Source organism: Bidens hawaiensis, unplaced genomic scaffold, assembly GCF_021521415.1.
Source record: "Bidens hawaiensis isolate Kalapana, Puna unplaced genomic scaffold, B.hawaiensis_p1.1 tig00005976_1, whole genome shotgun sequence".
In the NCBI taxonomy this organism is placed as follows: Eukaryota; Viridiplantae; Streptophyta; class Magnoliopsida; order Asterales; family Asteraceae; genus Bidens; species Bidens hawaiensis.
Window position 1 is genome coordinate 458,582 of NW_027491395.1, and position 72,089 is coordinate 530,670.

General features: G+C 40.8%; 1 protein-coding gene and 1 pseudogene across 1 annotated transcript; one reads left to right on the top strand and one right to left on the bottom strand.

The window, feature by feature from the left end:
- Positions 1-32,738: 32,738 nt before the first annotated feature.
- LOC143631238 (uncharacterized) lies at positions 32,739-33,071 on the bottom strand. The gene has a single exon (XM_077100059.1). It carries the CDS (start codon positions 33,069-33,071, stop codon positions 32,739-32,741), a length of 333 nt encoding a protein of 110 aa, XP_076956174.1.
- Positions 33,072-43,846: 10,775 nt separating this feature from the next.
- On the top strand, positions 43,847-44,375 carry LOC143631233 (auxin-responsive protein SAUR50 pseudogene; annotated as a pseudogene).
- The last annotated feature ends 27,714 nt before the right edge of the window (positions 44,376-72,089 follow it).

The following is a 72,089-nucleotide window of genomic DNA, read 5'->3' on the forward strand; positions in this document are numbered from 1 at the left end:
AACGCGATTACAGACACTAGACACTGAACTACTGACATCATGCACCAACAGACTCCCCCTTGGCAGTAGCTTCATCTCTTTAGCTTCAATCACGTGTCTTGTAATCTTCAACCTTGTATCTTCACGCATGCACTCCTTCTCGAACACAAACAGAGACAACTCTCTGATATTTCCTCGCTTCGTCTTTCCAAGCAGGAATATAAAAGATTTTCTTCTCATTGAGCACCTGCAGATCAGCTTGCGATAAGTTTACCAAATGCATCGGATCGTAAACTCTTAGCACCTCTTGTTCATCCTCGTCTTCCATCACCGCCTCAGCTGTCTCACAATCTACAAACCACCACTTTAGGTCTTTAAGCACATCCTTGGGCATAAGCTTCATCGGTACTTCTTTAAGGCACCGGATCGGTTTATACTTCATAACCATCCAAGGCTTTCCATCATCTCTCAAACCTCTATCCTTGTCTTCAACAAGTTTTCCCTTCTGTGGTTTTAACAGCTCAAATTTCTTCTCTTTTATACTTTCTTTCCATACAATTTTCCCAATAACTCTAGCCATATTATCGTCACTTCGATTGATTAACCCCAATCTGGCTAAGTCTTTCACTTCACATTCCGGCAGTGTATTCAATGATATTAACAGTCTTTTAAAATACTGAACACCGTCATACCTTTTAATTACGAAGAGCCTCAACTGCTCATCATAGATCCAGCAAATAATCCCTTTCTTCGCTTCAGCATAGCCTTTAATGTTGTAACTCTTCTTATATATTGTAGGGACCGCCGGTTTCTTCGTTTTGACGAACCACTGAGCATAGCCTTCCTTCCATCTAGGCTGCTCTTCCCATTCAGACTCATCGCTTCCAATCTGTTCACTCATATCGGCTTTCTCAACATCTGAAATGTCATGCTCCACATTCTCTTCTACTATCTCTCCCTCTTCAATCTCATAATCAATCACAATATCTTCTCCAATCTTCTCTATCACATCACTTGGCAATACATCATCATCACCAACCAAGCTATCATCCATCTCTTCTACGTCCACCACCACCACATCATCACCACCAGCTGCAGATGTCGACTCCCCCTGAGTTGTGGAAGTTCCAAGAGCTTGAGTAGTTCTTGGTAGCTCACCACTTGCATCTTTCGACGCATTGGGATCATCGTCTCTATCATTTCTTCTCTTCGTCCTCAACTCGTCGGCTTTACAGCTCGTCTACCCCTGAGATGCCAAGAACTCCTTGAAAGCATCTATGATTTTTCCATGTTGTACAAGGAGGGACGACTGCATCTGATTCTCTGTAACTAGGCGCTGAATAGCCTGGGTCTGGATAAGATTAATCTTTGACTGCTCTGCCACGACCCGTTCCAGTGCTGCGAAATATCGGAGGATAAGTTCGCTGGTATTTTGAAATAATGAAATCGTTTGACCTTTAAAGTCCTTTATATAGGGTCACAGATGTATCGGCGAAGTTGTGGATAACTTCGCCTATAAGGCAAAGTTATGCAGAACTTCGCTGATATTAAAATTTTTCAAAACAAACCCCATAATTTGAACAATTTGCAATTAAGTTTTAAAACATCCTTTAAAGCGTTAAATGATACGATCAAGACCAAGTAACCAGGTATAAAATCAAACAATTACAAAAGTAACAAAAATTTGAAAAAATTAAAGTACACGGGATCAAATTTCAGTCTCGACAGGGACTACCATGTTTTAGAAAAGATCCGAACAGGAATCATACTAATTTCGTGACTGTCACACAGATCCGTGTTTAGCTGTATTATGACATAAAGAAACAGGTTGTAAGCAGGTAATTTACTTAAAATGGTTTTCATCGTTTCTGTGATACGAGTTAGGTTCAATTAAGCTCAAAACTTAAGTGGGCAACAACTCAGAGATTATGATGCCTCCTATCTATTCTCAAAGCGTATTTGGCTTTCCCCAAGTCACCCCGAATTGACCTCGACCCGTAGTGTCTGATTAAGTAGTGATTACACTTCGATCTTAGACTCTGTTTCCCGTTCACCTTCTTGCGTCTTGATTGAGAATCATTAACCTTATGAACTCTAGAATACACACATTTTTTTTTTAATCTAACATATATATACACAACTTCAAGTAGAAAATAACTACAAGTCCCGAATCTGGATCACTGCAGTGTCTTGACACGCTATCTTTACGGGAATCAGAACACTCACGGGCTCGTGTATGACTGGGTAATCGCTTTTCTGCCTATCATTCGGAAAGATATGTATGAAGACACGCACAACTCTTAAGGAGTTTCCACAAAAAATCGAGTAGATTTAGTTAGTATCACTTCTACTTTTACGCACCATAAAAAGCTACCATGACATACAATGACTGTTCTAAAGACTTTTAAGCCTAATAACTTCACTAGTTAAGCACACAGAATCAGTATATCTATCACTTTCCAAGGTTGGATCAATTTTCTGTTAAACATAGTAAAGTAACTTCTTACGAAGTAGTAGACTTGAAAAATAATTTCATTTCCCGAAAAGAAAAATTTAACTTCTATCGCCCCGACCAAATCAAAGTCTTCAGGTTAACGGCTATCCCGAAGATCCAATGGATCAGCTGGACCGACCACATACTAGTATGTGTCCTTCTAACTAAGTATGATCGACTAATTTTCAGCGAAAGAATGAAAACTCATCATAAACCGCCACGGTCACTTTCAGTCATCTGGTTAATGGCTATCCTCATATTCTACTGGTAGAAATGAGGACCAAATATATCCTAAGACATGTCCTTCAAACTGAGGCAACCGACATAATTCTAAGCGATAGTGACGTTTTTTTTTTTTTTTTTTTAAACAAACATAAGAAAGCACGGTTACTCGGGATTGATCATCCCATTCAGCTCAACAAGGTTTTGAAATCTAGATTTGTCAAACGCTTTCGTGAATAAGTCAGCGAAATTATCTAACGTGTCAACCTTTTCGAGCTCAATCAGCTTCTTCTCAGCACAATCCCGTATAAAATGATGATGTATGTCAATATGTTTAGTTTTACTGTGCTTCACGGGATTGTTAGTTACTGAGATAGCAGCAGTGTTATCAATGCAAATAGGAGTAAGTGAGAAATTCAGACCATAGTCGCGCAACTGTTGTTGAATCCAAAGAACCTGGGAGCAGCAGTTGGATGCTGCCATGTATTCTGCTTCACAGGTTGAAATTGCGACTGAAGTCTGCTTCTTGCATTGCCACGACACCAATCTGCCACCAAGAAACTGACATCCACCAGTTGTATATTTCCGACTCTGATTGCACCCTCCATAATCCGAATCTGTGTAAGCGACTAGCTCCAAGTCTCCTCCTCTCGGGTACCACAACCCCAGCTTCGGCTTGCCCTTGAGATACCACAGTATCCTCTTCGCACCCTTCAAATGAGATTCTTTTGGGTTTGTCTGAAAGCGTGCACAAAGACAAACAGCAAACATTATATCAGGCCTAGAAGCAGTTAAGTACATTAAAGAACCTATAATAGCCCGATATTGGGTTGGGTCCATGTCTGCATCGTTGTCTAAATCAGCACCCAATTTGTGATTGACGCAGACTGGAGTGTCATATGGAGTGCTGTCCTCCATCTTGAGCGTTTGAGAACATTATGGACATACTTCGTCTGATGAATGAACATCCCGTCTTTCTTCTGATCAACCTGCAATCCTAAAAAGAAAGTTAGTTCACCCATAGCACTCATTTCAAATCTCTTCTTCATGACGGCCTCAAACTCCTGACACATGGTGACCTTTGATGCAGCAAAGATAATGTCATCCACGTAGACTTGCACCAGCAGAAAGTCGCTTCCCTTTCTCTTGAAGAACAACATGCTATCAATCTTACCTCTTTCAAACTCATTCTCAAGCAAGTAATCGGATAACGTTGAGTACCAGGCACGAGGTGCCTGATGTAGTCCATACAGCGCTTTACTTAGCTTATACACGTGATCGGGAAAGTCAGGGTCAGGAAAACCCGGAGGTTGCTCAACATACACAACCTCATCGACTTTACCGTTTAGGAACGCACTCTTCACATCCAACTGAAAAACTTTCATCTCCTTATGAGCAGCAAATGCCAAAAACAGCCGAATGGCTTCCAATCTTGCCACAGGAGCAAATACTTCATTGTAATCAATCCCCTCTTGCTGATTAAAGCCTTTAACAACCAGCCTCGCCTTATTCCTGATAACAATCCCTTTCTCATCTCTCTTACATTTGAAGACCCACTTCGTGCCTATCGCATGCACATTCTTCGGTTTTTCAACCAAATTCCATACTTCCATTTTCTTAAACTGAGCTAACTCTTCTTGCATGGCTTCGACCCACGAGCTGTCCTTCAGAGCCATTTGATAGTTCTTTGGTTCAATTTGGCTGATGAAGCAGGTGTACAAGCATTCGTTGATAATGCCCGTGTCTTTAATGCTTGTGTAAACACAGGTGTACTCATTCACGCTTTTTCTTGTTTGTACACCGGCGGACAGATCACCTATCACATTCTCCAACGGGTGATTTTTGTGAATTCTCGTAGTCGGAACCGAACTGACATTTAGATTATCTTCCAAGTTCGAAGATAGCTCATCCATGGTTGATTGATGTTGAGAGTGAAACGGATTGATGAATTCCTCTTCAGTAGAGGCAGTAGGGGTATTGACAGCATTTGACGAGGAAGGCTGACATTCATCATACTGTGGTCTTTGCACCAAAGTGTCTTCCTCATCGCATATCATCTTCGCAGCAATTCGTTCCTCATCTTCTGCAAAATCCAAATAAGGCATGTTAAAAGATTTAAAAAGTCTATCATAGTCAAAAACCCCAGCGGGTCCCGTGCTTGGTTTTGGTGATTTGTAACTTGTGATATCAGTGTTACACACCACCTCAACCTTGCTGGTCGATGTATTAAAGACCCGTCTGTTGGGAGTCCCAATAACGTATCCGACTAAGATTCTTTCGTCGGCAACTTCACCAAATTTTGAATTGGTCTTTAATATCGAACACGGGGACCCGAATGGTTTAAGACCACTCAAGTTGGGCTTTCTCCCATGCATTAGTTCATAACAGGTTTATTTAATCTTTTAACAGTTAACACTCTATTAAGGATGTAACAGGCTGTTGCAACGGCTTCAGCCTAGAACACCACGGGAAGTTTCGAATCAGCCAGCATGGTCCTGGCTCCTTCAATCAAAGTCCTGTTCTTCCTCTCAGCCACTCCATTTTGTTGCGGAGTATACGGTGCGCTGTATTGGTGTTCAATCCCCTTCTGTAGGTAGAAGATCTCCATCTGATAGTTCTTGAACTCAGTCCCATTGTCACTCCTGATGTATTTAACTCTTTTTCCCATAATGTTCTCAACTTTGGTAATCAAATTTATTACCATCTGAACAGTTTCATCCTTCGACTTCAGGAAATATACCCACGAGTATCGAGAAAAATCATCAGTAATCACCAAGCAGTACGATGTTCCTCCTAGACTTTTTACATTCACGGGACCGAAGAGATCCATGTGAAGTAATTCTAGGGTACTGACAATTGAATTGACCTTCTTGGTGAGATGGGATTTCTTGTGTTGCTTTCCCTTCTTGCATGATAAGCATTTGTCTTCGAAGTTGAAATTCTTCAAGGGAACCCCCAACACAAGCCCATTTTTAACAAGGTAGTTCATCTTACGAAGATGAATGTGCCCCATTCTCCTATGCCATAATTCGGACTCTGATTCAGTCGCTTTCGACAAAAGACACGATTCTTCAGTGGCCATTTTAGTAGACCTCATATCCATGATATACGTATTCTTCACTCTCGGAGCCTTCATAACAATCCAGTCCTCTGGTATCTTAAAACCAGGATACAACACTATCGCCTCATTCTTCGTGAAATGCACGGTATAATCTTTGTCACAGATCTGCGAAACACTCAGCAGATTGTGCTTCAGTTCTTCAACAAAGTTAACTTTCTCTAGCGTCATCTTCCCGTTAGTCACAGTCCCAATTCCTGTGATCTTTCCACCGCTCTCTCCTGCGAAACTCACTCTACCACCTTGAACAGGTTTCCAGTCTTGTAACAATTTCTTGTTACCCGTCATGTGCCGGGAACAGCCGCTATCCACAACCCATTGATTGTTGGCAGCCCTGTTCAACTGTTCCTGCACGATTAAAGCAGATTATTAGAATCTTGGGACCCAAGACCTCTTGGTCTTGGGTCGATACATCCCGTACCTTGGTTGTCCAAAGTTAGTATCATAATCATTTCTGTGAGTCCTAACAGGATACCTTCTTGTGGATTGTCTCTGAGGCCATCCAAACCGTCTTGAATTAAATGAATTAGTAGTTATGGTTTGGGTGTTACCAGTGAAAAACTGAGATCTATTTCTTTGAAAACCTGGATTAGTCCATTTTCTGAAATTCGATGGGTTTTCAGTCTTATCATTAAATTGATTACTGTTAGCTCTTTTCTCAGATTTTAAAGGCCTCACACCTCTGAATTTTTGCTTCAGAGGGAAACCAGCAACAAGATGTCCTTGTTGATTACATCTAAAACAACACCTGCTTTCAACTTTCTTATCAAAAGTTGTCTTAGATGTTGAGGCTGTATTACTGCCCGTTTGTCTCACATATGGTGGGACATATGGGTTTAGTGGAGACTTCTTTTCAGATGTTTTCTTTTTCTCTCCACCTCTTGGTAACACTCCCTCATGACTTGTCTCACACGACTCAGAAGACTTGTCCGAGTTAGATGAGACAGGACTCGGAGCAGAAATTTTAACACTTGCAACAGGCTTACTAACTTCTTGTTCTTTAGTAGTAACTGGAACTGGAACTGTCTGACCATAGTCAACATCGACAGATTTCTGATTACTAGGGTTAAAAGTGTAATTATGATTGAAAGGTGGTGGAACTTCATGATAACCAATTTTTCCCCTTTTTGGGGAACCTTGATCACTAACGAGGTGATCAAGTATAGCGGAGGAATTTTTGAATTGCTCCAGTTTCCTGTTAAGTTCCACCACTTTTACCTGGTGATCAGCTATCTGTTTTTCCCTCTCAGCTATTAGTTTGGTTTTTTCTTCTAGAACCTCATAGCTAAGATCAATCATATTAATTTTTTCAGCAAGCTTTGCTTTAAGACGTTTAATATCTGTTTCACTAGCTTTAATTTTTACTTTGTAACTATTTTCTCTAGCTTTAGTGAAATGATGATCTTCTTTTAAAGTTTTATATTGCGCATCCAAACTAACAAACTGATCAGTTAGAGTTGTCAGTTGTTCAGACAGAAGTTCACACTTAGTACAAGGGAGTTCGGTACTTACCTCAGAGAGCTGGTCTGCTACATCTGCCATGTACGCTTCATTTTCGCCAGTTCCCTTCTCACTATCTGCATTTTCGATGTTTGCCAAGTTGGCCTGTTCAAATACTTCTTCAACATGCAGATTCCAGTTGTACTCTTCGTTCTGTCTGGAAATCATGGCTCTATAGTCATTACCACTACCACTTTGCTGTGTAGATCTGTTCTGACTGCGTTCTACACGTTCATTCTTGCATTCTTTTGCAAAGTGGCCATTCTGCTGACAGTTGTAGCAGCGAACCTTCGTCTTATCAAACCCTGGCCTCTCTTCGACAAACTTTCTGCCAGTTTTCTTCATGAACCTCTTTACCCTTCTCACTATCATGGCCATCTGCCACTGCAGATCCATCTCCTCCAGATCATCAGCATCGATCTGGTCATAGTCTTCATCCAAAACTGCAGGATCAACGATCTTACCCTGAATGTAGTTCTCATACGAAGCAATAAAAGATGCATAGAGAGCAAACTGCTGTTCAGCAGATTTGACACTCATGGGCATCTTCGAGTAGTTGTTGTTTGAAACACTCGGGGAATAACTACTCTTGTTCGCTTGAGGTTGAGAAGCATTTGACCCTCCAGCTACATAGCACACATCACCGTTCATGTTGAGAGATACATGTCCCTCATGTGTTGAGCTCGCGCCTGACTCTCCCTTAGAGTAATAAGCAGATGATTCTGTTTTCGAACTTGATCCCGAGTTAACCTTTGCACCATACATACCCGGATCTTGAACCTGATCGGTAGGTGTCTCTTTTCGTACCATGTTCAGTTCAAACGTTCTTAGCTTGTTAACTGCTGTCTCCAGGTCATAGTCAGCAAAGTCTTTATCTTCTCTCATCAACACTGTATACATCTCCCATTTTGGTGGGAGAGCATCAAGAAGCTTCTCAACAATCTCATCTTCTTTGTATGCAATTGAATAGTTGCTGAGTTCAGTCATCAGATGATAATATCTGGTGATAATATCATCAAGTGATTCGTTTTTCAGATACTTGAAGACAGAGAATTGGGTTTTTAGAAGTTTAATCTTCGAAGCACGAATTCCCACATTGCCCTCAAAACGGTTTTCAAGAGCTTCCCAAAGTTCTCTAGCAGTCTTGTACTTTCTGAAAGTGTGCAAAATCTCTTGTGGAAGAGCCATTGTAATTGCTGCATGAGCTTTGCTTTCGGCTTCATACATTTTCTTCTCTTCATCTTCCATCTCTTTGTACTTCTTGATCTGATCACGACCTTCATACTCAGTAGTAGGTGGAATGTAACCATCTTGTATACACACCCACATCTTGGCATCTTGATACTTGACATATTGTTCAAAACGATCTTTCCACGCTACATAATCCGTTTTCTTAAGCATCTTGGGTGCCTTTGTAGCCGAACCTGCTTCTACTTCCATCTTTACCAGTTCAGTAATGTTTATCGAAGACATCTTTCTCAAAACTCAAAGAAATCCGAAAATCAAAAATTTTATCTTCAAACAGCTCTGTAGGCGAAGTTGTGGATAACTTCGCTTAAAGCTTAACTTCGCGTGAATTTGTAACGTCGCTCACTTTCTTAATTTCGCTAGATTGGCGAACTTGAGAATAACTTCGCTTAAGTTGAGCGAACTTGGGAGGTAGGCGAAGTTGTGGGTAACTTCGCTTGAGGTAAGCGAACTTGAAGAGGTAGGCGAAGTTGTGGATAACTTCGCTTAACCTTATATCTTCGCCGAAACCCTAGTAACAGTGACGGCAACTTCGCCTGATGAACACGAAGTTTCTGCAGATTAGATTTCTGAGTTTTTCGAGGTTTGTGAAGGTGTTATGGGTTGTTTAAGCTTGTAGGAGATGAGTATGACACAAAAACTCAGAAAACTCGTCCCGCGAATAGTCGAACGGAACGATTTCTATACCCGCGTGATAATCCCGAACCACACAATCGAGCAAATTCTCTGATACCAATTGTAGGTTCCCAGCCGGATCTACACGAGATATCACGTACTACGCAGGTGCGGAATCCCTACGTAAGACGTTACGAGTATAGAAAACAATACGATTAACACACGATAATCAAACACGTTGTATACCAACCTTAAACACGTGATACGAAGATCACTTGATTACAGACTCTGACTCCAATACACGAAAACTGTAAAACTGAATGAATTATTAATAAGCCGTAACAGATGGCTTATATAATCATGACAACTTCGCCTGGCATGTTCAGGCGAAGTTGTCACTAACTTCGCTTGACTAACAAGTTCGCTCATATCAGCGAACTTGTTAGCAACTTCGCTTATACAAAACATAAAACATTACAAACGCGATTACAGACACTAGACACTGAACTACTGACATCATGCACCAACAGTTATTTAATTGAGTTAGAAAAAAACAATAAATAAAAAAACCGGGTTTCATGAGGCTTAGAGATCCGGTTTTGTCAAAGTTATATTTATAAAAATTTATTAAGTAATAATATTAATCAAAGATCCAGAAAAGAAGCTTAATATGTAAATATGTAAAAATAATATTAAAAACGGGCCGGGTCGGGTTCGAACCCGCGACCCAGCCATTGTTATATGCGTGATCAAGCCAACTGAACCAGATTAATCCTTTGTTATCATAACAGAATCAAAAATATAAAAACACAATTAAAAGACGATAAGAACCCTAGGTTATCCAATTGGGTAATCTGAACCATGTTCGATCAAACAAGGTTGGGGCTTTTGTTCTACAATGATTCGCGATCTCAACCATACCTGATAATTGAATTGTAACGTTCGGTAAGATGGTGAGAATGCTCGAGCTAGCCACGGCCAGAAGTGGCTTCAATTAGGTGCCGATATGTTGTTGTCAACTGAATTGGTTTTAGGGGAAAGGATCGCAACGTAGAGGATGTGGTTTCTGCAAATTTAATTGATCTAATACGAAGGGATTGCATATTATCACGAGTTAGGAATTGTTCGGGTTTAATAAGGTTAATTGCTCACAATACGGACTAGTTAACACGTGTTTACTAAAATTGAGTGTCGGTTACACGTTTATTCTATGGAATATGCTAATTTCCTATGATAATCGGTTAAAAACGAGCGGGAATTGATGATTTTGAAGATGTTGGGTGCGCCGGGTCGGGTTTGGGGTTTGGGTGTGGGTTAGGGTTATTTTAAAATATTATTTTAATACCAGAATTTACATATCAGGCCCTTGAAGTTTGTAGATGGAAACGAGAATGGGTTAAAGTTTGTGTTTGGGTGAAAGTTGAAAGTTTTTTGTAAGTTTTAAATATGTAACTATTAAATAATAAAACTAAGACAATAAAAATACTTAATAAATGCGTTGGTTTTATTAAATGAGTGACCCGAACCCTTAAACGGGTCGGGTATAATTACAAGAATATAAAAAAGAAAACCCGAAATGTTACAGCATTCACTACTTTAGGAAATTTCGTCCGGAAATTAGGAACTAAGCCGTAACGAAGAGGTGCGGGTACTAGGACTCCATTTGATCTTTACGTCCCCAAGTGAACTCGGGACCACGTTTAGATTCCCAACGAACTTTGACAAGTGGAATACGGCTACGCTTGGTTTCTTTGTCCACATGATGACAAATGATGTCCTTGACATGGAATCGGGTTACTATACTGGTAAGGCAATCCTCGCAATAAGGAATTTAGGAGAACCGACTTGGTCAATAGATTAACAATAACTAAAAGGGTGTTATTGCGACTTTAAGTATTTGGGAAGTTTCGTAATGAATTTTATGGCTTGCTAATTTCCCAGTGGAAATTGGGGGTTGATCGGGCAAGCCAAACAGCTCTTGGTGCTCGAATCTATCTTAGGATAAGTGAGGCACCTGGATGGATATACTGTGATATTTTACTTCATTCCTGGCCACCAAATCATAGAAACGGAGGTTGGCATACATTTTAACTGCATCGGGGTGAATAGAGTATCGTGACTTATGAACATCATCAAGGATGAATACACGAAGATCATCACGATTGGGAAAACAATAGACGATTCAAATTATAGAGTGAGACGTTGTGTTTGGTTTCAAGTTGGAGTTCGACGCAACACGACATCTCGTCGTATAAGTTATCTTCGGTGACAGAGACGTGTCGTGCGTCAAAGGTGCGGTATTGAAGGTCAAATTGGACGACGACGTAATTCAAGTATGGATGGATTTAATGTGGCTCTTACGACTAGTCCCGAAATTAAAGAATATTATTTCAATACCGTAACGGGAATTTTTTTTTACTTATGATTTAAAATAATATTATGATTTAAAATAATATAGAACTTGGGTTAGTTGAAATATAATACTAATCATATTACAGAAAGAAAACTTAAAAATCTAAAATTTATTATAACCCGGAACTTAAAGTAATAGAATAACGCTACTAATGACAATCCGATAAGAACATTTATATATAGGATGTATCAGCGGCGTATCCACCATGTTCTTATCATCTCAACATTGTACCGTTATCCCAAACTACAATCAGTTCTTGGATTATGACACACGATTGTACGTATCATGATTTCCATGCGAGGACTTGGGTAATTATGTATGCATCAATAATTACTTAGGTCGTCGGATGGTCCGCATAATTCGTTCCATCGTGTGGGTTACAAAAGTGTTTGAAAACATTAATTTGTGAGGGAGCACAAGTTTTAAAAATGTATGACTATAAATTAGGAAAAAGTTCATAAATTTCTAGGACATTATTTTAAATGTAAGTCCTTAAAGTTGTAAAGAAATAATTTATTAATAGTTGAGGTTAATGAAATGATTTGGGATGGTTGAGGAGGGTTTTAAAAGAGGCAGATATATGTTTTAATAACCAGTCTACTTAATTAATGTGAACTTTATTCGTAAAATAAAAGGCGTTATAAATATATAATTGAGAAAAGACTAAAATAACTACGATCGACCAAAGAACACAATAAAAGTCTTCGGGTATCTTGAGGGGTCAATGTAACAAGAGAAATTTAGTTCACAAAGGTCAGAGTAGATTATCTTGGAGTAGCTCAAATAGGTTGAGTTCGTAATTTGGGGTTGCGTAATTTGGGTTTTCAATATGGTATAAATGGGTAACTTGAGCTTGTGGGTATGGAATTGGTGAGGTAATAAGGACCTTGATTGACTAAGGAGACTTGAAGGATGCAGGGTTGATAGGCTTGACTTGATGAACAAGGGCAAGTTGATGGCACATATTCTGGGGATGATTAGGGTCTCCATGATGGTATCAAGTGTGGTTATTAAGAACACCAGGTTGAGTATGAGCGGTAGGCTGTTTGTGGGATGGTCTGTACACTAGGCAGGATACGACAAAAGTTAGCAAGGTGGCCATAGCGATGTGTATAGCTGGCACAAGGATTTAGCATAGCGACAACGGTTACAATTGAAGCACAACGGGTGAGGACCAGTGCATGGTTTCCTTCTTGAGGCGTCTCGGTCTGTGTCAAGGTTGAGGGTTGTTTTTGATTAACAATATAGCTTTGGTGATTGACCTTACTCTTGTTGTTGGTATTTGAAACAGATTTTAGGTTAGGTTTTGGTTTTGGTCAGGAACAAGTGATGAAACAACACAATTTGAGTTGAGGCTTTAAACTTGAGTCACGTATAACAGTTGCAAACTCTTTGGTGATCATAGTAGTCATAAGGCAGTCGTGAGAATTCAACAAACGACGATGAAACGATGGTTTCCTATGAGAACATAGGATGAAATGGGATGATGGTAGATACCAGAAGGGCATGACGGTGAATTTTGACGTAAGCCCTTCCTCGTTTAGGATGTTATGTTTAGGTCGAGGTGGATTGTCGAGGAATAGTACAACTTGACAATTTTACTTGCGTTTTGCCAGTGTGATTGGTGATGAGGATAAGTAGTGGGTAAATGAGTCAATATTTCCAAAAATTAGCTTAACGCAAAAGATTGGGTTTGATTGCTTTCAACATTTTGAATTGAAGTTACTATGTGAGTGACCATAGAAGAACAGTTGATTAATTTTTAGTACAATGATTTCTTGCTAAAAACCTTTTATGATTAATAATGACACGATTTTCAAGAAATGAGTTGATGAGCTATGTACACCACAAATGAACTATTAAGAAAAACTGAATTTTTTGAAATATGTTGAGCTAGCGTTTACTCTTAACTTAAGGATAAGTTAGAATCTATATTGATAATTAATCAAATAATTTTGATGAATGGGTTTTATCAAAGTTTGATAAATTGATGAGTTTTAACAAAATTTTAAAAAAAATCTCAGGTTGAATACTTGAAAATAGTTTATGTGTGTGATACCATGAGTATGAGAAAGTCATTCGACTATGAAATTATACAATAATATTGTTGATGTTTTAATAATGTGATAAGATAAATAAATGATGAATTTGTAAATCATTCAATATTCGAGTGTAAGTTGTCTGATTAACTTGTGATAGTCGGGTCTTAATAAATGAGGAATTTGTATCTAATTGTGACAATCGTCAATTACAGGTTAACCCCGTTAACTCAACTTCGTCAATTCAAACTTAAGATCACTGAATCTATAACACACACTTCATTACATTTAAACTAGGGTTTAAATCACGCTTAACACTTACTACATGTGTAGTCTTTCGGAAATTGCACCGAAACGCAAACGAGTTGACGCAAACGATTGATGAATAAACGAAAAAACGTCAAAACAGTAATTATGTGATAATTATGTGTTAGACTTATGTGTTATGTGATAACATGGTTATAAACGTTAACTCAAGATGTAAACAAGTTAGTTTAAGCTAGTTAAGTAATACTTAGAAGTGGAGGGGCCAAAGTGTAACATAGTATTCTATAAATAATAATAATAACTAAACTTAACTATTATTTTCTTTTTCTCTCTAACCCCGATCGGAAACCCCACCCCCTTGCTCCTTGGCTGCCGTCGACTTACACACACATATACAACCAAGAATTCAAGTGTTTGATTGAAGAATTAGGTGCTAGGAAGGTATAATCGATTATCCTATGCATCCTTTATACTTAATCTTGACTTTTATTGGGTTAATCACAAACCCTAGCTGCCGATTTTATATGGTTATGTGTTCATATGATTTTGTTTGATTGGATGATGTATTGATGATGAATTGATAACTAGATTGAATATTGTTACATGTTAATCGTTTGTGTCTTTGATTAGAGTTCAAACAAAAACCCTAATCATGTATGTAAGGTGTAATTGATGTGCATGGATGGTGTTTAGGGAGTCTAGACTGTTATATGAATGCATGATAGTTCATAGATAGTTAATATGTTGAGTTTGGATGCAAACAGTTTCTGGACAGAATATGTATTTGATGTTTAAGTGACTGTAACGAAGTATAAATGTGAAAATTGGTTGAGATTATTGATACTACAGTCAACTAGGTTGAGTCTAGTTTCTAAAGAATATAAACTTGTAATTTTTGGACAAGTAGAAGTTAACTTTTATGATTTTACAAAAACGTTGTGCGAAGCTGAGCTGTTAGACCTGCTGTTAGTTTGTTTTGTAAATATTATATCTCATGAACTACGAGACCAATTGGGTTGGTTCCACTTCTGAAAGTTGACTCATTGAGTTAGGAACCTAACTCAAGTGGTCTTGCATTTATTGGATTTTTCGTTTAACAGGAATTTCAAATAACATTCTGTTGCGCATGAATTTGACTGTTATGAGTTTGCTGTAATGATTTCATGATTGTGAGAAAACTATGTGGAATAAAAATATAATAAAATATGTTCTAGAAACCTAAGACATATACGCTTCTGAGATGATTTTTGGTGAATTAATTGAGATTCTATGATCGGTGGAATAGTACAATCTTTCAAGTAGAATTTCTGTCTCAATGAAACTAGCTGCTGAGTTTTGTGAAAATGCATGAAACATGATACTTGCTATATACTTATTATGTTTTGACCAAATTGCCCTTGCGGGGAATAATTGCTAATTGATTGTCATGATTTGACCAAATTGCCCTCGTGGGGAATAATGGCTAGTTAATTGTTATGTGTTGACCAAATTGCCCTTACGGGGAGTAATTGCTAGTGATGTACTTTATGAATACGTGACACGTAAATAATTGCTTACACATGTAACATATCACAAATACACTTGTTAAAGTCACACACGATTCACAAACGAAACACGAAACATGTTATGTGCATAGGTATTATGTGCCGCGTCTAGAGACTCGATAATATTCCAACACTTAGAAAAATCTCTTTGTTGTTTTAGAACGCTAGAGAGAGTTTTTCTGTGACGCGCATCTTGGTGATTTAATTTGGGAATTTCTTCGCAAACAGTGAGTTTCACTTTCCCCTTTTAAACTTTTTAAACGCTTTTCACTTGGGGGAGATAACATACTCCGAACGCATTTAAGATTTTGTTAATATAGATTATATATCACTTGTAAAGACTAAGTGGCAAACGCAATAACTAAAGTTCTTCATAACATCGAACCGGTTAATATTTGGATAATAGCGAGTCATTGTTGAGTAGTACTACTGGGTTTGACAAACCCCGCCCAACGCTAAACTCGACTGGTGGTCGAGCGGGTGTAATCTTGGCTAAACACATACCATGGTCTGGATGACCTGGTGGCAAGGCAAGTTATAAACAGTCAGCTTCGGTGTCGAACACTTAGTGATACTTGTTTTATAGGCTAGCTACCTATAGATATATAATTGACATAACACTATCTGGTAACGCAAAACGCTTAACGCAAAACGCTGTAACGCAAAACGCTGTAACGCAAAACGCTGTAACGCAAAACGCTTAACGCAAAACGCTGTAACGAAAAACGCTGAACGCAAACGCTAAACATTTATTTTTATATAAACTTGTGAACTCACCAACCTTGTGTTGACACTTTTAGTATGTTATTCTCAGGTAGCCGAGCGGGCGCGCGGTTTAGGAACATGCATTGCTTGAAACATTTTTAATTATGCAAAAACTTATTTTAAACTATTATCATTGGGTTTTAAGTCGTCCTGCGTGACGTAACATTATTTGCTATGATTTTACGCTTCCGCATTTAATTACTCGTAAACGTTTTCATGGTTTTGAAACTTTGTTTTATGGTTTGATTATAACTAATGATTCCGATCCTGTTAGTTCACACCCTCTGACGGTAAAACCTCGTTAGTGGATTTTGAGGGTGTGACAGATTGGTATCAGAGCCATTGGTTATAGCGAACTAGAAGCTGCATACATACTAGACTATAACCGCGACGACCCATTAGTTATAATGATACGCACTGCATAGATTTGTGTAGTCTTTGTTATCCTATCTCTTTACCTCTTTCACTCATACTCGCGCGCATACGTGGCTTACCTGTAGGAATGTCGACGCCGCCACCCTCATCATCATCTGATCCGATGACTCATGCTCACGGGAAGGAACCGCAGTTACCTACCGCATCGCCGCCCCGTATAGTCCCGGAACTCGAAGCTCCCGCACCGAAGAGGTACCGCTTATCCGGAGGCATATACGAAAACGACGTTAGCTGGGATTGGTACCCTAACATGATCAGACGTATGGTCTATCGCGAGCAAGTTCCCCCATTACCTCACCCGAATCACCCTGCTTATCCCAACACCCTACCACCCATAACCGAACCTGTAGAGCGAGTTCTCGCAGCTGTTGTTTCATGTTTGGAGCGTGATGTGGGTTACATGCGCTATACGAGAGCGAACGTTTCCGGACGGTTAAAAGACGGAACCGAGACTAAGGAGGAGATTGCCCGCATGGCAGCGGCAATGAAGGAAATGCAAGAGGCTAGTGATCAACAGATGAAGATTATGATAAGGATGCAAGCCGAGATGATAGACTTGCAAGAGCAACTCCAAGTAGCAAGGACCCGAACCGAGATAGCTTTAGAGCGTTGCGACGTGTTACAAATGCAAATTGCTCAGAACGCAGCCGAACCTGAAGCAGAGCCTGAGGCCGAGCCTGAGGCAGAGCCTGATGAGGATCCCGAGGAAGATCCCGAGGAAGAACCCGAAGAAGAACCGGAGGAAGAACCGGCTGAGGAGGAGGCACACTCAGAGGTGTCCTCAGATGATGACATCTAGTGATGATAACACCTAGATGGAGGGGTTGTCTCCATCCGAACTATTATTTTTCTATGATTTTAAGGATTGATTGGAAATACTTTGTAGCGAATAAAATGGTTTTAATCATGAATTATTAATTAGATTAGTATATGGTTGTGACGTGATGTTGTTTCTTTCCTACCTACCTTTTTTATTACATGTATGGTGTGTTGTATATGAAAGAAAAATTCATGTTTAACATTTTATACTGTGATTCTAGGAAATGGCTGGAAGAAACGCTGGACATGGACGTGGTAACATCAACTTGACTGCAGCTGAACTCCAAACTCTGCTGAACGACCATGCGGCGGCCGCTTTAGCCGCACACATTCAGAATCAAGCTGGAGGTCCAAGTGGAACGTGTACCTTCAAGAATTACCTTGACTGCAAGCCCAGTACGTTTAAGGGAACTGAGGGAGCTATAGGCTTCCTGCGTTGGGCTGAGAAGGCCGAGTCGGCATTTGAGATGTGCAATTGTCCCTCTGCCAGTAGGGTCAAATTCGCTTCTGGAACACTTGAGGATTCTGCCCTCACTTGGTGGAATTCAAACGTGCAGATCCTTGGATTGGAACTGGCTAACGCGATGAACTGGGTGGAGTTCAAAAACATGATGCGAGAGGAGTACTGTCCGAGAGAGGAGATTTCGAAGTTAGAGTCAGAATTTTGGTCACTGAAGATGGTGGGCTCAGAAATTGAAGCCTACACTACCCGTTCTCACGAGTTAGCGGTGATGTGTCCGCGGATGGTGGATCCGCCGAGTAAGAGGATTGAGATGTATATCGATGGGTTAGCATCGCAGATTCAGGGCATGGTGACGTCTTCCAGACCAGCCACGATACAACAAGCGATCCGTTTAGCTCACAAACTGACGGATCAGGCTGTGACCCAAGGTGCGTTACCACCTAGGGGTTCAACCACTAAAGCCCGTGACAACCTGAGTAATGACAACAACAGCAACAGCAACCCGAGCAGCGGAAAGAGGAAGTTTGACAACACCAGATCCTCGTCCTCGAACCTCCCACAGCAACAACACTACCGTAAGCCCGAATTCACTCGGAGCTTTAACAACCAGAGTCATAACAGCAATAACAATGGTAGCGGGCAGGGTTCGAGCGGATATGCTGGGAAATATCCGAAGTGCAATAGGTGCAACTATCATCATGTTGGCCCGTGTGACCGTGTCAAGTGTCAGAGATGCGGAAAGATGGGTCACCAGGCGAAGGAATGTAGAGGAGACCTTGCGGCAAAGGGTGCTCCTAAGCCACCTATGACGACGAAGGGATGTTTCGAATGTGAGCAAGAAGGTCATTTCAGGAAAGATTGTCCCAAGCTGAAACAGAACGATAACAATGGAGGTAATGGAAGTGGCAGTAGTGGTGGAAGCAATGGCAAGGGAAGAGCTTTTGTGATTGGGTCGGGTCAAGCCCGCAATGATCCGCATGTGGTGACTGGTAAGTTCCCTGTGAACGATTGTTTTGCTTCTGTGTTGTTTGACACTGGAGCTGATAGGAGTTTTGTGTCGAAAGCCTTTAGCCAACTCTTAGACTTAACTCCAACTCCATTAGATGCTAAGTTTCCTGTTGAATTAGCTGACGGTAAGACTATAGTAACGACTCATGTACTTGCGGGATGTAAGTTAAAACTGTCAGGTCATGTCTTTGATATCGACCTTATTCCTTTTACGCTTAGTAGTTTCGATGTCGTGGTCGGCATGGACTGGTTATCCGAGAACCACGCGGAGATTATATGTCACGACAAGATAGTTCACATTACTACCCCTTCCGGCGAGAGCATTTCGGTCCGAGGTGAGAGAAGCGGCATGACCACCAGCGTCATTACCCTTATGAAGGCGCAGAAGTACCTGCGAAAGGGTCATCCGGCAGTTTTGGCGCAAATTGTTGAGAAACCCGCGGAGGAGAAGCGAATTGAAGATATACCAGTTGTGCGAGATTTTCCGGAAGTTTTCCCGGAAGGATTTGCCCGGACTCCCTCCTATACGACAATTCGAATTCCAAATCGAGTTGACACCCGGTGCAGCACCCATAGCACGAGCCCCGTATCTGCTCGCACCGGCGGAGCTTCAGGAGTTGTCCACTCAGTTGCAAGATTTATTGGATAAGGGTTTAATCCGACCTAGCTCATTGCCATGGGGAGCCCCTGTCTTGTTTGTCCGAAAGAAGGACGGGACTTTCCACATGTGTATCGACTACCGGGAGTTGAACAAGGTGACAGTCAAGAACCATTATCCTTTACCCCGAATTGATGATTTGTTTGACCAGCTTTAAGGATCGAGTTACTACTCGAAGATCGATCTGCGATCCGGTTACCACCAACTAAGAGTGCGCGAAGAAGATATCTCTAAGACGGCTTTCAGAACACGGTATGGTCACTATGAGTTTTCGGTTATGCCTTTTGGCCTAACCAACGCACCAGCCGTATTTATGGATTTCATGAATCGAGTATGCAAGGCGTACCTCGACAAGTTTGTGATTGTTTTCATCGATGATATTCTCGTCTACTCCAAGAACGAAGCTGACCATGAAGAACACTTAAGGGTAATTCTGGAGTTATTGAAGAAGGAACAACTGTATGCTAAACTCTCGAAATGTGAGTTTTGGCTTCGCGAGGTTCACTTTTTAGGACATGTGATCAACGAGAATGGTATCCATGTCGATCCCGGTAAGGTAGAGGCCATCAAAAACTGGGAAGCACCTAAGACTCCGACTGAGGTGCGGCAATTCCTAGGACTGGCCGGCTACTACTGACGTTTCATCGAGGGATTTTCAAAGATTGCTCAACCCCTCACCGCTTTGACTCACAAAGGCATTAAGTACAATTGGGGTGACGCGCAAGAATCCACTTTTCAACTGTTGAAAACCAAACTGTGCAGCGCCCCTATTCTAGCCCTCCCCGAGGGAACAGAGAATTTCGAGGTACATTGTGACGCATCGATACAAGGTCTCGGTTGTGTGCTGATGCAACTCGAGAAGGTTATAGCTTATGCCTCTCGACAACTACGGGTTCACGAGAAGAACTACACGACCCATGATTTGAGCTGTGGTGTTCGCCCTTAAGATATGGAGGCATTACTTGTACGGTACCAAGTTTACCATTTACACCGACCACAAGAGTCTCCAGCATATCTACGATCAGAAGGAGCTGAACATGCGACAGCGTCGTTGGGTCGAGCTGCTTAAAGATTACGATTGTGCCATCAAGTACCACCCTGGCAAGGCCAATGTAGTGGCCGACGCCCTCAGTAGAAAAGAAACAGATAAACCCAGACGAGTGCGAGCATTGCAACTCACGATTCATGCAAACTTACCTGACCAGATTCGCGAGGCGCAACACGAAGCTTTGAAAGATGATAATCTTCCATCGGAACTCATGCGGGGCATGAGCAAGCAACTTGAAACCAGATCGGACGGGGTCCGATATTTTGAGAACCGGATTTGGATTCCACGGTTCGGAGAGTTGAGAACTCTGGTTATGGACGAAGCACACAAGTCCCGATATTCTATCCATCCTGGCTCAGATAAAATGTATCATGATTTAAAGGCACTTTACTGGTGGCCGAACATGAAAGCCGACATTGCCACCTACGTGAGAAAATGCTTGACTTGTGCCAGAGTTAAAATAGAATACCAGAAACCATCTGGCCTACTGCAACAACCGGAACTCCCAATGTGGAAATGGGAACACATTTCAATGGATTTTATTACGGGTTTACCTAAGACACCGACGGGATGCGATACCATCTGGGTGATCGTTGACCGGTTGACTAAGTCTGCACACTTCTTAGCGATTAAGGAATTGGACAAAATCGAAAGACTGACTCGCGTCTACATGAAGGAAGTAGTGTCTAGACACGGAGTGCCTGTCTCAATCATTTCTGATCGAGATCCTCGTTTCACTTCGCACTTTTGGAAGTCGCTGCAAAGCGCACTAGGCACCCGTCTTGATATGAGCACATCATACCATCCTCAGACGGATGGGCAAAGTGAACGAACTATTCAGACCCTGGAGTATATGTTGCGTGCATGCGTGTTGGATTTCGGAAAAAGTTGGGAACCTCACTTACCTTTGGTAGAGTTTTCGTATAATAACAGCTACCACGCAAGTATTAAAGAAGTGCCGTTTGAAGCGCTGTACGGACGGAAGTGTCGATCACCACTCTGCTGGGCAGAGGTGGGTGACAGCCAATTCACTGGTCCAGAACTGGTACTCGAAACTTCGGAAAAGATTGTTCAAATCCGAAATCGCATGGCAGCAGCACGAGATCGCCAAAAGAGTTACGCCGACAAGCGCCGAAAACCTCTCGAATTTCAAGTGAATGACCAAGTGTTACTCAAAGTCTCGCCTTGGAAAGGTGTGGTTCGCTTTGGTAAGCGAAACAAACTCAACCCACGATATGTTGGTCCCTATCGAATAACTGAGCGCATTAGTCCGGTGGCGTACCGACTGGACCTACCAACGGAACTCAGTGGAGTACACAATGTGTTCCACGTGTCCAATTTGAAGAAATGCCTATCCGATGAAACCCAAGTAGTTCCTTTGGAGGAACTGCAAGTTGATGAACAGTTACGCTTCATTGAAGAACCAGTCGAAGTTTTGGATTGGGAAACCAAAACGCTTAAGCACAGCAAAATTCCAATCGTTAAAGTTCGTTGGAACTCGAGACGTGGACAGGAGTTCACGTGGGAACGCGAGGATCAAATGATGAAAAAGTATCCTCACCTTTTTGAAGGGCTAACCAAACACAGAAAACCGCGAAACCCGGCAAACCGTCAGAAATCACCGGAGGTATGAATTAAAATTCGGGACGAAATTTCTTTCTACTAGGGGATGATATGACAAACTGAAAATTTTTCTTACTTTTTCAGACACTCATCACGACTTGACTCAAATTTTCGGGACGAAAATTCTTTAACATGGGAATGATGTGACAAGTGTGTGTTATAACACACACTTCATTACATTTAAACTAGGGTTTAAATGACGCTTAACACTTACTACATGTGTAGTCTTTCGGGAATTGCACCGAAATGCAAACGAGTTGACGCAAACGATTGATAAATAAACGAAAAAACGTCAAAACAGTAATTATGTGATAATTATGTGTTAGACTTATGTGTTATGTGATAACATGGTTATAAACGTTAACTCAAGATGTAAACAAGTTAGTTTAAGCTAGTTAAGTAATACTTAGAAGTGGAGGGGCCAAAGTGTAACATAGTATTATATAAATAATAATAATAACTAAACCCTAACTATTATTTTCTTTTTCTCTCTAACCCCGATCGGAAACCCCACCCCCTTGCTCCTTGGCTGCCATCGACTTACACACACATATACAACCAAGAATTCAAGTGTTTGATTGAAGAATTAGGTGCTAGGAAGGTATAATCGATTATCCTATGCATCCTTTATACTTAATCTTGACTTTTATTGGGTTAATCACAAACCCTAGCTGCCGATTTTATATGGTTATGTGTTCATATGATTTTGTTTGATTGGATGATGTATTGATGATGAATTGATAACTAGATTGAATATTGTTACATGTTAATCGTTTGTGTCTTTGATTAGAGTTCAAACAAAAACCCTAATCATGTATGTAAGGTGTAATTTATGTGCATGGATGGTGTTTAGGGAGTCTAGAGTGTTATATGATTGCATGATAGTTCATAGATAGTTAATATGTTGAGTTTGGATGCAAACAGTTTCTGGACAGAATGTGTATTTGATGTTTAAGTGACTGTAACGAAGTGTAAATTTGAAAATTTGTTGAGATTATTGATACTACAGTAAACTAGGTTGAGTCTAGTTTCTAAAGAATATAAACTTGTAATTTTTGGACAAGTAGAAGTTAACTTTTATGATTTTACAAAAACGTTGTGCAAAGCTGAGATGTTAGACCTGCTGTTAGGTTGTTTTGTAAATATTATATCTCATTAACTACGAGACCAATTGGGTTGGTTCCACTTCTGGAAGTTGACACATTGAGTTAGGAACCTAACCCAAGTGGTCTTGCATTTATTGGATTTTTTGTTTAACGGGAATTTCAAATAACATTCTGTTGCGCATGAATTTGACTGTTATGAGTTTGCTGTAATGATTTGATGATTGTGAGAAAACTATGTGGAATAAAAATATAATAAAATATGTTCTGGAAACCTAAGACATATATGCTTCTGTGATGATTTTTGGTGAATTAATTGAGATGCTATGAGTGGTGGAATAGTACAATCTTTCAAGTAGAATTTCTGTCACGGTGAAACTAGCTGCTGAGTTTTGTGAAAATGCATGAAACATGATACTTGCTATATAATTATTATGTTTTGACCAAATTGCCCTTGCGGGGAATAATTGCTAATTGATTGTCATGATTTGACCAAATTTCCCTCGTGGGGAATAATGGCTAGTTAATTGTTATGTGTTGACCAAATTGCCCTTACGGGGAGTAATTGCTAGTGATGTACTTTATGAATACGTGACACGTAAATAATTGCTTACACATGTAACGTATCACAAATACACTTGTTAAAGTCACACACGATTCACAAACGAAACACGAAACATGTTATGTGCATAGGTATTATGTGCCGCGTCTAGAGACTCGATAATATTCCAACACTTAGAAAAATCTCTTTGTTGTTTTAGAACGCTAGAGAGAGTTTTTCTGTGACGCGCATCTTGGTGATTTAATTTGGGAATTTCTTCGCAAACAGTGAGTTTCACTTTCCCCTTTTAAACTTTTTAAACGCTTTTCACTTGGGGGAGATAACATACTCCGAACGCATTTAAGATTTTATTAATATAGATTATATATCACTTGTAAAGACTAAGTGGCAAACGCAATAACTAAAGTCCTTCATAACGTCGAACCGGTTAATATTTGGATAATAGTGAGTCATTGTTGAGTAGTACTACTGGGTTTGACAAACCCTACCCAACGCTAAACTTGACTGGTGGTCGAGCGGGTGTAATCTTGGCTAAACACATACCATGGTCTAGATGACCTGGTGGCAAGGCAAGTTATAAATAGTCAGCTTCGGTGTCGAACACTTAGTGATACTTGTTTTATAGGCTAGCTACCTATAGATATATAATTGGCATAACACTATCTGGTAACGCAAAACGCTGTAACGCAAAACGCTGTAACGCAAAACGCTTAACACAAAACGCTGTAACGCAAAACGCTGTAACGCAAAACGCTTAACGCAAAACGCTGAACGCAAACGCTAAACATTTATTTTTATATAAACTTGTGAACTCACCAACCTTGTGTTGACACTTTTAGTATGTTATTCTGAGGTAGCCGAGCGGGCGCGCGGTTTAGGAACATGCATTGCTTGAAACATTTTTAATTACGCAAAAACTTATTTTAAACTATTATCATTGGGTTTTAAGTCGTCCTGCGTGACGTAACATTGTTTGCTATGGTTTTACGCTTCCGCATTTAATTACTCGTAAACGTTTTCATGGTTTTAAAACTTTGTTTTATGGTTTGATTATAACTAATGATTCCGATCCTGTTAGTTCACACCCTCTGACGGTAAAACCCCGTTAGTGGATTTTGAGGGTGTGACACTAATTATGTGGATGAAAAGTATTTCTAAGTGTAAGAATAGATGGAATAAATAAATCTTGATTCAAAAGTGATTTAGTAAGTAAGAATTTGTTGTAAATTAATACTCGTGTCTTATAATAGTAGTTTGAGGTTGGGATTGTGTTTGAGGTTGAGAATTTTCAATACCTATAAATATTTGTTTATAGAAGTCTTATCATTTTTAACATTGAGAAAACATAACTTAAAACATAAATGGGTTCATTTGTTGGTTAGGGCTTCATGAATCACCATGGGTCCTTCTAACAAATGATAAATATCGAACACCAAGTAAACAAAATCAATCGAAAATCGAGTTTGAGGGGGCGTTGAGGTAGATGATTGAAGTAGTTTGGGAACCACCCCATTATACATACTTCATCCATCCGATCAACAAAACACAATACGGATAAACCGAGTCTAGCCACGAAATCACTGTGAATTCGGTTATAAATTTAAGGATGTGATCGTCACATGACCACGTTGATAAAATGAGGGTAGTAGATTCGGGTACATTTGGTGTGATATGCTTTGGCCTAATAAGTTACACACCCTTACCGAACACTCAATGAAGGAAACCAGGTCTCGCGGTTGATTGAGATTTATGCGCATTGCATTTCCTTAGGCTCGCAGGCCTTGGTATCAAGGGTTCAGTAAACAAGTGTGTCCCTCTTCCAGTTACTACATATCCGTCCCACGAGTCATCCTCAAGGAGAGGGGAGCAAAAATATGGGATTTCCTAAAGAATTTCCCGATAGAAAAATCGTCCTAAAATTTTGAAAAAAATTTTTGAGAGTGAGGCATAGCCTCGAATTAGGTGTGTGCTTTTGTGTACAATTGTATATGATGAACAATATAAATATGCTAAGCTATGTACAAAAATTTAAACAAGTAGGGTGCATGTATAGGAACACGTATAGGGACCCTAAGCATGCTACTAGGTCATTACGTCTAACCACCTATCTTATAGCCTTCGGCTCTGATACTAGTCTGTCACACCCCAACCTACGGCGGAACATGCCGGGGCGCAACATTAATTTTATCATAGCTCAGAAGACACTATGTAATTACACGTGTCAATATCTAAATTATTATTTCAGATAAACCATACATTAAAGCACAATAATACATAGTTCTCAAAATAGATACATATATCAATAATAAACTTAAATTAAATAGCATTCTTCACATCATCGAGCAACCTAAGGTATCACTACTTCAAAAATCTTGAAGTCATCCAATAGAGCTACCTGCGCCATGCGTGAAAATACATATATTTGTCAACATAAAGTTGACAAAGTAAACCACGGTTTTGAGTATATATAATAATAAAATGACAATTCCATGCGATAATCGTAAATCACTACAATTAGTGCAACAATAAATAAAAGTTGTCTTTTCAACCGAATCACATAGATAAGGGTTTACTCGGACGGTATATGATCATACTAATGAGGATGAGGATGAGATACCAACCAACATAAAATAAACACATAGTCACATTTGCACATATCAATAAATCAAGCAATTTCAATTACGCATATAATGGAATCGTAGTGAAAACAATAATTTGATTGTGAACGCATAACGCCCCCAAAATTGTAAAGCGATAAAAAGTGGGATGTGAATTTACTTACCTTATTGAGTACGGTAAACAAGGACAAGATAAATAAAGAAGAGTCTAGGATGAAAACGGTCAAGCTTCCCGAGATTTGCCGACAATTAATCCTAGTTGTTAATGATAAAGAGAGTTAAAATGTAAAAGACAAAATAATAAGGCGGATCTTGGGTCTCGAAGAGGTTATAAATTTTATTGCCATTTTATTATGGTTGTTTATTATATTTGCTTTCTTTACGTTAATACAATAAATGTTTATAAAGTGACATAAAAGTTGGAAAATTTATACGTACATGAATCTTTAAAAATGAATACAATTTGGGTGATTAAACGAGTTATCATCACACACACACACACATATATATATATATATATATTCATACATATAAAAGATTTATGAAGAAAAACGACAATTCTAGAGGTTCGGTATAACCAATCTTCGTTTATTAAATGTTATAAATATAAATTAATATAAAAGAAAGTTATTTAATTGAGTTAGAAAAAAACAATAAATAACAAAACCGGGTTTCATGAGGCTTAGAGATTCGGTTTTGTCAAAGTTATATTTATAAAAATTTATTAAGTAATAATATTAATCAAAGATCTAGAAAAGAAGCTTAATATGTAAAAATGTAATAATAAAAAAATATTAAAAACGGGCTGGGTCGCGGGTTCGAACCCGCGACCCAGCCATTGTTATATGCGTGATCAAGCCAACTGAACCAGATTAATCCTTTGTTATCATAACAGAATCGAAAATATAAAAACACAATTAAAAGACGATAAGAACCCTAGGTTATCCAATTGGGTAATCTGAACCATGTTCGATCAAACAAGGTTAGGGATTTTTTTCTACAATGATTCGCGATCTCAACCATACCTGATAATTGAATTGTAACGTTCGGTAAGATGGTGAGAATGCTCGAGCTAGCCACGGCCAGAAGTGGCTTCAGTTAGGTGCTGATATGTTGTTGTCAACTGAATTGGTTTTAGGGGAAAGGGTCGCAACGTAGAGGATGTGGTTTCTGCAAATTTAATTGATCTAATACGAAGGGATTATATATGATCACGAGTTAGGGTTTTTTGGGATTTAATAAGGTTAATTGCTCACAATACGGACTAGTTAACACGTGTTTACTAAAATTGAGTGTCGGTTACGCGTTTATTCAATTTAATATGCTAATTTCCTAAGATAATCGGTCAAGAACGAGCGGGAATTGATGATTTTGAAGATGTTGGGTGCGCCGGGTCGGGTTTGGGGTTTGGGTCAACCGGTCTGAACAAGGAGGGTGGTTAGGGTTATTTTAAAATATTATTTTAATACCATAATTTACATATCAGGCCCCCTGAAGTTTGTAGATGGAAACGAGAATGGGCTAAAGTTTGTGTTTGGGTGAAAGTTAAAAGTTTTTTGTAAGTTTTAAATATGTAACTATTAAATAATAAAACTAAGACAATAAAAATACTTAATAAATGCGTTGGTTTTATTAAATGAGTGACCCGAACCCTTAAACGGGTCGGGTATAATTACAAGAATATAAAAAAGAAAACCCGAATGTTACAACATTCACTACTTTAGGAAATTTCGTCCCGAAATTAGGAACAAAGCCGTAACGAAGAGGTGCGGGTACTGGGACTCCATTTAATCTTTACGTCCCCAAGTGAACTCGGGACCACGTTTAGATTCCCAGCGAACTTTGACAAGCGGAATACGGCTACGTTATGTTTATTGGTAGGTTTCGTACCCTACCTCTACAAGTCCCCCCCCCCCAGTCCATTGTTGCCTTCAAACGAGGGGAACTATGGACTGAGTCGGTGTTGTTGGGTGTTCCATGAAGGTTTCCCCCAGTATATTCCGCTGTGGGATTTAATTTTCCGTGAGGTAGCGCCGTAATTAGAGCCTTTTATGAAGGGAGGTTATTGTGAACCTTTATTAGGCAGACCCATTTTATGGTGGGAGGTTATTGTAAACCTTCCTTAGGCGCAACCTTTTATGGCGGGAGGTTCTTGTTAACCTTCCTTAGGCAGAGCCTTTTATGGTGGGAGGTTTTTGTGAATCTTTTTTAAGTGGAGCCTTTTGCGGGAGGTTATTGTGAACCTTCCTTAGACAGAGCCTTTTTCCGTTATAACTGTATTATGATTTTTATCAAGTGTTGTGGTTATATTTGAAATTACACGTGTCCTTGGCAGAGAGAGATGTATTTAATGAATGTCAAGATAAAGTCGCGTGAGATGTAACATGTTTTTCAACGGTTACGTCTTGCATGTACTTTTTTCGTCTGCGTCTGGCGCGTGGGCGTGAATCCCGGTGACGCCCCAGCTGTAACACATTTTCGTACATTGTTTTTCACGTACCTTACTCCCATTGGTTGACATGTGTAATCTACCTTGATTTAACTCGATGAAATTAACTGAGATGTGTATAAAAGGAGGTGTTGTGCTTTCATTCTTCTCCTATTCATCTTCATTTCAATTTTCTCTCCTTTAATCTCAAATTCTCATTTGCTCCGACGAACTTTTATTTTTTGCCCGGTTTTCACCATATATGGCTGGTTCTTCTAAGCCGGATAAGAAGAAAGGTATTAAGCGGCCTCATACTATGGAGTTTGTTGGGTGTCAGATCTCGCGCTCCGACTTTGACGAGGTGTTCAAGGATATCTGCATTGACCCCATTTTTTAGCTGGTTTTTTTGGCTCAAGACAAAACGGTGATGCAAGCTCCTTCCGGCAAGATTGCTGTGTACAAGGAGTTTTTTGTGCTTGGAAACTTTCGGTTGCCCATAACCCATTTCCTGTTGGAGGTTCTGGATGTGTTTTGGTTTGTATTTGACACAGGTACATCCTCTTGGAATGCCGCGCCTTCGCCATTTCGAGTTTACTTGTCACTGTCTGGGTGTAACTCCATCGGATAACAAGTTGGTGGCTTTCTACCAGTGCGACAACTCTCAGGGCTAGTATAATATGTTTGTCCGTTCTGGCGCCAAATCCATAGCTCTTGACGCGCCCAAAATCCAACACGAGTGGAAGAGTATCTTCTTCTACGTTACTGAGTGTGTGGTTTCTCATGCGATGCACTTTCCAGAAGGCAAAGATCTTCTTGTACCTAAACCGGTTCTGTATTCGGGTGCGGACTTGTATAAGGTTTTGAAGGAGAGCCTTTCTCTGCTTCGTTCATATCCGGAGCGTGCGCTTGTGTTGTTTGGGATGAGTCGCATCTGGGGCGACCCCATGATGGTGCTATACATCCGGAATGGTGGTCAAGGCTAATGGCTATAATCGTTTTCCTTTTTCCTTTTATTTTGTTTTTTTGTTTTTTATGGCTGTTACTGTATTACAGAGGTGGAGGATCCGTTGCTGCAGTTGCAACCTTCGCCTGAGGGTGTGGAGATATTTTACCGGCGGGAGCTAGGTTCCCAGGAGGAGTCGATCCTAACCAGGACGGCTCATAACTTTTATTTTCCCCTTCCTATGAACCAAACACTACCACCTCGGCCGCCGCCACCTCCCAGCTTTGTTAACCCAAGAGAGAGTAAGTTACTTTGATGCCATATCATTATCACCTAAACCATATAACATACTGACGCATGTCTCCGTATATTACAGGTAAAAGATCTCATATTTTGCACCTTCGTAAATGTAGAGGGAAGGAGTCACAAGGCGGTGGCAGGAAGATGGATGCCTCCTTAAAGGGCCCTAAGAAAAGGCCCCTTTTGGAGGATGAGGACGATGACATCGTCATCTCTGATGTGCCATTTGGCCCGCCTCTCGTGTCGTCGGCGACGGTTCTGGATAAGTACGGGATCGTCGTGGACACAAATTCACTCCAAACCGTCAGCAGGCAGGTTGTTGAAGACATTGTGTTTCCTCTAGTCTTTTACCCTGGAACTTTTATGTATACTGGTGTCCCATGGTTCCTCGGTTGGTTCCATGGTGAGCGCTAGAGCGTTCACCGTCCCACACCATGCGGGGTTCATGGTGATGGACGGTGACAAGGAAGAGGAGGAAGTTCCTCTTTTCAAGAAGCCCTGGCTTGGCAGGTTCGTAAAGCTAAGTGGTCAGGTTAAATCTCCAGGTATTTAAGCTAGGTCCTCTTCTTGCTTGTTTCCATTTCACTTGGTCTTAACTCTTGTTTGCTTTATAGAGGCTCGGAAGGCGCACCCAGGCAAGAAGGGATAAACTGAAGTTGTTGCGCTAGACGGTGTATCTTTGACAACAAACTCGTCGGTGGTTTGTTAGCCTATGATGACGAGTCTGGGCAACTTGTCTGAGGCCATGCCTTGCCTGTGGGCAACTTATAAGCAGTAATTTTTTTGATCTTGATGGCAGCAGCGGAGGCGGTGCTTGCGGCGTGGCGGGGGATGTAAATGTAAACCCTCATGATTCCATTGAGGCTAATCAAACTTATTAGCCCAAGTGGAACATCACTCACGGTGCTAATTTTAAATATCAAGTTGTATGCGCCGAATTTTTGGAGCATGCGTTTCCTCCTAGGGAACGTGTTGCTCGCAAGTTCCAGCCTCATGACGGTTTGGTTTCTGACGCCGTATACAACACCGTCTGAGGTCTCTCTAGTTTGGCAGAGCTCATTCGCGATAACCGAGCTCTGCATTATGAAACGATTGAGGCTTATTCTTCCATCAGAGAGATGGAGATTTTTGTGAAGAGTGGAGAGGATGTCACCTGGAAGGTGGGCTGTGAAGCGGCGGGGCACTACCATGCTCTGGCTTCTGCTGATGGGAGGTTAGCGAAGGCTGAGGCAGACTTTGCAGAGTATGCCCGTGAGCGCGCTGAGCGTTATAAAGAGTTTCAGGCTTCATGGAATAAATCTAACGAGGATCTTGTTGATGCACGCGCTCGAACTCTAACAGCAAAGGAGGTTGCCTCCAAGCATGAGCAAGAGAACGTCAACCTGCACAAGATGGCAAGCTGGCGGAAGATCTTGTTGAAGAATTGGAGGTTGAAGATCTTGTTGAAGAATTGGATGTTGAAGCGTCGGTTAGGAAGGCGGATGCGGGAAAGCTGGCCTACGCAATTGCCACTCGTGAGAAGACCATTGAGTCATTAACAGCTCAGTGTGTCGCCGCTGCCAGCGACCGCGATTGGCTGCTAAAGCAAGGCATCAGCAAGTTATAACTTTTTTTTCAATATATTCTATTATTTGTGCTACTTCTTATATATGTTTTTCTTTGTAGGTTGCCCAACACATCATAATAGATTATGCAATGACAAGATCGTTGGGCAGCTTGTGACGGTTGTGCAACATTTGGGGCACAAGGCGGGATTCTAGGAGGCTGTGACACATGTACGAGATCAACTTCCCCTGGAACTCTACGCGCTCCATGGCGTTGATGTTAAATCGGAGTATCAAGATGCCGAGCTCGAATACGATGCGCTTTCGTTTCCCATCTTTTCTTTCATCACTCAGTATGCCAAGGAGGAATATGGCATGCAGAAGTTGAAGGAGTTGTTAGAGCCATCAAAGGAAAGTCCTTCTTTTGCGACTGAAGATTATGTTGTTTCGCGTCTAAATTCGGTGGTGGAGGAAGTGGAAGACATAGTAGACTATGAAGCTTCTCCTCGTCTAGATTAGTTTTGTATATGAGTATAGGATGTTTTTGTAAATCCTTGTATCTTGTTTAGCGGATGTTGGTATTTGCTTTTTGTAAATATTTCCTTATGTTAATGAAAAACTTTTTGTTTCAAGAATTTTTCATATTCTTTTTTGTATTTGAATGTTATGATTTCGCCAAACAAAAGTTGTCAATCGCGGAGTATTATTTTCATTAATAACACACGGCCCTTAGCCCGCTTTTACATAGTAATGAAATCGATTTACATATAACACCTTCGTAGTTACGCCGCGTTCCATGTTCTTGGAACCGGTGAGCCATCGAGTTGAATCAGTGCATATGCGCCTTTTCCTATGACCTTTTTATATTTGATAAGGCCCTTCCCAAGTTGGTGACAATTTTTCTGGCGCATGCGCTCTTGATGCCTCGTTGTTGAAGGACGTAATCTCCAGCGTTGAACTCACAAATTTTGTCTTTTGCATCTTAATACTTCTGGAGCTCACGTTTGTAATTCTGCTCACGCATTGCAGCTAACTCCCGTCGTTTTTCCAAAAGCATAAGGTCTATGCGCCTTTGCTTATCATTATCTTCACCTGCCGCCAAGACGCGGGGTAAGGTTAGACCTATTTCCACCGGGACCATTGCTTTTGTGCCATATATTATACTGAACGGTGCTTCTGTGCTACCTGTTTTCTTTTGAGTGCGAATGGCCCAAAGTACGTGTGCGACTTGGTCTATCCATCTTGGCCTGTAACCATAGAGAATCCTCTTTATACCAACAACGATGATACGATTTAGCGCGTTCGACTTCACCATTCCCTTATGGGTGTGCTACGGAGGTGAACGTTTGATGTTTGTTTAACTCTGAAAGCCAGGATTTAATGCGCTGGTTTGCGAATTTCGTACCATTATCGCTGACGATATTCATTGGTAAACCAAAATGGTAGATGATGAATTCCCAAATAAACTTCTTAACGCTGGTGGCGTTGATAGTTGTTTGTGGCTTTGCTTCAATTCACTTGGTGAAGCAGTCTATGGCGACTATTAAGAACTTCACTCGCCATGGCGCTTCTTGAAACGGACCTATGATATCAATAGCCCATTTCTGGAATGGCCGCGCCGATGTTATCGGTATCATGTTGTTTTTTGGTCGAAGGGTTTTTGGCGCGTGTCGTTGGCATGCGCGACACTTGCGTATTTGTTTTTTCTGCATCCACGTGCATATCTAGCCAATAATACCCCACGTTCATAATTTTTTTTCACCACCATTCTTGGCCCTGCGTGAATTCCGAAAATACCTTCGTGAGTTTCTCTAAGCAGATAATTTTCATCTTTCAGGTCCACACACTGGAGGAGTAGTCCCAGGTAAGATCACCTATACAAAATTCCTTCTTTCATTTGATAATTTAGTGCTTTATGGCGTATCTTTTTGGCTTCCACCTTGTTGTAGGGAAATGCGTCCGAGGATAAGAAGTTGATGATTTGTGTCATCTAGTTGGTGTCGCCTGTAGAAACAACACAGACATCTTTGGCGGGGACTGAAGGATTGTTGAGGACTTCAACGCGGATGTCTTTCTCCAAGTGTTCAAAGCTTACTGATGCCAACTTGCTAAACACATATGCCTGTTTGTTTTCACTTCGCTTTATATGTTTTAATTTGCATGTTGTGAAGTTCAGCATGAGCGCTTTAGCTTGCGTGAGGTATGAAGCCATTTTGTCGTCTTTGGCTTCATATGTACCCTCAATTTGGTTCACCACCAACGTTAAGTCCACATGGGCTTCCAGGTGTCTAGTCCCTAACTTTTTTACTATTCTGAGACCCTCTAGAAATTCTTCACGTTATACCTGTTTATTCATACTTTTGAAGTCGAGACGGACGGCGTACTTAAAGTTGTGGCCTTCTGGGTCTACCAGCTTCAGCCCTGTGCCTAATCCTTCATCGTTTGATCCGCCGTCAGTGTACAGCTGCTAAACGTGCTCTTTCTATTGCTCTACGGGAGGTTCCGCTTTCCTTTGGCATTCTTTTTCCTGTGCCGCTGTTACCTCGGCGATGAAGTCTGCCCGGACCTACCCTTTGATAGCGGGTCTTGGCTTGTATTCTATCGCATGCTCTACCAATTCGATAGCCCATTTGTCTAGTCTGCCAGAGAATTCTGGCTTACAAAGCACATTTTGTAACCGGTAATTGGTGAGAACATTGATCGGGTGGCCTTGGAAGTATCTCCACGAGCGACGCGCTGCTTGAACCAATGCGAAGACCAATTTTTCTAAGGAAGAATATCTTGTCTCCGCGTCTGTGAGTGTGCGGCTAACGTGGTAGATTGGCTTTTGGACTTTGTCCCTATCTACAAGTATTAATACACCAACTGCTCTATCTGATGGGGCTAGATACATTGTTATCGGATCCTATGGTGTAGGCGTTGTTAGCGTTGGGAGTTCTGCACGACGCAATTTGATTTCTTGGAACGCGTCTTCTGCCTCCGCCGTCCATAGGAACTGCGTTTTCTTGAGACAGTTCCTTAACGTTGATACGAATGGGAAAGACCTATCCGCATGATTTGACAGAAATCTATTCAGAGCTACAATCGTCCGTTTAGCGTATGGACTTGTTTGATCGTGGCAGGGGAAGACATTTTAACAATGGCTCCCACGTTTTCCGGATTGGCCCCGAATCCATTTCTAGTAACTATTACACCAGGATATTTTCTTTCCTCCATTCCAAAGGAGCATTTACCTGGGTTGATTTTCATGCTAATCCTTCGAAGCACCTTGAAAGTTTCCTCAATGTCTTTCAGTAGCGCTGATTCATTGCTACTTTTGATAACACGATCATCCATGTAGACTTCCAAGTTGCTCCTACTGTTCTTTGAATTCTCGATCTATCAGGCGCTGGTAAGTGGCCCCTGCATTCTTTACCCGAACGACATCATTTTGTAACAGTATGTGCCATTATCTGTAAGGAATGCGGTTTTTTTTGGTCCACTTCCGCCATATGAATCTGGTGATATCCCTTGCATGCGTCCAGAAATCATTATAGTAGAAATGTACTAGTGCGTCTACCTTTAAGTCTATATCGGGTGAAGGATAACTATCCTTAGGGCAAGCTTTGTTCAGATCTTTGAAATCTATACACATCCGCCACTGTCCATTTGCTACGGGTACAATGACGGGATTGGTGGCCCATGTTTTGTAATGGATCATGAGAATTGATTCTTGCGTCTAGGAGTTGTTGCACTTGTTCGTTACAAGCTTTCGCCTGGTCTGGCCCCATTTTCCTTCTTTTTTGTACGACTGGCACAAATGATGGGTTAACTTACAACTAGTTTTCTGCTTTAGACCGTGTTACGCCAGTCATGTCGGTGGATGTACAAGTGAATACATCAATACAGCTGAAGAGAAGCCTTTTGAGTGTTAAGTGACTGGAATTAGAAAGTGTGGGTCCCATGGTGATGGTTTGTTCTGGGAATTTACCATTGACTACCCATTTTTCCGGTTCCACATGACCTGTCGCCTTCATTGTTTTTTCGGCGGGTCGTTTGTGTCTGCCACGTGGCACTCACGATTGGGGCAGATCATTTCCACCCATGTGGGAGTTGGTACTCCCAATATCCCGTGCGTCGTGGATGTGTTGGCATTAAAGTCTTCAATCGCTTCTCTTCCCAAAATGATATCATAATTTGGGATTAGTTTCCATGACGAGGAAATCTACGTCTTCCGTTCTTGAATGTTTTCCGTCGCTGAGCGTGACTGGGAACATCAACTGGCCCAATGGGTATTCAGTACTCTGGTTGAAACCTGTTATTGGTGCATTCACGGGAATGATGTGACGCTTGTCACTTTCTTCCAGCAAGTTTAAATACCGTCGGTACATTATATCGGGCGTCGCTCCCGCATCCACGAAAAAACGGGATGTTCTGCTGTGATCGAAAATGGAGGTGATCACCAGCGGTGCCTTATTGTTAGCGCCGCCTTTCAACATTGGGAATATGAATTACTCTTCTTTCCACGTGGCCTGCTCTGTCTGTTAGCGCTTTTTGTTTTCGGCGCCACCCAGAATCATTTTGGCGTGGAGATCCTTAATTTTCTTTCCCGGTCTCCCGCTGTCATGGCCTGCGTTCAGTTTTCCGCCTCCCCGAATGTTTTTCACCAGGTGCTCTATATTTCCACTCCACACGTACTCTTCAATAGCATCTTTAAGGTTGGAGCACTGATTTGTTGTGTGGCAGTGCTACTCGTGATAGTCACGGTATCTTGTTGTATCAGTATTTGGCCCTGGTTTGTACGACGGAGGCTTTTTGAACTCAATGCCCTCTAAATACATGATCTGTGAAGGGCTTTTGGTCAGAGGCGTCCATCTATTGTAAAGATGCGGATGCGCCTTTTGTTTATTTTTATGTGCCTCATTCGAAGTGGTTTTCTTTGTTTGAGGCTCTTGGTTTATTCGTGACCACACAAAGCCGATTTTCTTGCCTTGGCGAGCTCGATTAATATCATTTCGTGTGTCAGTACGCGATAGTTATTTCCTCAAGCTTTTTTCTTTATGTGCGTATCATTTAGTCGTTTTCATGATAGCATCCCAGCTTTGAGGCATGCCATCTCGCCCTGTGAGGGTGCGAATAAGGTCATCACATTACAAATTTGGGCGGAAAGCTGCCCGCATGAACTCTTCGCCCACTTCGCTGATATTGAGCCATTTTTTTGTTAAACCCTTGTAATGAAATATTCTATTGTTTCTTTTGGGTGACGTTGAGAATATCTGCTCGGTCACTGATGTGGCGCCGTTGTTGGCTAAAATGTTGGGTGAACTTGTTGGCCAAGTCATCCCAGTTGATGATTTGCTCCTCTGGTAGGCGTTCAAACCATGCTCTCGCTGCTCCTACGAGTGTTAAGGTGAATATGTGACACCAGAGTGGTGTTGTCCACCCTGAGACTAGACTCGCGACAATACAGCTCTATAGATCATCATATGGATCAGATAGACCATCGTACTAGCCTACTGTCGGCGGTATCTTTGGGTTTTCTGGTAATTCTGCCCGCGATCCTTCTGATGAATTTCAACTTTCTCAACGAGGCTATTGGACTATATGGCTTTGAAAAGTCCTCGTTCGCTTCGGGGTGGTATTTAATGAGTTTTTTGATGGACGCATCATGATGATCAGGATCTTTCCAGCGTTATTCATAATTTGAATTGTCCAGAGACGAACAAGCCTATGGCGTGAGCGTTGGGCTTTATTGCGCTCCTCGACTTGGCTATTTGTTTGGCCACCTCGTTGTTGTGTTTTCTCAAATGGTAATTCTCCTGTTTTGCGCACACCAGGAGTTGGTTCATATTCGTCATCATCTTTGTCTTCTTCGTCCTGCCTATTACTGCTCACAGCTCCGCCGAACAAGTTTCTAGGTTGGACGATAGTTGACAAATTTTCTTGCATTCTGGCCATGAGTTTTCTTGTTCCCCTTCCCACCAAGTCAAGACGCTCGGTGGCAGAGGCGTTTGTGATTGTGTTCGTGGTCGTAACCTGGTTGGAGTTGTTACTGTGAAGGGTAGCCAAAGGTTGGACGCGTTAGCGATGTCCTTAGCATTACGAATCACAAAGTCTGTATCCAGGTTTTCATCACGGTTGGTGTTTAAGCATGGGCCAACCTCCTTAGTGGGTATTTTTTCACTCATTTGAACCAAGAAATTGGGTCAGAAACATCAAATCCCCCTTCAGTCTAATTGCTTAGTCTAAGGGTGATGATTACGTATTCCCCACGGTGGGTTAAATATTCTTCGGTTCAAATGAGTAGTTCACCTACAAAACAAAACACCGTTTGATCGTTACGAGGAGATATCGGGGGATCCTCTCATAACCACCCTTAGGCGTGAGAATCAGTATCGATGTGTAAATACTTTTCTAAAGAGTAATAGTATGTAAAATTCTGGATCTTTTACCATTTGGAGGTAGCTTAATATTTATAGTTATTGGAGGGAAGAGAGAGGATATGACCACCTGCCCTGACAGGCAATCCACCAATCAAGTTCTATGGACGTGCATTAAGGATAGTTGGTGGACATCATTGTCATCTGATGTTGACATGTCGTACTACGTAGTACTATTGACTATGTGTTGTTCATTTCTCATTTGCTGGGCGTTCTTTACGTTGAATATACCTCCTTTTTGCTTAATGCTTATGGAGATTTTTGGCGCTCCCATTCCCGAGGTGTCAGGGAATGTTTGGCGCCTGGAGATATAATACCTAGCGCCATGACCTTTGCATGACGCATGAACCAATAGCCAGCGGAGGTACGTTATGTTTATGGGTAGGTTTAGTACCCTACATCTACAGACACGTTTAACAAAAGTTGTATGAAAAAGCTAATTATAAATTTGGATTTTAAAATTTACAAAATTATATATATATATATATATATATATATATATATATATATATATATATATATTAATTGTAATGGTCGGCAGTACTCACGGTTTGTTACTATACTACCTCGACAGATTTTAGTGTGTGGTACAAGCCCCTACCGCGTTAATGTTGGCAATCTCTCATTGTTTGTTTTGGACGGTCCTTCTGGAAACTACATGTTTCCACGAACTTTTCAATAACCTGGTTCTTCTCTTCACGTATTATCACCACACTCTTTGATTTCTTCCTTTCAGTTTTCCACCGATTGCTTCCATTATCGCGATTGTTATGTTACCGGGTTTGATTTACGAACCTAAGGCAACGATCGTGTGGTTGTTGACGTGCTCCAGTGTTGGGAAATAATGGCTGTTAAAGCTGAGGTTTATAATGCTGGTTGTCGCTACCGACTGTTGCCAGATTCGATCTACGAATCATAGGCGGTGGCAGTGCTCCAGTGTGGGCAATCCTTCGTTGTCGATTGGCTATTAATTGTCGTTTCCCTTCCGTTCCCAGTACATGTGTGGCGCATTCTGTTATGTATTTCTGACTTTGAACCTTTTGGCTTGATTTGATGATAAGAATGTGAGTAGTCGTAATGTGATGTAGGTTATGTTTATTGACATGTCACTTTTCCTCATCTGAGCCCATGACTCCCATCTCTTTATGTTGATGATGATGAGCCTCCTTTGCCATGGAAACTAAGTGGTGATGATTGAAGTCATAGCTGCATCTAAGAGCTGGTATATGCTTTAAACAAGTGAATACCATTGAGTAAGCTATGTTCATTGTAATACATGTTGAATGTGTTGACTTTTGGACACATAACCTTTATATTTCAATATTTTGAATTTCGGGTACTGTTGTGTACATAAGTTTTTGTATGATGTATCAACAAAATTAAACTTGTCTTTTGGCCTAACAAAATTTGGACTTCATGTTGGATTAAATCCCAGATTCGGTTTTGTGTTGGGTCGGGTTTGGTTATTTTGATTATTTTGGTTACGGGTCGGTTATTTTGTGACATTTCAACTTTTTGGTTCATGCACCCCCCTAGATAATTCATATATATTCTTCCATTCGAGAAAAGAACCAGAGAAGTAAATTTGCAATCTCTATTTAGGGGGCTCTTCATATTTAGGTAAGTCCACTAATGCAGAACCTGATCCATTGTTGTCATCACTTATTTTGTCAATTGGTAATGACTTGGAACAACATGGCTCACTGTTGCTTCATTACAACTGAGCTTTTCACAATCACTCAATCCAAACGATTCAAGTTTGTGCGCATCAATCAAATAATTAGGAATACATAAACCGATCGATATTCAAATATCTTTCATTACACAAGTTTCTGCTGATGAAATCTTAAAACAACTTCTTCTATCTCTCAACGCGGGCACAACAACGGATGCAAATTGAAATGTTAAAAAGGCAAAGTGGCATCAAACTTGATATGGAGTAGTTCTATGAAGTTATTCGATACATGAGAAATCATGGAAGCTGATTGCAAGTGATTTACAAGCTACATTGAGCTTCAGAAAAAGGCGAGCTATGGGATTTAGTGTTAGTTTTTTATTTTACCTTCTTGCTTGAACTTGTTGAAAAAATAAAACATGGCTTTAGTAATGGTTACAATTGCTATAATATTATATTACAAATTGTTGTTATTATTCAAGATATTGAGACAATCCCTTATAACATTTCAGATTTTGAGCTTATACAAGGATTTTAACATGAAAGGGTCTACTACTATATGCTGGAAATGATTAGAAATTTGATTGTCGCTGCACATTCTTCTGGCAACCAAATATTAAAATTGTAAGTGTGCATCTTTTAGTATTTCATACATTTTCTTTTTTCATCTTATTACAAGCCGGCTTTTTGGGTACTTGCTTTCACTAGACAACAACTGAATATTTGCCAACATTAAAGCTTCAGTCATAAATATCTAATATTTGAATTGGAATATCAACTGATATTATATTTGCAAAAAAGGAAATGCAATGGTTCGAAAAGTTAACATAGAGCACTTTCTCTTTTCTCATATATATATCATGAACTAACTAAAGAGCTACTAATTTGTGATTCGGGTTTTATCTTTCTTTTGCGACTCGGTGCGTAAAAAATTATGTAATTTTTTTACGTGTATGTAACTTACATATATTACACATGTGTAAAAAAATTCGAAAAAAAAAATCGTTACACTGAGTCCTTTCGAGTTCTTAAAACTCAAATTGGTTCTCAAAAGAAATCAATCCATATAATATATACACATATATATATATATATATGTATATATTATATGGATTGATTTCTTTTGAGAACCAATTTGAGTTTTAAGAACTCGAAAGGACTCAGTGTAACGATTTTTTTTTTCGAATTTTTTTACACATGTGTAATACGTAAGTGTAAGTGATGTACAAAAAATTACGGTATTTTTTTATACACCGAATCGACTTTTTACACATGTGTAACTAACGTTTAAACTTGTGTAATTATCAGAAATATTTATTCTCTCTCATGCTTCATTTTTTTAATACATTTAATCTCAGCTACATGTTTCATATCATTTAATTAAATGTGTGGTTCAAAATTGAGTTCTTAAAGTTCTTAAAACTCATCATGATTCTTAAAATAATCCTTCCCTGTATATATATATATATATATATATATATATATATATATATATATATATATATATAAACCAAGGTTCAAATTAAATAAAAATAATATCCTACAAATTAAATTCATTTTGGCGATATGTGAGAAGTCATTTGTGAGAAACTCAAAACTTTCTCAATTTGACGTTTTACTTATCGTGTCAATAATTGTTGTCATTCATCGTGAATTTTTTTTTCGCTTGTGATGATTTTTTAACTAGAGAAGTTATTAAAGTTTATTGTTCAAGCTTTGAAAGTGCATCTTCACCTGGGGATCCAAATGACCCATTGTGTATCTATCTAATACCAATTGGATGTATGTTTTATTATCTGTGGTGTCAAAAGGTTTATCAGCTGTTACTAGATTTCCTGCCTTGCATGAGTCTTAAAACACAAAGACTGCACAGATACTATTTTACATATTGTTTTTATATGAATAGGACAAAGATGCTAAAGTACAAGCTAGGAAAAAAGACAAACTTGGAAAATGACATAACAAGACCTAAAGTTGATTCAAGATTTAGTCGATCCAGTGACTCAACGCAATATACACAATAACATGTGCTTGTTTAGTGGAAGATTGTTGGGTTAGGATTTGGTGGAAGCCTTTCGGGCCGGGTTCACTGTGTTTGACATATAGGGGCCGGGCTGGCCTGTTTAAAATACTTAAAAGCTCAAGTTCTAAGTTCTAAACTCAACTTTCTTGCCAAATACATTTTTAACATAAAGACTTGCTTTTCTTCTTTGTTTTATGTATGAACAAAATTTTTTAGCCCGTATTATCCCTCAACTTTTCTTATAAATCTGTTGGTGATTTTATAATATATAAATCCATGCATATGCATTGTTGTTGCTGCTGCACACATACGTAGAAAATATATGCTGATATCATTGATGGTACACATGTGTAAGTAAAACTCAAGATAGTATAGTTATATATGTGTGCGTGAAAACTCAAATTACTATTCAATTGTATACATAGACATGTGCATGTAGCAAAAAGTAAATAAATAAATAAACAAACATGTGTATATCGTTGGAAAATGCACATGTACATGTTACGGGAAATTATTTTCTCAGAATCATATAAGACATGAAAGAACATTTTAACATATATATATATATATATATATATATATATATATATATATATATATATATATATATATATATATATATATATATATACTCTTTTGCTTTTCATTTATAGCTTTTAATTAGTATGAAGTCATAGGTAGTGTGGATTAGATATTCAATTTGTAAGGGTGGGAACCGGGAAGTACATAACACAAAGAACCCAAAAACAATCAGTCACAATGTGCTACCCAAACCACTTGCACCGGTGTTCCAGTGATAAAACTCTAAGCCGGTTGTCCATATTTAATGCTTTTCATTCATCTTCTTCATCGGGTTAACGATCCCAAATGCTAACCTGATTGGCGAACTCAAACAGCTTGCTACGGTTTTCTTGAATGTACCCAGCAATACCCGAGAGTGCCCAATTTAAGTTCTCATTTTAGCCCTCTACTTTTATATATATATAACTTTGTAAATGTATGTAAATATTATAGTTATCAAAAGATATGAAGATGATTAACTATATAGCTATAGCGTATACACAAACTTTTATTGAGATAACGTTGTTACAAAAAATTAAGAGATAATAATGGTAGTACGTAATGAAATAACTAGCCAATAAAATTAAACAATTTTATTTTTCTGAAATAACTAGCCAATAAAAGAATTCGTTTGTTCTATTTTGTTAGTGGCTATCCAAATCCAATTACACAAAATTTTACAACCTTTTCTTCACAAAGTAGACCGAGACAAAGAGATCAACATGTCATCCTTAAGACGCACATACACTTATCCACAACCTTTAACTTCTTAAGATGAATCCCAAGATTTTTGTTTCGATAAAGATTATGTCTTCCCAGCACTATAAATTAGCTCAAAAGCATAAATCAGAAAACATAACTTACAAGGATAATCTATATATACGGATGATAGTGACAAGCATACAATATAATATGATTTTGTATTATAAACTTTTGAAAGTAACGTGTCCATTACAAGCTAGGATTTATCTGATTTCATTGGTTTGCACCTAGTTGTCTTTACATTTACACGGGTTTAGCACATAGAAAAATTAGGTTCATTTTCATTAAAAAAAATGTTTTCGATTCTATGATTCCCATTATAGACCACAAATACTATCGTTAAAGAATCTCAAAACTAAAAAATATCTTACATATTATTACTTTTTAAAATTTGAAATTCATAGAGAAATAGAGGCCTGAAACCCTTGCCTTAATTACTTCACTCCAGTAACCCATGGATTTACATGATAACAGCGTCTCGTAAGTTTTCGGATAACGATTATCGTAATTTCAGAAATTAATCCACAAGGTACTATGATAGTATAGTGACGAAAATTACAAAAGAAAATAAACCCTTTTAACATGTTCTAAATGCTTAATGCTCCCCACCCCACAAAAAAACAAAAGAACAAGCGGTTGCGCTCTTCTTTCTTTCACCAACATACCCACATGACCATATCTCTCTCTATCTCTCTCATATATCTATATCTATGTACGTATATGTGTCTGCTTGTGTGTATAAATAGACCCTAAAAGCACATAAAGCCTCAACAAAAACAAGTTGCACCAAGTGTGAGCTCTTAAAATGGCTTTTAAGAAGACCTCAACAAAACTCTCACAAACAACAGTTTTAAAGCACATAGTTAAGAGGTGTTCAAGCTTGGCTAGGAAGCAACACCAGCACTACGAAGACGTCCCGAAAGGCCACTTTGTTGTCTACGTTGGCATGAACCGCAGTCGATACATCGTCCCAATATCGTTCTTGTCACATCCTGAGTTCCAGATGCTCCTCCATCAAGCCGAGGAAGAGTTCGGGTTTGATCTTGACATGATTACCATTCCGTGTGAAGAAAAGGTGTTTTTGTCGCTTACTTCCATGCTTAGGTAGAAATACATCACATGAATGATGAATCTTACTCGTGGATATTGCGAAAACTAGTAGCTAGATCGAGGAATCAAGTGAAGACGATGTATAATCTAGAAAGATTGAATTGCACATAAATTAAAGGCTTCTTAGATAATTTAGAAGTTTTGAGTTTAAACTTTATATTGTTCAATATTGTGTTGATGGATGAGTTTATTGGCAAGTTTGTAAATCTAGTCAATTTATTTTGAAGAGTAGATGATTAATATATAGTAGATAAGTAAAATAAAGATATACTAGGCAGATATTGTTTTGTCATAATATTTTGAATAAAAAATATATTTGTTGTTTCAGAAAGAAGTAATATTACATTTGAATATTTATAACCATTTTCTTTTGAAAGAGTATTATATTGAGGTTGAAGCACTGGTGCTATATATATTATCCCATAAAAAGAAAATACTGATTTGTTATATTTATATATGTGAGAGTATATGTGACAGTTGGCCATATAATTCCAGATGATGACATAGTAAGAGTGCCTCTTAAGTCTTAACTCTCCTTTCAAACATTTTTAAACAAACATAAGATTTCCACTTATTCATTATATAAAAACTCTTATTTTTTTCCAATTGTATTACGTTACATTCTCTTTCAAAAGTGCTTTTATTTACATATTATCAATTACATTTTTTAATTTCTTGTTATTCATAACAATGAACTGTTTTTTTAACAAACTACATTTTTAGCTTGTAAATCTATAACCAATATCAAAACTGACCATTACACTTACTACACGTTATATTAACAAAAGAGTATATATACATAAAGTAAATTAACATAAAACAAAACTTACATGTTATGCTTAGCTCTAATTGCGTGGTATAATTACTCATGATGTGCTAAATGCTTGAGGATTATGTCCTAGTTAAAGAGGAATTGTTCTATTTACTCCTTGAAATCACCCATGGCATTTGCCCCTTTTTTAAACAACATGCTAACTTGTTTTTTATTGGACAAATCTACCTTTGCTTTCGCTTTTGCTTTAGTCTTTTTTTATCCATTGGACAATATAGAGGTAGGGTACCAAAAAGACCCAAATACCTTTAAGTACTACCCGCGGGTCATAGAGGAGCCTCTCATACCACCCACGTGACATATGGATCACCCGCATATCACAGTAGAGGAAGAGCGTCCTCATACCACGCACAAAAGCATCCTAGCACCCTCAGAAGTCATCCGCAGGATAAGACATCTGTCCCCCAAAATGATCGGAAGGCAATGCTAACGGGACAGCTGTCACCAATTAACTACTTTCCAGAAGAATGTTCACGATTGTTACTTAAAGAATACGTGACTCATTTAACAATGAACAAAGGACACCTGGCCATGTTGTTATAACCGTGCACATGGCCAGGGTGCAATCCGTGCTATCATAAGGTGACGCGTGTCCAGGTTGTTATACCCATGCACATGAGACGTGTAGCTCCACCTATCACAGAAGGACACGCGTCCAGGTAGTTATCAAGGCCTTCTAGAAGAGGACAACTGACCCAATCATCTTCCTGATCCTTCGGCTATAAATACCTCGTCAAACCATATGAGGTATTCATTCACTCACTTATACTCTGACTACACTTAGTCTGCTTAGTTTTGAATACTTTCTCCTTTACGAACGTTATTGATTCTCACGTCGGAGGGTGGTTATAGGATGACCCCTCCTCTTGTCCTTCCTGTAACGAGACTCACGGTGTCTGTTTTGCAGGTTCCGGTCATTGGACTTCGGGAAGTTGTGCTCATATTGTGTTAGTAATTATCGTACTTTACCCTGTGGACTCATTGGATCCAGGACCCATACCCGGGGATCGGATCCGTGTTTCTTCATTGGCGCAATCCATTTTGATGTTAAAACATCACAATTTTCTTTTCGTTGGTTTTTCGGATCGTTTAAAGTATGAGTAAACTTCCTGAAGGGCCGGCGGGAACTCCTGCACAAACATCACGTGTCATTAATACTGAAGCACCTGAGGGTTTTGCTTCCACTATATTTGCACGTAGTACAACTACAAGTTCATGAGCCACGGATACAATGCTTGGTGGTCGTACCCTTGAGCGTGTTGTTGCTCCAACTGGACCAACTCCAACTGGACCAACTCCTCCTGAGTTAGCTCATGTTACGGCTCCACAAGGTTCTAATCTAGGGGACCTTGGACAAATCATGAGGGAGACTAATGTGCGAAAATATATATATATATATATATACATATATATATATATATACATATATACATATATACATATATATATATATATATATATAAAACACAAGTCGCAACTTAGCTTTAAAAACCAAACAATCTATCCTAGTTCACACAAACGGCAAGTGTACCGGTCACGTATAGCACAGATGAGGAAAGTCCGGATATCGAACTCGAAGACACGTGAAAACGTTTATAATCACTAAACTCTAACCAAGACTCACCAAAATATTTAATTGATTTTTAGATTTAATTTAACTACTTAACTTAACTAAGTGAAAACTTTTGACAAGACTTCGGAAACTTTGACTGCAGTGATAAAAACGTCTACCTAGGTAAGAATCATATTGAAGGAGATGACAAGACAATGGATTGAAAACTCTCACGACACCGGTTCTAAAGGATGACACAACTAAGGTTCGCTCAAGAAGGTCAGATCACCTCTCGGTCTCACTAACAAACTCTAACTTATTTTAGTTGATTTTAAGAACAAACCGGGAAAACAAATTATTAACGTGTTCTAATGCCGACTCACCTCTCGGTATCACCGACACACTAGCCTAATGGAAACGAATACTACGCAACCAAGGATAGAGGAACAATTCAACTTAACTTAAACTAGACCAACTAATCGCCCAAACACCCAAATCCGACAAGAACAAAACCCGCTCTCGCGCGATCTTAATTCTAACAAGTAAAAGTAATGAGACGAGTTTACTTCTTATCACCTCTCGGTCTCTAAGAAGGTGTTTCACAACTGATTTTATCTAATTAATTTACCCACTTATCCCTACGGTTGTACTTCCCGCAAATAAACCCTAAACACAAAGTAAAGAGCCTTAAACATGCAACAACTAATCAAAACCGATTCAATTAATTAAAGCACGAGGTTATTAGGTATAATCAAACAAAACACAGCCACTAAACACAATCTAATTTACTATTAAATCAAACTTTACATTAAAAATTTAAGCCATGATCATTAACAATCCATATTACTAGTCAAAAACTAACAATATTCATCAAACCTAGGTAGAACAAACAAGATTAGCTACTCATTAAGTTTGGACAACCATTAACATTCAAGTAAATCATCATAAACATCAACATAAACATAATCAAACTCATTCAAGATCCAAGAATAACTAAATCAAAGTCAAACAATCAATTACTTGCAAAACAATCCAAAGAAAAAAAATCAATTCAACTAGTTAGGGTTCTTGAACAAAAAACAAAGTTTAAAGATGATTACTTAAGGTTATTGAGCTGAGTTTATGGATGTATTTGATGCCTAGCAGCTGCACAAGACTCTCCTTGGTGTTCTTCTTCCTCTCCATCCGTCACAACAGCCACCACAGCCGCCAAACTTTTCTTCTTTTTCCTTCTCCTTTGCTGCTGCCGATCGGAACTATGGATAGGAGTTAGGGTTTTTTTATTTTCGGGATTTAGGGCTGGATGATGGCTGAAAACTAAGTTAATTAACTTAATATAATATCATGTAAGGCTTCTAACTTGTGGGATTGGGTCGGGCCTTGAGTTGTAGCTTTGAAACTTGACCAAAATGGCCCCTAAAGTCTTCCAACTTAACTCTTTTTTCACCATCTTTCATAAACCTACAATTAACATTTAAACTTTGTAAATTATTTCACTTAACCCCCAATACTTTCATAAAATAAACAATTAAGCATAAAAACCATGATAAAATCATAAGGTAAGTAAGTGTGTTTTACTACACATCAAACATCCCCACACTTAAGACTTTTTCGTCCCTGAAAAAGATTTGACTGCAGTTGGATCAGAATCGGAAAATCATAGTCAAATCAAACATAAAGGTTAGATTTTAAAGCTCAGAAAAATGCAAAAACCGCGATCATCGATATTGTTTTCCACCTAAACCCATGCCTTAATCTTTACCGGGACAAATAAGATCCGACAATAATATTACTTAGTGGTTTACACAATTAAGACCCGCTTATTTCCAGCTTTTACCGGACCAGACCACCCCAACTTGACTTAAACCTCAAAGTTAGCAGATTTAAAACTTTGTTGCTCAATATTTATGAATAGTTAAGACGATCAAGGGTATTGTTTATCCACCTAAGCTTAAGCATCAAAGTCTACCAAGCAGCCATTATATACGATTAAGGTTCAATTAATTTATAGCTAGTGTTCCCCACAACATGACATACCCCCGTTATCAAGCAATACCCCAAATCCATCACCATAGGTGAGCATGCAAAATTTCATTTGTAGGGCTTACATGTAGCGTGTTTTAATGGTAATGAGACGCGAGCAAGGGGACCACACATGGCTAACAGCGTGGATGATCAAGTCTGTAGTGTATTTGTACTTTTGTACTTTTGTGATCATGTTTATAGACTTATAAGGGTTTGATCTTTGGCTTTATTTTAAATATCCACAACCCCACTTAGGAATTGTGAATACCCAGATGAATAGATTACATACAGACCCATGGTCTCCGGACTCGAAGCATCTCATCAATACAGGATTTAAGGTTATAAAACCATACGCCAATGAGGTGTAAAACACTAAACTAGCAGTTTAAGATTTATATCACAGGCTACACGGCATACTCTAACGTTAAACCTACCCAAGCATCATATGATAACGTATTCAAATTTTTAAAACTCATGATACTTCCACTTTTTTCATACCAAAATTTGAGGCTTGAGTATGGCCCGATCTTTCATTGCTTATTTTCCACGGACAAAACGCTTTACCCACAAAAGATTTCTGTTTTAACCGTTTTATCAAATTTGCCCTTTCATTTTCAAGTCTGAGCCTACCGACACATCCCAAGTTAAGTGCGTTTTCTTTAATTTATCTCATATTATTAGTAGTTTGAAAAACCGATTTCCGATAAATATCATCATCTCCCACTTTAATGCAAAAGAAACTAAAAACAAGGGACATTTTTTTTTTAAATTTTTTTTTTCTACAACTAAGTAAAATAAATTCCCATCCCCACACTTAGAACGAAATCGTCCTCGATGAGAACAAGGAAAAGAAATAAAATAAAAATAAAACGTAAAGCATAAAATTAAAACTTGAAAGAACAGAAATTAAAATAGAGAACGGGTTACTCCCCTGGTTTAGATGCAGATTCTTCATCAGCTGTGTATGACTCGAACGAACGACCGTATAGCATTTCATTCGCGGCCGCAACCTCGGGTGAACCAGTTCCAAAACGCCATTAGAGCTACCATGCGCATAATAATACCTGTAAAAACTCAAACTCGCTCGCATGTAGCGGCGTACGAAACAGAAAACAAAAACATAAGAAATAAACATATTTTTGTGTTTTTTGATTTTTTTAAAAAAAAATTTTTATGTTTTTTTTAAATATAAATAAAAATAAAACAAATAAAAACATATAATAAAGAGAATCATAATACAAACTCTACAACTCGGGCCGTCTCCCGAGTGATGCATCCATCACGCCTATTTCTCGGTGAATGAGTCAAGGTAGAACACCTCGACTGTCTGATCAGTTATCGGCTCTCCTATGTAGTGCTTCAATCTATGGCCGTTCACCTTAAACTTCCCGCTTCGATCTTGTATCTCAATCGTGCCATACGGGAAAACCTCAGTGACCGTGAACGGTCCCAACCATCGGGATTTCAAATTTCCCGGGAATAACCTCAACCGTGAGTTATACAGTAAAACCTTATCCCCACACTTGAACTGCTTATTACCCTTCAATTTCCTGTCATGCAGTTCCTTCGTATGCTCCTTATACCGAAATGATTGTGCATATGCGTGATCCCGGAGCTCCTCTAATTCGTGTAATTGATGGAAACGACTACCCTCTGCGGCGGGTAAATCAAGATTAACCCTTTGAAGGGCCCATGAAGCGCGGTGTTCCAATTCAACAGGAATATGACAGGCCTTCTCATAAATCATCCGAAATGGTGTGGAACCAGTCGGAGTCTGCTTATGAACCAACCGTTTTCTCGAGAATACGTTTGATTCCCCGATTACTCACTTCTACTTGCCCACTAGTCTGTGGGTGGTAGGCGGTCGCAAGCCGATGGGTGACCCCATTACGCTTCAACGCCTTATCCATCTGCGAGTTGCAAAAGTGAGTACCTCGATCACTGATCAAGGCTTTCGGGACTCCAAAACGAGCAAATAGACTTTTTAGAAAACGGACTACCACTCGGGCATCATTGGTGGGTAGAGCTTTGGCCTCAACCCACTTAGACACGTAATCGACGGCCACGAGTATGTATTTGTTTCCACGCGAAGATGGAAACGGTCCCATGAAATCAATACCCCAAATATCAAAAACCTCACAAACTTGAATGGCATTCTGGGGCATTTCGTTTCGTGAAGAAATGTTGCCGACACGCTGGCAACGATCACAACTCTTAACGAACAGATGAGCATCCTTAAAGATAGACGGCTAGTAAAAACCAGAATCAAAGACTTTCTTTGCTGTAGAATTCACACCGTGGTGACCTCCAGTCGATCCCACCTGACAATGGCTCAAAATTTGCCATCCTTCCTTGACATCTACACACCTTCTAATAAGCTGATCAGCACCAATGCGGAAAAGATATGGATCGTCCCAAAGGTAAAATTTGATGTCAGCAAAGAATTTCTTCTTTTGCTGGTAAGGCATCTTTGGGAGGTATCCGTCAGCGAGATAGTTCGCGAAATCAGCAAACCATGGAAAACCTTCTTCTTGTGTGCAGTAACAAACATCAGACTCTCCGTCGGAAAACGATCGTTGATCCTAACTCCCGAATCTCCTAAATCAACTCCTTCTAGACGTGAAAGATGATCAGCCGCCACATTCTCGGCCCCCTTTTTATCACGGATCTCTATATTGAACTCTTGAAGCAACAGGATCCATCGGATAAGACGAGGCTTAGCATCCTGCTTGCTGAAAAGATATCTAATAGCGGCATGATCCGTATAAACAATCGTTTTGGACAAAACTAGATAGGACCTAAATTTGTCGAAAGCGAACACCACAGCTAAAAGATCTTTTTCGGTGGTGGTATAGCTTTCCTGTGCGCCATTTAAGGTCCGGCTCGCATAGTAGATCGGATGGAAATGTTTATCCTTCCGTTGTCCAAGAACCGCTCCGACTGCGAAGTCGCTCGCGTCACACATCAACTCGAATGGTAGCGACCAGTCGGGAGCAACCATGATTGGGGCGTTAACGAGTTTGTCTTTTTGAAGATCAAACGCCTCTATACACTGCTCAGAAAAAACAAATGGAGCATCCTTCTCCAAAAGTTTGGTCATGGGTCTCGCGATTTTAGAAAAATCTTTGATGTACCGGCGGTAAAACCCGCATGACCTAGAAATCTACGAATTGATCTCACAGAAGTAGGCGGGGGAAGATTAGAAATGGTCTCGACCTTTGCCCGGTCAACCTCTATCCCCGCACTTAATATTCGATAACCTAGAACAATGCCCTCGCGAACCATGAAATGACATTTTTCCTAGTTAAGGACTAGGTTGGTGTCAACACAGCGGGACATCATCCTCTCGAGATTTGATAAACAATGATCGAAGGAACTCCCAAATACGGAAAAATCGTCCATGAACACCTCCATGGAGTCCTCGATCATATCATGGAAAATGGCCACCATACACCTCTGGAATGTGGCCGGAGCATTACAAAGTTCGAACGGCATACGTTTGTAAGAAAACGTTCCGTAAGGGCAGGTGAAAGTGGTTTTCTCCTGGTCGTCGGGAGCTATCAGAACCTGGAAGTACTCGGAGAAACCATCTAGGAAGCAGTAGTACTGCTGAACTGCTAAACGCTCTAACATTTGATCAATGAATATGAGAGGAAAGTGGTCTTTCCTGGTGGCATCATTCAGTCGGCGATAGTCGACGCAGACTCGCCATCCCGTCACAGTCCTCGTGGGAATAAGCTCGTTCCTTTCGTTGGTGACGACAGTTGTGCCACCCTTTTTAGGAACCACTTGGACTGGACTCACCCAAGCACTATCAGAAATGGGGAAAATGATCCCCGCATCAAGGAGTTTAATGATCTCCTTCTTTACGACCTCTTGCATTTTCGGATTAAGCCGCCGTTGCGGCTGGACGACAGTTTTGAAATTTTCCTCCATGAGGATTTTATGAGTGCAAAACGAAGGGTTGATACCCTTGATGTCGATAATCTTCCATGCAATAGCCTCCTTGTGCTCTCGTAGCACCCTCAACAACTTCTCCTTCTCGACCTCAGTCAAAGCAGATGCAATGATAACCGGAAGCATCCTCTCTTCATCTAAAAATGCATACTCAAGGTGGGAAGGTAAATCCTTAAGCTCTAAGGAAGGAGGAGGTCTCTCGACCGAAGGTCGGTCCATCGGATCGTCTCGCACGATCTCAGCAGATACGCCAGATTTAGGGACATGCGACTCGGTGTCGTCATCTAAGAACTGATTGGTTACGACAACCATTTCAATCTCCGGAATCTCCCTATCGAGAATTTGGGTGTCGGAGGAAGATCCTCCACAAATTTCGCTGAGAAACTCCCCAACATGCTCCATGATGGTATCAATGAAGTATAAGGAGTCATCAGCAGACTTAGGGTGTTTCAGAGACTGTCGAACGTCAAAGGTGACGTTCTCATCCCCAACTCTTAAGATTAATTTACCCTCGCAGACATCGATCAATGCCTGTGCAGTGGCAAGGAATGGTCGGCCCAAGATGAGTGGGACACTATCGTCATCGTTCATGTCCAGGATGACAAAGTCCACCGGGAAGATGAACTTGTCGACACGAACAAGCATGTTCTCGACCACCCCTCGGGGGTATTTCACAGAACGATCAGCAAGCTGGATACTCATACGGGTAGGCCTCGGTTCGCCTAGTCCCAACTTGCGATACACGGAATATGGCATGAGATTAATACTGGCACCAAGATCTGCCAGTGCATGGACGACCGTATTATCACTCAAGATGCAGAGAATTGTGAAACTCCAGGATCGGACATCTTTTCTGGTAACTTCTCTGCAAGACTGCAGAACAACCAGTTTTCAGAGGAATGGAAGAGACTTCGGCTAAATTCTCTTTGTTCGAAAGAATATCCTTAAGAAACTTTGCTTATTTGGGCATTTGCGTAAGTGCCTCAAGGAAAGGAATATTAAGATGAAGTTTCTTCAGAAGATCAAGAAATTTGGAGTTTTGCTCCTCGTCCCTATCCCTACGAACTCTCCCGGGATATAGGAGTCTAGGTTTGTAGACTCTCGGTGGTGTGCTGGGTAATGGTTGGTTCTCGGCCTGTGCCGAACTTCCGGGGCTGTGCCTCTGATGCACCTTGTCCGGTGGAGACTCCAACTGAATCTCCTCGTCTACCTGCTCCTCTACATCTATCCCAGGCTCGTTAACGACTCCTCTCGTCGCCTCTTGAATCACGGGCTCGCTACGTGCCCCTGCACCGCTTCTTGTCGTCACAGCCTTCGCGAACGCTTTCGGATTTTGTTCAGTGTTACTTGGAAGTGTACCTTGGGACCTCTCATTTAGACGACTTGCTATCTCTCATATCTGAAGCTCAAGATTTTGAATTGACGCTCCTTGATTTCTCATGAATGACTCGTGCTCCCGAAATTTCTCTTGAGTTTCTTTGTGACGGGAGTCCTCTCGAGTCATGAGTTGCGACAGCATCTGTGTCTGCTGTGCCATCATCTCCTCTAACGTGGGCTTCTTCTCCCCACTACTCATTCCCTCACCGGAATCCTGGAATAGGCTCTGACGTTGCTGGAAGCCGGACTGATTTTCGTTCCTCCAGTTGGAATTTTGGTTACCTCTCCACCCCGAATTATTAGAATTGAAAGAATGTTGATTTCGGTTTGGATTATTAACGAAGTCGACTGCCTCCTCCTGGAAACCTACGAGGCACTGAACAGTATCATGTCCCCCTTTACAGATCTCGCATAACTTACTTTTCACCTGCAAGTCCTTCACGATCTTTGCTAACGCTTCAACTTGTGCCGCAAGTGCAGTGCTCGTGTCGACCGAATGCATGCCACGTGATAGGGAATCGACGGTTCTGGTACTCTTAACTGGTGGTCGCTGGTATCCACTCATGGCTAAACCGTTAAACAAGGAAATGCACTCATCCGTATCCTTTGTTGTCAGTAGGTTACCTCCTGCAGCTGTGACGAGCATACTATGAGTTGCGTACGTCACTCCGTTGTAGAACTTCTCAACAACCACCCAGTCTTGTAGGCCGTGGTTTGGACATAACGTAAGTAGATTTTTGAACCTTTCCCACGCCTCGTAGAAGCTCTCGGTGTCCTCCATCTGGAAAGAATGAATTTGGTTACGCAAACGAGCGGCCTTAGCCGGAGGATCGTTTTTTTCAAGAAATTGGGTCTGCATGGCAGCCCAAGTAGCAATGGATCCCTGTGGGAGGGACTCAAGCCACAGACTCGCATGATCAACGAGTGAGAACGGAAAGATTCGGAGTTTGATGGCGTCTTCGGATACACCGGCAAGATGAAACGTGTCGCAAATTCGTGTGATGCGAGTGATATGAGCATGTGTGTTCTCATGGAGTAACCCGTGAAATTGAGTAGAATGAGCAATCGTGTTCAGAACATTAGATGGAATCAGCCAAGTCGTTTGAACTCCTATAGCTGGTGGAGCAATGCTGGATCTCGCGCCAGCATCGACTTGACGGGCCCGGTTTGCAACTGTCCTCCTCGGTGGTGGATTCGCGTCGCCCATAATCCTATCCCTAATGACGGGTTCAGAAAAAGTAGGAGAAGAGAACGTATTACCGACGGATGTAGATGAACTGGGAGACGGTTTTGTACGACGTCTCTCAAAAAGCTCTCTCTCTGGTTCGGGAAATCCTTCAATTTCTGGTGGTCCTAGAGATCGAATACGTCGCATACAACTATTAAAATAAATAAAAAAACTATAATTAGCTAAACTATTTTAAACTAACAAACAAAACAAATAAGAAAGACAAGTAGTAAACAAGGCAAGTCCTAACTCGAGTCGTTCTTAATACGCCTCAAACCGTGTCCCCGGCAACGGCGCCAAAAACTTGATGTGAGAATATATATATATATATATATATATATATATATATATATATATATATATATATATATATATATATATATATAACACAAGTCGCAACTACGCTTTAAAAACCAAACAATCTATCCTAGTTCACACAAACGGCAAGTGTACCGGTCGCGTATAGCACAGATGAGGAAAGTCCGGATATCGAACTCGAAGACACGTGAAAACGTTTATAATCACTAAACTCTAACCAAGACTCACCAAAATATTTAATTGATTTTTAGATTTAATTTAACTACTTAACTTAACTAAGTGAAAACTTTTGACAAGACTTCGGAAACTTTGACTGTAGTGATAAAAACGTCTGCCTAGGTAAGAATCATATTGAAGGAGATGACAAGAAAATGGTTTGAAAACTCTCACGACACCGGTTCTAAAGGATGACACAACTAAGGTTCGCTCAAGAAGGTCAGATCACCTCTCGGTCTCACTAACAAACTCTAACTTATTTTAGTTGATTTTAAGAACAAACCGGGAAAACAAATTAGTAACGTGTTCTAATGCCGACTCACCTCTCGGTCTCACCGGCACACTAGCCTAGTGAAAATGAATACTACGCAACCAAGGATAGAGGAACAATTCAACTTAACTTAAACTAGACCAACTAATCGCTCAAACACCCAAACCCGACAAGAACAAAACCCGCTCTCGCGCGATCTTAATTCTAACAAGTAAAAGTAATTAGACGAGTTTACTTCTTATCACCTCTCGGTCTCTAAGAAGGTGTTTCATAACTGATTTTATCTAATTAATTTACCCACTTATCCCTACGGTTGTACTTCCCGCAAATAAACCCTAAACACAAAGTAAAGAGCCTTAAACATGCAACAACTAATCAAAACCGATTCAATTAATTAAAGCACGAGGTTATTAGGTATAATCAAACAAAACACAGCCACTAAACACAATCTAATTTACTATTAAATCAAACTTTACATTAACAATTTAAGCCATGATCATTAACAATCCATATTACTAGTCAAAACCTAACAATATTCATCAAACCTAAGTAAACAAACAAGATTAGCTACTCATTAAATTTGGACAACCATTAACATTCAAGTAAATCATCATAAACATCAACATAAACATAATCAAACTCATTCAAGATCCAAGAATAACTAAATCAAAGTCAAACAATCAATTACTTGCAAAACAATCCAAAGAAAAAAAATCAATTCAACTAGTTAGGGTTGTTGAACAAAAAACAAAGTTTAAAGATGATTACTTAAGGTTATTGAGCTGAGTTTATGGATGTATTTGATGCCTAGAAGCTGCACAAGAATCTCCTTGGTGTTCTTCTTCCTCTCCAGCCGTCACAACAGCCACCACATCCGCCAAACTTTTCTTCTTTTTCCTTCTCCTTTGCTGCTGCCGATCGGAACTATGGATAGGAGTTAGGGTTTTTTTATTTTTGGGATTTAGGGCTGGATGATGGCTGAAAACTAAGTTAATTAACTTAATATAATATCATGTAAGGCTTCTAACTTGTGGGCTTGGGTCGGGCCTTGAGTTGTAGCTTTGAAACTTGACCAAAAAGGCCCCTAAAGTCTTCCAACTTAACTCTTTTTTCACCATCTTTCATAAACCTACAATTAACATTTAAACTTTGTAAATTATTGCACTTAACCCCTAATACTTTCATAAAATAAACAATTAAGCATAAAAACCATGATAAAATCATAAGGAAAGTAAGTGTGTTTTACTACACCAGAGACCCGCCAAACTCGTTCAGTGTTAGATCTGGAAGATGACTCCGGCGATTCTGATATGGCGAGATCTCACCGTTAAAATTTCAGATCCAGCGGACGGCTGTCCCCGGATGAATGGCTTCAAGCTCAACAAGAGAACTTGAGAGCGGAATACGAGCGTAGGGTGCGGAATTCACATCTTCACGCTCGTGCTCTGACTAACGAAGAATCTCCTCGGAGATCTCTTTCTCCTCCTCCAACGGTTAGGGGAAGTCAGATCCGCTACTGTCAACAAACCGAGCATGAATTTGTTGAGCCACGAAGGCTACACCCTCTTTCTCGCATGGACATGCGGATGCCTTCCCACTTTGATGAATATGATAGTTATGACTCAACGTATCACCCGGGAGACTACAGTTTCTACACAGGTGATAGCAGGATGAGTTCAAGGGCAAGAAGCAGTCGTCCGCGTGATATTGTCCGCCATACCGAGTATCACAGCGATGCTGAGGAAGATTTCACCAAGTCATACCGTCCGGCAGCCTTTGCCGAGAAGTCAAAATTTATAGCTAGCATTGCGACAGCACCCTTTCCTGTCAATGCTAAGATACCCACAACGATGGGTAGATACAATGACATTGGTCCAAGTGATCATCTGCAGAACTTCGTGGCAGTAGGTGGTGTGAGCGGATGGACTCTCCCCTATTGGTGTCATATGTTCGCATTGACACTAACAGGGGCAGTGAGGGAATGGTTCGAAGAACTCCCTGATGGTCAGATCTCTAGTTGGGATGATCTAATGAAGAAGTTCTCACAACAGTTCAGCCAACAAAAGAAGCACATGCGCGACCAATCAGAGATTCTGGATGTTATCCGCCGGGATCATGAATCCATTAAAGATTTTATCACCAGGTTCAATGACGAGAGTCTGACCATCGGTGGAATAAGTAAGGACATGCTTCGCGGTGCCTTCTACAATAATGTCAAGTGTGATGAGTTGATCCGCACATTTACTGGTAGAGATAGAATGCCGAAGGAATGGTACGATTTTATGACCGCGGCAAAGCTATTCGCCAATACTGAAAAAACATTGGGGAACAACAGTTCAAGACAAAAATTCAAAGTTGAGTTTCAAACTCTGCGACCCAATAAACAGGCAAAAGGACCAATCTGGTCAAGACTTCAGCTGAATACGGAGGCATCAAAGCCATTCGATGCAAGGTCTCTCATCGGCAACAAGAACAAAACAGGACCCTAGAATAAAGGTCCTCACAGGTGGACTCCTCTTTCAAAAACTCTTGCTGAAATTCTCACCACAGAGAATGTGAATTTTCAGAAACCACAACCACTCACAAGGAGGCCATTCACTATTACTAAAAAACATTGTTCGTTTCATAATGACATCGGTAATAACACGAACGAATGTAATGCCTTAAAGAGCGAAATTGAGTTGGCTGTGAAGTCCGGGAAACAAGGACACCTGGTGAAAGATGGAAATCCTGGGCCTGGTAAAGCTCCCATATGGGACAACCAGGTCCCATCCAAAAAGCAAGTCAAGGACTTGAACGTCCATATGATCCAGGGCGGACATAAGGTGGGAGGAAAGAGGAGAGAGTCTGATGAAGAGGAAAGGAAAAATGAACCAGTGATTTTTCCATGAATCAAGGGAGGTCCTAATAACAAGAACCCCCTAATTATCACTGCCATTTTTGGTCATTATCGCTCCCAATATGTTTTCTTTGACACTGGAAGTACATCGGACATCATGTACGAACAGTGCTTTGAACAACTTGATGACGAGGATAAAGAAAGGTTAAAACCCATCCATGCTCCGGTATCAGGATTTGGAGGGGAAATAATGCATCCGCGCGGGGTGATTTCTTTCCCGGTCACCCTGAGCGATGGAGTTCACTCAAGGACTAAGGAGGTTGAATTTTTAGTTTTACCTGCAACGTCAAAACATGATATCACCCTGGGGCGAGAGGCAATTGGAGATTTCAATGCTCACCCGTCCATAGCTCACGGTGCGGTAGGAGTTCCAACCAGCACCGGCGTAGCAATAATTCATGTCAATCGACATTTCTTCGCTACAGAAAGTTCAAAACCCAACAAGATTCCAAAACAATCTTTGAGGACCGAAGCGGAGAAATGGGTTTTGAACAAGAAGTTTCCTGATCAAACTGTAACAATTGGACCTGCTATCTCTGAGATAGTAAGGACTTTCTTGAAACAGTTGCTATCAAAAAATATTGATATCTTCGCATGGCAACCCGAGGACATGACGGGTGTCCTGTGGAACATTGCGGAGCACAAATTGAGGGTAAACTCTATGTTTACACCGATTGTTCAAAAACAGTGTAAGATGGGTCTGGAACAAACAAAAGCAATGAATGAGCAAGTTCAGGACCTCTTACAAGCTGGAATCATACGTCCAATTCAATATCAGACCTGGGTCGTCAATCCAGTTATCGTTCCCAAAAGTAACGGGACATGACGGATGTGTATAGATTTCAAGGATCTAAACAAGGCGTGTCCCAAAGACTGTTATCCGTTACCAGAAATAGATCTCAAGGTTGATGATGTGGCACCATTCAAGTTCAAAGGCTTCTTAGATGCCTACAAAGGCTATCATCAAATTCGCATGGCCGCGGGTGATGAGGATAAAATAGCTTTTCGTACCGATCAAGGCACTTTTTGCTACAAAATGATGCCTTTCGGATTAAAGAATGCAGGAGCCACATATCAACGGTTGATAGACGTAGCGTTTAAAAGTCAAATTGGTCGAAATTTGGAGGTTTATATGGACGATCTTGTAATCAAGAGTGTTGAGGAAGACTAGATGTTGAGGGATATAGAAGAAATGTTTGAAACCCTGAAAAGTATCAGCATGAAGCTGAATCCAGCTAAATGTTCGTTTGGGATGGAGGAAGGAAAGTTCCACGGAGTAATTGTCATAGGCGCGGGCTTCAAAGCTAATCCAGATAAAGTCCAAGCTGTAGCCCGCATGCCTTCTCCCTCCTCCCTTAAAGAAGTTCAAACACTCAATGGTCGTTTGGTTGCTTTGAATCGCTTTTTGGTGAATCATGCAGCCAAATCCTATCCTTTCATTTCAACACTAAGGAATTGCCTCAAGAAAGCACAATTCAGATGGACCGCGGAAGCGGAACAAGCTTTCTTGGAGGTTAAGAAATGTTTGATGGAATTGCCCACATTGACAGCACCATATGCTGGGGAACCTTTAACGATGTACTTGTCAGCATCAGACATTGCTATCGGGGATGTCCTCCTGACGGATAGAAAAAATGTTCAAACACCAATTTATTACGTCAGCAGAACACTATCGGACCCGGAGACAAGATATTTGATGTTAGAAAAACTTGTCCTAGCATTGGTCTATGCTGACCGACGCCTCCGCAGGTACTTCCAGGGCCATCCAATCAATGTATTGACCAGATCTAAGCTCAAGAATGTCCTCAGCAGGCCAGATATGTCTGGACGATTGGCAAGGTGGGCCATCGAGCTAGGCGAACATGTGATAGAATACAAACCTAGGCCAGCAATTAAAGGACAGGTGTTAGCAGACTTTGTCACTGAATTCCCGCAACACAAATAGAAAGAATGTTTGATTGAGCAACAACCCAAAGCACCTCCTGAACTAGGACAGATTTGGTCATTGTTCACGGACGGGGCTTCAAGCATGAGGGATCTGGCGCAGGCCTCAGGCTAGTCAATCCCGAAGGCCATGAGTTTACATACGCCATAAAGTTAGACTTCAAGAGTACTAACAACGAGGCAGAGTATGAAGCTTTCTTGGCAGGCTTACGAATAGCCAAAAAGCTTGGGGTTAAACATTTGGAAGCCCGTGTGGATTCCATGTTGATTGCGGGACAGATCAACGGAACATACGAAGCAAAGAATGACTTAATGGCTTCGTATGTGTCACAGGCGAAAGATTTGATGCTTCAGTGCTCCTCATGCAAGGTCATCCACATAAAGAGGAGCGAGAACAAATCAAAAGATGCTCTTAGCAAATTGGCTTCAACAAACATTGAGCATTTTGCTAAGGACATTCGCATCGAAATATTGGATCGCCCGTCTGTTCCGCAACATCAAGTTTTAGTGATCCAAACGGGAGTAGAATCCTGGATGACATCCATTACAGCATATTTGTCATCCGGAGTCCTCCCGGAAGGAAAAACCGTGGCCCGAAAGATAAAACACAAAGCCTTGAACTATCAGATACATGACGGTGTTTTATACTGACGTTCCTTCCTCGAGCCACTACTCCGATGTGTGGATGCCGAGGACGCGAACTACTTAATCAGAGAAGTCCATGAAGGAATATGTGGTCTTCACGCTGGCCCACGCATGGTCGTAGAAAAAGTAATGAATGCTTGATATTATTGGCCGGGGATGCATCTAGACTCTGTGCACGAAATCAGAAAGTGTGATTCATGCCAACGTCATACTCCTAATACACTACGACCAAAGAACGAACTCATTCCAGTCACTTAGGCTTGGTCGTTCCAAAAATTGGCTATCGACATAATGGGACCTTTCCCTGAAGCCCCTGGACGTGTCAAATTCTTGATAGTAGCCATCGACTACTTCACGAAGTGGGTGAAAGCCAAACCGATTGCTTCCATAACAGCAACAAGCGTTAAACAATTCCTGTGGGAATTCATAATATGCCGGTTTGGTCTTCCATTGGAACTCGTTAGCGATAACGGAACTCAGTTCGCGGACAGTGGGCTACAAGAGTGGTTAAAAGAGTTACACAAAATTTTCACATCTGTTGCCCACCCTCAAACAAATGGTCAGGTTGAGACAACCAATCGGACCATCAAGGAAGGAATCAAACCAAGGTTAGAGATTAAATGGACGGGTTGGGTCGACGAATTGGCCCATGTACTATGGGCCTTCCGCAACCAAATGAATTCCAGCAATTCTGAAACCCCTTTTAGTCTAACCTACGGCACAGAGGCCATGATTCCGGCTGAGATTGGAATTCCATCCGCCATAGTTCTATTGATCAATGATAATGATCGTGAACTCCGGATGAACCTTGACCTCCTTGAGGAGATGAGAGAATTAGCATCAATCCGCGAGCACAGTTACAAACGCCAGTTGCAAAAGTATTATAACTCGCGGGTCCAGAGATGTGAATTCGATTCGGGAGACTTTGTCTTCCGCAATAATGAGGCCTCCGGGCAATTTGGCCCCAACTTGGGAAGGACCTTATAGAATTCAGAAAGTTTTATCTAAAGGTGCCTACAAGTTAGAAAAGTTGGATGGGACTGAGATCCCTAAAACTTGGAATGGGGCCTAACTAAAGAAATGTTACATGTAGTATGTTTTTTCTCTTTTGGCCTGCGTGCCTAATTACATAGTCACAAACTATGTACTTTCATTTTGTAATTCGGCTTATGCCTCATCTATGGAAATTTTCCTTTTAGTCATTTACGACTTATATTGTTATGTAACCTTTTATTGGCATAGAAAGAAGATCCTACAAACACTTATATTATCAAAAATAAAAAAAAGTGTATCGGATACACAAAAGAAACTTCTTTATTCACACAAAAGAGATTACAACAAGAAGAGATTAATTACAAGACAAAATCTATCTATGGCGCGACATCATCATGTCCCGCACGCTTGTCTTCCGCATCATCAGCATCTTCTTCATCTTCCTCACCGAGGTCAAGAAGAATTTTTAGTTGCTCCATGCTGTCCTCTTTATCCGCAAGCTCGGATATCTGCTCCGCCAGCGAAAATTTTCAGGAATCAAAATCCTTTGTCTTTTGGATGAGGACAGCAGCAGTATCTTTGCCAGCCAAAATGTATTCCTCGGGAAGTTTGGAGGTTGAACCAAACTTATAGCCTTCCTGGAAACCTAGTTAGCGGCCAGCCTGCTTGGATGCTTTCAAGAGGACAGCAACACAGTTCCCAAGTTCATCACTCGCCCGGACGTCGGCGATGACCTATTAGAAAAATTATAAGTAACTTCAAACACTTAGATTATTTACAAATAAGGAAATGATTTTTACCTTGGGAATTCCCTCAGCTAGCAACCATTTTTTGTCCGCCTTGGCCCGGACAAGTTCCATCTTGCGATTAGCACACTCCAAGGCTTGATCTCGGCTTTTAGCAAAAAGATCAGTCAAGCGCTTCTCCTTCGCCGCTGATTCAGCTTGTAAGGTTTTTATCAGCTCAGCTTGTTCATCCAGTTGCCTCTAGAGAACAACTTTGGCTTCCTCAGCGTTGGCACGAGCAATCCTCGCCGTCTCAAGCGCCTGATTGCTCTTCTTGGCATCATTAATAGCCTTAAGAGAGTCTTCCTTCGCATCAGATGCTGAGGCCGCCAGTTCATCCCATTCCACGTTCATCGTTAACCAGTCTCCTGTTATTTCCCGGCTGGTGGAAATAGTATTCGCCAAGTGATAAGAGTTTGAATTTAACAACTCTTGGCGAATACTGCGACGATGGCGCTCCTTCTCAGCAGGAGGAAGACTCTCCTGCAAATACTCAAAGCATACGTCCACGTCACAGAATGTTAAATCTCGGCGTAAAGACCAACGTGGACGATGCGTAGTTGGGTCCTCCTCTTGAGGAGCCGGAGAGGTCTGAGGACCATGGGGAAACATGCTCTCACCTCCTTGATCCCTAAAATGATGAACATTATAAGAAGGTGACATACTGACATGGTCAGTATTGTCAGTCTCCTTATCCTTCAATGGAGAGTCATCAGCCACAAAGATTGGATCTTTGGCAGTGTTGGGAGGCGGAGATGGTGGCGGCGGAAGAGGAGTCGAACTCTTCAAACCTGAAACACCGTCGGTAAGGTCATCCAAGCTCACTGAATAATGTTGACAGATGGTTAGAAATATATTTAACTTATAACAGTTAACAAATGTGAGAAATATTTAACTTACCCAAGGAAGCATCTTCCTTGTCAAGTTGGTTTAAACGAGCTTCCAAGGCAGCGGGATTTGCCTTCTTGGATTTTTTCTTCAGAACAGCCTTGACGGGGTTAACCTTACGCTTACCAGCCACTTTGGAGGCACCCGCATCACCATCTTGATGAGTATCTTCAGGGATGACATCATCAGGCACGTTGCTTTCCGCGGCAGTGTTAGCATCGTCTTGACCCATTTCCTGGCTGGTAGTGGCTCTTAGGCGGGTGAAACCTTCAGTAGAGTCCACAGCGTTAGTAGCATCAACAGGAAAACTTCCTCCGTAGGATGACGACTCTTCGCTGTATGAAAAGAGTACAATCACTCCATTGGAAGTAATAGCAGTCACAGGTCGGGGTTGTAGAATGCCCTCACCTTTCTGAATGGACTCCTGAACATTGTCCTCACCTTTGGCATACATCGCCTCGGAAACCACTGGTTCCGACCGAAACGCAGTAGGAAACATGAAGTTAGAACTGGTGCATTCTAAAAAAGGCACATCCCTTGGATCAATGGGTCGGCACACCATCATCCCCCCTTCCTGGTCCAACAGAGTATCAAAGGCGGAACCTTCACCTACACAAATAATGATAAAAGTCAGAGATTGGACATCTGATTATAGGAAGAGTAAGAGTGTTATCGGACTTACTCTTGTCGGTTCTCTCGTAGTAAGGCTCTAATTTGGGGAATGGCCACATGCAGCTCATCTTCGCACTCACCATCGCCCCCTCATGGATGGGGTGCATGGGAGTCGGCGTGGCGGTCAGGGTCGTGAACCATGGCTAAACCTCATGAGTAGAAGCCAGAATTACTGGCATGGCCTCTTCCGCCTTGCGGTAAGTCATCAGGAAAGGGATAACATCCTCCCTGATCCAGAAAAATTTTGACTTCCAGCCTTGAAGGCTACGGATCCATTCCGTACCTATGTCGTTCTTCATAATGGAAGCAAAATTGTACCATCCTTCGCGGAAGGTCATTTTATAGAACACGACAAACATGCCGACAGACAGTTCAAAATTTCAAAATTGGCAACAGAATTCAAAGTGTCGAATCCTCAACATCCCAAAAGGATGGATATGAGATATGTGAACTCCATAAGTTGTCAAGATCGATTGAATAAATTTTGTCACCAGAATCTGGAAGTTCCCGGTCGTGAAATGGTCCACGTACACAGCCATCTTCTTTGGCGGTGGACTGGTGGCAACAGAACCCTTCGCCGGACGTTCTGGCTCCCATTCAGATGCCAGACCGTATACATTGATAACGTCATCAAAGTCTTTCTCCTAGAGGTGTACAACGACGTCACGAATGGTGGGGGACCTTTTTTCTCTCCAGCCATTTAAGTAAGATGAACAAAGAATTCTCAGAAAGTTTAAGCCTTGAATGTTTGAGAGAAAGAGAATTCGAAAGTGATAAGAGTTGATTGGAAGCCACGAGTGGCTTATTTATACTCATCGCAATTAATGCGACTGATAGAGTGCTAGAAGAGAGAGAAATCGCACACCACCAGATGACTGACACGTCAGGCGGGAGATTCAACAAAGTGCAAACAGGCTGTCAAGGGCGTCATACACGTCTTGTTAGTTGCCTCTAAGAAGTTTCTCTCTCCGCCACGTCATCACGATTATCCAACTTGCAAGAGTTTCAAATTTCAAAAATATCTTCAAAAGATATTATCACATTCACAAATATAAAACTCACAAAGAATTTCTCGAAAGATTTCTTTCCATTATATCAAAAGACGATTACAAAATTGTAGAGAGATAATTACAAGAATTTAGAAATCTAGTCTATCTTATTCTATGGATTTAAGCTGCTGCATCTTCCAGAGCCTTTGGTGAAGTGTCCTTTGAAGAGTCATCCTCAGATTCATCACCTAAATAGCTCTTCAACTGTTGCATGCCGTCATAGGCGGAAGCAAAACTCCGGAAGCATATTTTGAAGAGGGAAGACCAGGTCATCATATTCTTTGATCCGTATGGCACGTTACTGATTAACATCAAGGCCATGAAGAGGATGATCCTTAAATGTACGATTACTCTGAGCATAGGCCACTCCTTCATGAAAACCTCTCACGCGTCCAAGCGAGGAGGAGGCAGCCATCAGATTGGCAAAGCTGTTAGTCAACTCCGCACTTCCCTTGATGTGACGGACGACCTATCAAAATAAAAACATAAGTCTTTAGCATCAAAATGCGAGATAAGAAATGAACATTAAAGTGGGAGAATCATAAGCAGCTTGAATCTCAGCAGCACTTTTGTCTTTAAGCTCAGCTTGCTCTCTCTGCAATTTCAGCTCCACTTCAAGCTCTTGGATTCGAGTGCTTTGGAGAATCACTTGATTTTCCAAAGCTGAATTTGCTTCTTGAGCCCGGGCCAACTCATCTTTCTCTTTAAGGGCCTTGGCCCGGGCAGCCTCAAGAAGGGAGTTCTGCTTTTCGCAGGCCTCCTTTCATTGGCGAGCAGCGGTAGCATTCCGATCCTGCTCACCCCTAAGGGCGATCTCGGCATACGTCTGCTTCCACTTAGAAGTATTGGCTGCTACACGGTGCTCTTCAGCTTCTTTTTTTGCAGCCTCAGCGGCCCGATAAGCTTCACCCAGCTTCCCTCCCATGAAGCGCCATTCGCGCAAGATTTCCTTGCTACAAGCTAAAGAATTAGCCAAGGAAACTGAAAGATCAGTGTGGAGTTCATGGCGGGAGCGGTCACGTTGATACGCCATTTCAGCTGGTGGTGCACAATGCTTAACAAAGCTCATGCAAGTCTCAGGGTCAGAAAACTGAGACCCATTAGTAATATCCCATGGAGGGACAAACAAATCAAACTTATCTCCCAAGTTCGCATCCCCATAGTAACGGGAACCTGAAGTTTCAAGGCGAACTGGGATTGAGGATGATTGTTGTGGAGGAGGACGAAAAGGAGACTCGTTAAGCCTAAAACCCTCCGCACTCACGGCTGGGTTGTCCCCTTGAAACCAGTACTACTCCCAGTCTGAAAAAGATAGTCATAACGATTATCATTACCAGACTGGATGCTTGGTTCCTCAAAAATAGTATTAGCCGGAGGAGTCGGTACTCTTTCTTCTGTGCCCACCTCAACCAGAGGAGACGGCGGCCAATCTTCTGTAATCCTCTCAGGAAGAGGAGATGATTGTTTCTCAGTTTGGGGAGTTGGTGTAGGCAACCTCTCAGATACATCATCCCCGAAGATCAATGGATCTACAAAACAGAAAAGCTATACTTAGTTAACATTTCAAAATAAGTAAAAACGCAGAAAAGGAAGTACATACCTTTTACTATATCAATGCGTTCGGCAAGACTGTACTATGGCTTCTTGGGATGATGAGTTTTTCATTTTTTCTTCGAAGGTCCCGCCTCAGTGTCCGCAGCCTTTGCATCCGCTTGACTTGCTTGAAAATCCATGAAAGCTCTCTTCTTCTTCAACTCTGCCAATAAAGATGAGACAGAGGAAAGTTCAGGGGCATCCTCATCAGAGTCCCTTTCTACTTGAGAAGCTGGAAAACTCAGAAGCATCGCCATCATCATCGCTTGATGATAGGATGGCGATCATCCCGTCAGAAGTAATGGCATTAAGCGGAGGAGGGTTTAGAACAAACGCACCTGTTTCAAATGTGGCGTCCGAAATGACAGGTTCAGCCCGCACCTTCTTTGGAAAAAGAAATCGAGGCTTGGTCTTCTCAAGGATGGGTTGGTCCCACACATCACGAATGCTCTTACGGAAACAATCCCTATCCTCAAAGAGAGCGTTAAGCATAGAACTCCGACATGAAAAGATAGAAAATTAGTCAGAAAAAGATTCAAGGAAGAGAAAAGACAATAAAGACAACTTACGTTCATTCAGATCAACGAAAATAGGTTGCATAAATTTCGAGGGCCACAAGCGGCTCATGCCTGCCCACACTAGGTCTTTCTCAGGCAACGCCCGCATAGTTGTTGGCTCCGCAATAAGAGCGTGATACCAATCATGACCTTCGTGAGCGGCCGTGACAATGTCCGGAAGAGCGCTATTAACCGGAAGACGGACCATGGCAACAGGTACCACGTCCTCGGAGATCCAGAAAAACGTGTTACGCCAGTTGGCAGACCTCTTCTCGACTTCATAGCCAAGACTCCTATCGGAAAAGCCTTGACATGTAAACCAACCGTCACGGTTGGCAAGACGGCAAAAAACAGGAAATCGGTAAACATACGGTACCATGTCACGTGCTATACATACAAATTCGTAGTGACGAATTCGCATTACAGCACGCGGGTGCAGTTGGGATAAATGAATCCCATAGGCAGTTAGCACCTTCATGAAAAATTTCATTATGGGAAGACGGAAATTCCCATAAACAAAATAATCTGTATAAACAGCCATTTTACCAGGCGGTGGTAGACTGGCTATAGAGCCCGGAGAAGGAAACTCCGGATCCCGTTCATGTGGAATGTCGTAAGTCACAAGCAGCTTCTCGTACTCCGTACGATCCCATGAAACTTCTATCTCATCAACCTCGGTCTGAACGTTCGACATTATAATAAGCTTTGGTGAAGATTTACGAAAATATCAGTATTGTATTAGGGAGAAAGCAAGAAGATAATCAAGAATTATAGACGATAAAACTTCGACTAGAAGATATATCTTCCTATTTATACCCATCGCAATTAATGCGATGGGATATGAACAGTGGAGAGAGAAAGTCATCGCCTAATCAACAAATGCCACGTCATGCGGGAAATTCGAAAAAGAGAAAAAGTTGCACAGTCGGGTACAGTGACAGCCGTCATAAACGTTCCATCATTTGTTCACGCGCCTGCGAGTGGTCAGCTTATTCTTTTTTCATGATTATCTATACCAACAGAAGATATTTTCTACCAAACTTCAAAAATTCAAAAACCCCCAACATACATTAAGTCCAGAATGTCTCCCGCACAAAGACTTCTCACGGAAGAAACACTGGATTGGGGGGACTTATAGAGGTAGGGTACCAAAAAGACCCAAATACCCTTAAGTGCTACTCGCGGGGCATATAGGAGCCTCTCATACACCACCCGCGGGACATATGGATCACCCGCATATCACAGTAGCGGAAAAACGTCCTCATACCACGCGCGGAAGCATCCTAGCACCTCAGAAGTCATCCGCAGGATAGGACATCTGTCCGCCAAAATGACCGGAAGGCAATGCTAACGGGACATCTGTCACCAATTAACTACTATCCAGAAGAATGTTCATGATTGTCACTTGAAGAATACGTGACTCATTAACCAATGAACATAGGACACCTGGCCAGGTTGTTATAACCATGCACATGGCCAGGGTGCAATCCGTCCTATCATAAGGTGACGCGTGTCCAGGTTGTTATACCTATGCACATGGGACGTATAGCTCAACCTATCACAGAAGGACACGCGTCCAGTAGTTATGAAGGCCTTCTAGAAGAGGACAGCTGGCCCAATAATCTTCCTGATCCTTCGGCTATAAATACCTCGTCAAACCATATGAGGTATTCATTCATTCACAGTCATTCTGACTCACTTATACTCTGACTACACTTAGTCTGCTTAGTTTTCAGTACTTTCTCCTTACGAACATTACTGATTCTCACACCGGATGGTGGTTACAGGAAGACCCCCCCCCCCCCCTCTTGTCCTTCCTGTAACGAGACTCACGGTGTCTGTTTTGCAGATTCCGGTCATTGGACTTCGGGAAGTTTTGCTCATATTGTGTTAGTAATTATCGTACTTTACCCTGTGGACTCATTGGATCCAGGACCCATATCCGGGGATCGGATCCGTGTTTCTTCAGACAAGAAATTTCTCCAACCTTATTACGAGTGCCTATGTAATCGCCATTCGATATACGATCATTATCGAAGAGGGCACAAATGTTAAACGTTTTACCCTTTTTACTTGTGGTGATGAGTGGAAATATAACGAGATTGCGTAATAAGGCTTCGGAAATTAGAATGCGCGCAAAACCTGCACTAACTGTTAATAGCTTATAATTTGAAACAAATGTAAACCAATGTTTTTGTTGGAAACCGGAAATGGAGTTGTGGAAGCCTAGGATTTTGGAATTGACAAGGGTTTGGGTTTGGATTGTCGTAGTCAAACTTGTATTTTTTTTTTCAATGACATATATAGACACGACAAGAAATGTTTCCATTAGGGGTGACATCATTAGCGACAACCTTAAAATATCGTCGATAAGACCGAACAATTTAGGCGTTGTTTTTCCCTCCATTGGTCACTATTTCTCCCTCCCAAACTCAGACTTCTTTTTCGCTCTCCCAAGTTTCCCTCGCCATTTCAAACCCTAACTCTACCTCGCCACACACCATCGTTCGCCCACGACTTGAAAAACCCTCCCAACTACCTACGAACCACTACCACTGCAACCTCTGATCAACCATCATGTTGCACACCTCCTCATTTGCTACTGTTGTATACCTCGCAACCACAATCGCTTATGTACACCACGCCACTACGAACACCACCTACACAATTCCAACCATAACCATCTTCGGTCGTTGCTTAGTTCTAACCATAACCATAGTTAATTCAGGTTGGCCACAACTGCTTCAGTCACCAAACTACAAGTAAATCCAAATTTAAGGATTTTAGGTAATGCATGTTAATTTATGTAAAATACATGTTAATTTTTAGGATTTTAGGTATAAATATAATTCATGTTAATTTGTTATTTGCGTGTATATGTATTTTCTAGTGGGACTTGCTACTGTTAACTGGTTTCAACATTGTTGATATTGACCCCTGGGTCGACAATGCTTGATACGTGGTATGTCAATTGATCTTTCTAATTTCTTACTTTATTTCATGTGTTCAGATTTATGCTATGTTTAGTGTGGGTTAATGGATTGGAGAGGAGTAGACTGGAAAAGAGAACGGAATTGATCATACCATTCTTTTGTCTTGTTTGGTTAATGTATATCAATGGAACAAACATTACATTATGTTGTTTGATAGACACAAAAAAAATATGTAATACAAGTGACAAAATTACCCCTACCTTAAAATTAAAAAAAAAATCCAAATAAATGGTGATGGTGACGGAAACGGTGGTGGTGCCGGTGCGACAGTGGTGGTAGGGGTAGAGGTGGTGGTGGCAATGACGGTGGTGCTGCAGGGGGTGTTGGTGGTGACGGTGGTGCTGCAGGGGGTGTTGGTGGTGACCATGGTTGTAAAAATCGCGCCTAGGCGACGCGTACTCAATGAGTAATCCCCGAGTAATCCCTGCCTAGGCCGAGTTCTCGGTGAGCCATCCCCGAGTACTCTCCGACTAAGGCCGAGTACTCCCAACTCCACTGTCGACCGCCTAGGGTCCGCCTAGCGACTTTTGCAACCTTGATTGTGACAGTGGCGGCGACTACGGTGGTGAGTGGTGCCGGTGATGGTCTGGTGCCAGTATTGGCGGCAGTGGTGATATCAAGAAAATAAGGTTAAAAAAAAGTGATAATGAATCGTTTTGATGGAATAAGATTTACTGTGTAATCGTTGATTCTATTCCATTGATCAAACAAACACCCATTTTTTCATTCCCTCATGTTGATCCATTTGATTTCCACTTGAATTCTGGAATTCGAAATGCTACCTAAGAAGATATAGTTATTTGTAATACATGTAACATGTGTTGATTTTTTATTTGAATATTTCATGTCAGTTAACGATCTGCTAGAGTCTATATAGTGTAATTTAGCCTTAAGTTGAACTCGTGAACCTATCAAATTTCTTATGTAAATTTTTTTCTTTTTAACACACGTGTCTTTATTTGTTTACTTTTTGAATGGTTTTCTAGTTT

Bases quoted from the DNA above. Each gene is read 5' to 3' on its own strand.
- LOC143631238 (XM_077100059.1), bottom strand. From the start codon at position 33,071: ATGGTGAAGTCGAACGCGCTAAATCGTATCATCGTTGTTGGTATAAAG.